At 34.1% G+C, this 72089-nt stretch overlaps 1 protein-coding gene across 5 annotated transcripts; it reads left to right on the plus strand.

The window, feature by feature from the left end:
- The first annotated feature begins 36037 nt into the window (after positions 1 to 36037).
- LOC109792359 (sulfite exporter TauE/SafE family protein 3) lies at positions 36038 to 56611 on the plus strand. Of its 5 annotated transcripts, none has more exons than XM_020351766.3 (12): positions 36040 to 36520; positions 38649 to 38808; positions 47084 to 47284; positions 47368 to 47432; positions 47881 to 47908; positions 48012 to 48088; positions 48162 to 48248; positions 48347 to 48397; positions 48965 to 49186; positions 55807 to 55900; positions 56037 to 56177; positions 56290 to 56611. In XM_020351766.3, exons 1-12 carry the CDS (start codon positions 36338 to 36340, stop codon positions 56373 to 56375), a joined length of 1395 nt encoding a protein of 464 aa, XP_020207355.1. In that variant the 5' UTR covers positions 36040 to 36337; the 3' UTR covers positions 56376 to 56611. The 5 variants fall into 5 exon arrangements, with proteins under 5 accessions (XP_029125962.1, XP_020207355.1, XP_082920048.1 ...); XM_083063924.1 differs by lacking the exons at positions 36040 to 36520; positions 38649 to 38808 and adding exons at positions 43855 to 44738; positions 44932 to 45062; XM_029270129.2 differs by lacking the exon at positions 48162 to 48248 and having other exon boundaries at positions 36038 to 36520.
- Positions 56612 to 72089: the final 15478 nt, after the last annotated feature.

The raw sequence follows: 72089 nt of genomic DNA on the forward strand, positions 1-72089 counted from the left end.
ATTTTGGTAGTTTGGGAATGGCCCATTCCGAGCTAGAAAATTATAGTTCTTTTAAATATCTTGGAACGGCCTGTTCCAGTTTGGGAATGGCCCGTTCCGGGCTAGAAAATATAAGTCTTTTTGAAAGGTTGGAACGGCCCGTTCCAGTTTGGGAACGACCCGTTCTGGGCTAGAATTTATAGTTCTATTTGGAAGGTTGGAACGGCCCGTTCCAGTTTCAGAATGGCCCGTTCCGGGCTAAAAATTATAGGTCTTTTTTGAAGGTTGAAATGGCCCGTTCTAGGCTATTAAAATCATATGAAAATTAATAAATTACCCTCCACAAAAGCATGAAAATTGAGGTGTTACATTTGCCTTCTATATTTTTGTCTTTTTTATTCTTTCTTGTACATACCTTTTTTGCCATTTTTTTAAACAAAATTGACATTTCCTGGATGAAATTGGGTTACTATAGTTGCCCCTCTTTACTTAATTTTACTAGATAATATAAACAACTCTTGTTTCCATATTATCGTAGAAAAATATAAGTAAAGAAAATACCAATTTCGTCTAAGACAAAAGTTGCATGTATTCACCACTTAGAGAAATGATAGTCACGAGATTTTAGCACAAATTGGAGGATATAAGATCTAAAAGCAATAAGAATAGTAGACTTAGGGTTCCAAATTATTGAGGGTTATGAGCGTAGGGACTCAAAATATGAAAATTGTGCACTCGGGGATCCAAAATATTGAGAGTTATTAGTGCAGGGACACGAAACATTAAGAAACATGAGCGCGAGGGACACGAAACATTAAGAAACATGAGCTCGAGGGCTCGACGACAGATTGATAGAGTGAGCACAGAGGCTTGAAACATTAAAAGAGTGAGCACGGGGGCTTGATAAAAGATTGATAGAGTGAGCATAGAGGCTTGAAACATTAAAAGAGTGAGCACGGGGGCTCGTTGAAATATTGATAGAGTGAGCATAGAGGCTTGAAACATTAAAAGAGTGAGCACGAGGGCTCAAAAAGATTGATAGAGTGAGCATAGATGCTTGAAACATTAAAAGAGTGAGCACAGGGGCTCGAAAGACTGATAGAGTGAGTATAGAGGCTTGAAACATTAAAAGAGTGAGCGCGAGGGCTCGAAAGATTGATAGAGTGATCATACAGGCTTGAAACATTAAAAGAGTGAGCACGGGGGCTCGAAAGATTAAAAAAGTGAGAATTTTGATGGAAACAATGTTGATGCCAAGTAGATATTAAACTTCAATGAATGTGTTATGCAAGTACATTACTTGATTACATGTGCATGGTAAGTATTGAACTTTGGTACAAATGTTGTGGATGCTAAGCATGTATTGAACTTGAATGCATGAGTCAGAGATGGACCAAACTTTTGATTATGCAAATGACAAGTATGCATTGGGCTTGAATGAATGTGTTAACAAAGTATTAGACATTAATGTAAATAATGTGGGTGTTGGGCAAGTATTGGATTTGAATGGATGTACCAAACTATGATGTAATGAATGTCAAACATGTATCAAATTCAAACGTAGATGATATAGATGTCAGACAAGTGCGAGACTTTATATGCAAGTGATGAATTTGAATGCATGTATTAGGAAAGTACCAAACTTTGATGCAAATAAAGTGGATGCCAAGTGAGCATTGGATATGAACGAACACTTCAAACATATTAATACAAATGATGTAATGCTTGATTCGGTGTTGGGATGCTTATGAGGTGTCATAGACACATTTCATTTAGTTTTTTTTTTTTGTATTTTTTTGTTTTCAAAGAAAATCATAAAATGATTATTTTCTTTAGAGAAAGAAAATCCATGCAAAGCCCTTTCACCTTTTTTTATATCCTTTTTCAAATCCACGAAATCCTATTATTTTCTTCTTTGTCAATCGTTGAAAAATGATCTCGCAATTTATCCTTTCAAACTTATCCCACCTAGAATCAAGTGAGACTCATTTGGCCTAACTTATCAATTGTACGAGTATTACCATCTTGTCATTCCCTTTGAAACATCATTTAACCAACATGCATAACAATGACAAATGATTTTTTTTTGGAAGGCTATTCAAAAAGGATATTTGAACATGACTTTATTTTGATGTAGAAAAAATAGAGCAAACTACACCAAGATATGACAAAAATTGAGAACCTGATGGGAACAACAGATTGAGCAATTGCCCCAGTTTGATGTCAAATTAATGGAGTGAAAGGTGGAAGAATTTAGCCTAACTTGGACTTTGAACAAGTGAGGCAAATGATTTGCATCACTTTAGACTCGAGTGGATAGAATCAAACAGTGACACATATGGGAAGGATAACCCGTATTTAGAATGGCGGAATATGGATGATACATGCATTGACTTGAATAAACTTGAGACACATGGATCATATGGTTGGAATGAAAATGTGATGATAGTTGAGAACTTGTCTCGGTATAAAAGGAGTACTTTGAGTTGCCCCAGTTTATGAAGAAATAGGGAACAAAGTTGGATTAGACAATTATTCCAATTGAAAGTTAAGGTGATGAAATGGCAACGAGATCCTTTGCCCCAGTGTGAAGTGGTTGTCCCAATTTAGTCTTGAAAGCAAGGGCTAGAGTAGGAGACAATGATGAATGTGATTGTTTTATTTTCTGACTCAAGGAAATAACATTGATGTATGAATTGATGGAGAAATGAGACATAAAACGAATGTCTCATTTAATTGGGTAAGGGGGAATCAAAGGAAGGCATGACTTGTGATTTGTTCCCAATCCATCCTTTAGAATGATTTTCATAATTATTGAGCATAGTAATCAATGAACATTGATGAATAGAAGATTTTGCACTGGATGTTTGTTTCTCTTCATGATATAATGGATGTGCAAGTCTTATGAGCATTTGTATTTATTTTTTTTGCAGCAATCATGTTAACAATGATAGATGAGTTCAATTGTTTTGTCTTAAGACTAAACTTTAGAAAAAAAGCAACCAATTTTTGATCTGTATGGACTTTATCGGGTTGTAACATTGGTCGGTGAGATGGATATGAAAGAAATGATACAAAGGCACAAATGTGTGTTTGAAGGTTATTTGAAACAAAGATTTTTTCTAGTGTTTGCTTCAATGCTTTATTCGATTTCTTTTCCTTGCCCTTTTTTTTTCACCCCAGCTTTTGCCTAGGTTTTTCTTTTGGAGTTTGCAGCCTACCAGGTTGCTCTAACTTTTGCCTAGGCCGCCTTTTTTAGGTTTTTAGCCTAGTGAGCTCTTGTTTCTTTTATTTTTTTTCATTTTTGTTTTTAGACCTTAACTTTTTCCTAGACTGCTCTTTTCGATTTTTCAGCCTAACAGGTCACACTAAATTTTGCCTAAGCTGCCTTTGCAGGTTTTCAGCCTAGCGAGCTTTTTATTTTTGTTATTATTTTGCATAGAATTTCTTGACTGCATCAGAGTTTGTTGGGTTCAATAGATATTCCCGTCCACTTCCCTCTATGATCTTTTTGAGGTGGTAAGATCTTCTTCAATACCAAATCTCTTTCTTGAAACTCTTGTGGGCGAACCTTTTTGGCAAAAGCTCTCTTGATCCTTTTTTGATATAATTGACCATGACACAAGGCATTCAATCTCTTCTCTTCAATTAGGTTTAACTGATCATAGCGAGCCTGAACCCATTATGCTTCCTCAAGTTTGGTTTCGGCCAATACTCTTAGAGAAGGTATCTCAACCTCAATGGGAATGACTACTTCCATACCATAAACCAGAGAATACGGAGTTGCCCCAGTAGAGGTGCGAACAAAAATATGATATCCATGTAGAGCGAAAAAAAAAGCATTTCGTGTCAATCCTTATAGGTGACCACCATCTTTTGAATAATCTTCTTTATATTCTTATTTTCCACTTCTATTGCCCCATTTATCTTAGGACAATATGGTGAAGGATTGTGATGTTGAATTTTGAACTCTTCACACAACTCTTTCATCATCTTGTTACTCAGATTGGTCTTATTATCAATAACGATATGAATTAATAGACCATCATAATAACAAATTAAATCTCTTTTGATGAACTTGACCACCACATTGCTTGTCACACTGGTATAAGAAGCTACCTTAATCAATAACAACAAGGATAAAATAATGGCCTTTTGATGCTTTTGGTTCATTTCTCTTCTTTTCCTTTTTCATTGTTTAGATGGTATCATGAACAAGCTGAATTAAATGTGAACACTATGTTGCCCCTAGTTTTGAGGGTGAGCCTTGTTTGAGATAATTGAAGAAAATTATCACTTTTAGGCTCAAATTTGGGTGGCAAGTGATATATATTTTTGGAGATAGAGGAACATGGTCATACATCATTTTGAATCTCGACATTTTATTTTTTTAAAGGTTAATCCTAAGACAAAACTTAATGGACTCCATGTTACTCCTTTTCTTTTTATCTTTTCTCTTTTTTGTTTGTCATAACTTTTGCTTAGACCGTCCTTTTCGGTTTTTAGTCTAACGGACTTTACATGTTTTTACTTTTTTTTTTGTTCATAAGACTTGTCTCCATTAAATGTGATAGATGGTTGGACAAATACTCATAAAATGATAAATTTGCCCCGATAAGAAATCTTCAAATTTCTATTGTCAAACTTGCTAATTGAGAATCATCCAATAGACTTGACATTTTATGAGGATAAATTCTTTATTTTTTTTTGAAAAAATAATGAGGAAACTATGAGATGTAATGAGACAAAGACAATTTATGACAATGAAGATGACAACACAACTTGTTATGCAAGTTAATGAAATAAATACTTCAAAAGGTTAACAATGACTTTAAAACCATGTTAATTGATAAGTTAAATTGTTAAAGAGCTCATCTTCTCGATTGAGAATTAAATGTAAGTGAAAACAATAATTTCATGTTAATCCCTATTTTTCTTTGTTTTCCTATTTTTTCTTTTTCTTTTGAGACATTGCATAAATTTGTTGCTTGACATCCTCTTTAAAAGAAAATAATCAATTAGACCTTTATTTTACTATGAAATGCATGTATGAAGTTAAAAAAGAAAAATGGACACAAATAACTTTAAAAATGGAGAATTTGAAATAAAAAAAATTGTTTTTTTTTCTTTTGTTTTTTTTTAGAGAGAAACAAATGCATTTGACTGCAGGGATAAAGTGAGAATGAATGCAATTATGGAGAATGACAAGAAAAGACAATGATATGCCTAATGAATATACCTAACATGATTACTTAATCTAAATAATGTTTATGCATGAATGTCATGAAAGATTATGAAAATATTGAATGTTATGAGATACATTTTAGACTAAATGCTTAAATGGAATAATGACCTTACTTTGAATTATGCAAAAGAGAATTTTATTCATTTTCTTTAAGAAACAAAAGTGTCAATGATGATGACAATTGCAATCTTTTAAAGTTGTATGAATGATTTCATAGAATATTATTTTTTATGCAAAGATGTAAAATGCATATCATGAATGAATTATGAAATGTAGATGAATGCATGCATGAATAGCTTTTTTGTGATGAGTGTTATATTGAAGGGGCGTAAGATATGATAAAAGTTAAAAGAAAAATGTATGATGTGTATTATGAAATGGAATAAAAATTTTTTTTTTTTTGCGTCATTCGAACGTAGAGGTAGAATTTGCTCGTGTGATACTTAATAAGGGTATCCCTAAGTTAAAAAACTCTATGGACTACTAATATGTATTCCTCTCAAAAGGGTGGGACTATAGTTCTAAAACAGGTTCCTAGAGCCAATAACCCTTCTTAGGATATTAGTCACAATAATAGGTAAACTATTAGAGGTGATAATACCCTTGAAAGGATCAAACTCTAGGTGAGGCCTTCATAATAACCAAACAAGATGTACACCAAGAAGGTTACCAATACTCAACCTCTTACTATCCTAAGTTGCACTCAATTCCGGGCATAGGACCCCACTCATAAACGTGTGTGAAATTGTGAAAGTGAAGTGTGTAAAGGGAGCAACCCTACACTATCCAATCTACCAAACACATCACATATGAAATAAAAAAAAAATTCTTCTATCCTAAAGTTCAAATTACACAACACATATTTATATAATTCATACAAATAAGACAAAAAAAAAATAAGAGACATAAACAAAAAATAATAATAATAATAAAATAAAACAAAAGTGAGATAAACATTTTTAAAAATTATTAATTAGTTTAACTAATTATTATAGCCTTGACTCTCAAAAATATCCCTAGCGAAGTCGCCATCTGTCGCAATCGAGATCGCGATGGGACCGCGAAAAATAAATTGAAAAATAGGGAGTCGCCACCAATGTTATTTTTATGGAAAAACATTGAAAAAAACCATAAAATAGAAAATAGTCTACGAAAACCAAATTTTTTAGTTCGGGAGTCGATTACGTGTGAGGAAGGTATTAGCACCTCACAACGTTCGTCCTAAGACGATTACCTTTAATTATTTAAACTAATTATTTATAATTTATAAAATATTTATCTCACTAAAATGATCAAATATATTTTATTTAACTAATTTAACTAATGCATTAAAAAAAGTTAAAATTATTATTGTTATATAAAAAGGAAAATAATATATTTTTTATTTTTTGGCTCGACATGATTTATTTCTTGCTCCTACATATCTTCATGTGTAATGAAGAATTAGAATCACGTAGTTCTTTGTAGAAAATATTTGGGTGTTGATATTTTTAAATTATATTTTATTTTTGTTAAATATAGGATTCTTGAACTGTCTCAGCTCATTCACCCTAAAAATATAAAATTGACTAAGGTGTACACCAAAGTCAATTCAATAAAATTTTAGTTATAATTATTGCTAGAGATGTTAAGATCTTAAAAAATTTCTTGGTTGGACATTTTTGTTTTTGGAGAAAAACTTTAAAGATAAGTTGTCACAACTTGTACTTTAAATTTAAAGGTTAAAAAGATGTCACATCTAATTAACCATTCCTCCAATAAAATTTTGATACAAATACTTTAAATATTTATATTGAATATTCTAATACTATATTTTGAAACTTAATCATATTTGGAATTTAAATAAGACTTTAAAATGACAAATAATCTTTTTTTTTAAATAACAAATATTATTAATATAAAAAATAATAAAAATAAAAAGAAGTGAGTTCGATACACTCGCTATTCTTTGCTCAAGAAGTGCTAACTTGCTGGTCTCTTACTCTGGGTTCCCTCTGGTCCAAAGTAGAGATGTGTGTTTTGGGAAGGCCAAGGGCCGCTATTTATAGACTTTCAGGAGGGACCGGAACGGCCCGTTCTGAATCCGGAATGGCCTGTTCTGGGGTTGCAATTTTACTCACAACGGCCATATTTGGAACGACCTGTTCAACTTTTGGAACGGCCCGTTCTGGACTAGAATATAGAGGTATTTTGGTAGTTTGGGAATGGCCCGTTCTGGTCTAGAAATTATAGTTCTTTTTAATATCTTGAAACGGCCTGTTCCAGTTTGGGAACGGCCTATTCTGGACTAGAAATTATAGGTCCTTTTTCAAGGTTGAAACGACCCGTTCCAATTTGGGAACGACCCATTCTGGACTAGAAATTATAGTTCTTTTTTGAAGGTTGAAATGGCCCGTTCCAATTTGGGAACGGCCCGTTCTGGGCTATTAAAATCATATGAAAATTACTAAATTACCCTACACAAAAGTATGAAAATTGAGGTGTTACATTTGCCTTCTATATTTTTGTCTTTTTTATTCTTTCTTTTACATACCTTTTTTTGCTATTTTTTTAAATAAAATTGACATTTCCCGGACGAAATTGGGTTATTACACGGTCCCTGAGTGTTCGGCATTCCTCGGTTGTGTGACCATAATTTTTATGGTATCGACAATGCTTGGATTTGTCAACACTATTTTGCGGCTGTGCCTTAGTGGTGGCAGGGTAATCAGGTCAGCGTTACTAGCTTCTTCCAGTATGTGGATTCGGGGTGCATTCAAGGGTGTGTAGAAGTCGTACTTCCCGCCTTTGTTCTGCCTAGGCTTTTTGAATTAACTATCGTTGGAGACTCTTATCTTATCTTTATGACCGTGGTCTTGCTTCCCTTGTGGCTTTCCACGGACTTGGTCATGGAATGTCATGTGCTCCTCCTTCTAGATGTACCCGGTGGCTTAGGCACGGAGCTCGTCCAATTTGGGAGAGGTCGTCGACAAAAGGCTGTCAACAAAGGGACCCGGCTTGAGCGCCATGAGCATGGCGTGTAGGGCGACCTCAAGGTTTAGGTTGCGGATCTTGATGGCGATATTGGTGAATCGCTCCATGAATTTGCGCAGCGGCTCGCGTCATTGCCTTGTCGAAGGTAGGCTAAGGCAGCTGAGGTGATGTGGTGGGGTTGGCTCGTTGCATACTATGCCGTAAATCGCTTGACCAAGGTGTCAAAGTTGTTGATTGACCCGGGCAGCAGTTGGGTATACCAGGCGAGTGTCGATCCTTTCAGCAAGGTCGGAAAGACCTGACACAGGATGACATCATCGTTAGTGTAAAGGTTCAGCTAGGTGATGTAAAGGTCGATGTGCTCATCAGGATCGGTAGAGCTATCATATCTGTCGATGTTCAAGGGCTTCCATCCGAAAGGGAGAGGTGTATCCATGATGCCGTCTACGAAGGGGTGGCGACAGACATTGGCCCGTTGTGACTGAGCCAAGGTCGGTGCGTTACTAACTTAATGATCCGATCTTTGTGTCGGCACATGCGACCGATGTGTCGTCGACCGGTGAGTGGTTGTTTTGGGTGTTGTCAGTGTGGAGAGACCGATTGGTGTTCCTCCTCATGGTGACCCAATAGATGGAGGGTCTTTATGTTGACCGATGTCGTGTGGCGCTCAGATACTGAGCTCCATCTCGGTATCCTACATGGATAGTACAATACTATATAAATTTATAATTCTTCGATGAATAATATAAGGAAAATACACATCTTTCGGAATTTATTTACCGATCAGAAGAAAGTTTTACAACCTTTTAAAATTTTTAAAAAAACATTTTAAATAAAATTATTAATAAGTGAGGATTGTTGTGAGTTTCGTAACATATTGCATTTCTCATCACATAATTTTTCGATCGTCACATCGCAATCATGACGTAGCCTAGGTTGTTTCTCAGCAAAATTATTAGGTCTCCATTTCTTCTCTCCCATCATTTGTCTTTGAGACATTCCTCTTATCTAAAATCCAAAAACTGTGAGAGATTCCCACGTCGTTGTGAAGAAATTGTTGGTTTATGCTTCATCTTGATCTTCAATTTCCACCAGTAGTTTGTCGGTTGATTGAATTATTTCTTAATTCCGTCATTTTCAATATCCAAAATTTTTAAGTAAAAAACTTTTAAGTCTTTATTGTTTGTTATGAGAGAAATTTTTTATACATAAAATTATGATCATTAAAAATTACAAATCTTAAAAATTATAATTCCTAATAATAATTAACAATTTTTTTAAGTAATTGTGACATTTTTTTTACTAAAATTTGCTTTGTATAAAAAAATTCTAGAAATATCTATATGAATTTTTAGAAAATGATGATTCTCACATTTGGTTTACTACTTTCTTAAATATATAAATATTTTTGGTGAAAATATCTTTTAAAATTAACTCTATTAAATATATTCTTAGTCAAATTTTATTATAAATATAAAATTTAATTTTTTAATGATTTATTTACATTTTGAAAATAATATTTAATTTTACTATTAAATTAAGGAGAAATGGCTAAAAGAAGTTAAATAATAATTTCTCATTATTTGAGTAATAAACAATCAAATAATGCAAATAAATAACCTCAAGTGTGTGGTTTAATAGGGGCTGATCCACGCTTAAGCAAGGTCAGAGGTTCGAATCCTGTCTTATGTATGCAGTCACGTTAAATCTTGGGGTCAGCTATCCCATCCTTTGAGGTACCTCCATCCAACCTAGCGAGGAGATTAATCACCCTTATCAGGAATGGATACTCCGGAATAATGACCAATTATTTTGTTAAAAACTCATACGAAACGTTGTCCTCGGCAACTAATTTGTGTTATTAAAAATAATATAATCAGAAGGGAAAAAATAAATAAAAAGATAAAATTATATGTTTAATGAATTATTAATTTAATTTATTTTAATTAATTAAAAAAATTTCGTGATATTTTGTTAACGTGCTTCTTGTTCAAGTTATACATATGAAAACTTTATTTTTATAGAATCATGAAAATACACATTAACAATTAAACTAAATATATATAAACATAAAATCAATCAAATAAGAGATGTAACGACCTAGCAGACCATTATATGAACTATGGTTCAACTATTACACAATAAAAAGATTAAATAAGATATATCTTACTTAAGATTATCATGTAATAAATAACTAATATTATGTACACAATTATATGTAGGAAATAAAAAAGAATTATAATAGTTCATGTATATATGTATTATATACAAAATACACGACTATGCACAAGATAAACCCAAGTGTCGATTGACATATATGCAAAATCAAATTAAACTGCATCATAGCAACTGTAACAAAAGAAAATTGGACATCTCTAACATGACCCTCCACAACTAATACGAACTAACATGCTAGTCCTATCTTACTCTCATGAAGAATTATGATCATCGCAATTTCAACTACAAGAAAAACACATGGTAAGCTTGTGAAAAAAGTTCTCATATAATCAGGACTAAGCATCTTTCAACGATACAACGTAATCAACTCATCACATGTCAATTTATAATTCGTTAATAACACCTTTACATCACAACAACATATCTTACAACATCACAACAATACCAGCACAAACAACTTTGTACAACTAATGCATTATCATGCATATCAACTATGGAGATCTCTTACAATAGGTATAGGTAGTTTAAGTGGCTAGACCTACTGAACCACAATGTGTGACTTATCTCTGCCAGGTCAGTTAACAACTCAATTTAATTTCTCAAGTTCTCCACTTAAACTAGGAAGTCTAGTACTACTACTAAAGTAGAACAATTTATGTATGAGTCTACCACGACATTAACTTGCATTATTAAGCCACTTATGAGATTAGCCCATCGACTACCCTTAAGTACTATGCCCCTCCAATACTTGGTTAAGGACTAAGTCCCCGACTCCGTACTCTCCTTAGTTGGTCGCTTTATACACATATGTCTCGACCTTGCCCACATACGATACCACATAAATCCTAGAGGAGACAACATACAACTTAGCATTCAACAATCAACTCACATATTGAAGGTTTTTAAACACTTGGGCTCTCAGAGCACCATATCTCATATTAGCACAATCATATATTTAGTTTTCAAAGTCATCGCTTACTATCTTCTAGTTTTAATGTATCTTAAAACATACATGTATCTCAATCACATGCCTAACAACTTAACAACTCAACAACATACAACTTTACAACTCACTGCTCATCTATCAAATGACAACTTAAAACACAAGTTTTCCATCATACGTCATCATCCATACAACTTATTCATTACCATTCAACTATAAAATAAAATAACAAATTTTCATTATGTAACTCATGCTTGACGCCACTAAGAGGACAGCCGACACCATTGAGGTGGGGGCTCCTTGTCTCACTCACGCTCGACGCCAAACTACTCGTGCCTAGTGTGGTTGAGATAGAGTTTCTCGCCCTTTCACCCCTGGCATGGCAAAACCCACTCTAGACCCCAATTGGCAAGGGGACCTCTACCTAATTGATGCTTGACACAACTACACTAGCATATGGCATAGGTTGAGATAGAGATGAGTGTCTCTCCTTATGTTTGGTGTCATTCAAACCAAGCTTAGCGTGATTCCAACTCGAGATGGTTCTCTTATTACACGCCTGGCGCCACCAATCCTATGCTCAATGTGAATAAGATAAAAACCTCTCTTTGGAGTCATGCTCGACGCCTTGAAGTCGTGCTTGGTGTGGTATCAATTTTCACACTTATGCAAAACTAGATTATGCAAATTCACCAAAAATCCAACAATATGTATTGCACTAAACTACACTTATACAACATGTACAACATAGATTCACCATCAAAACAACATACGAACAATAGAATCGCCTAAAATCATCAAATACTCATAAGCATCCTTGTTAGAGAAAAAAATACATACTAGAAGGGGAGGTTGAATAGTGTATATCAAAAACTCATGCCTTTTGCAGTGAAGTATTAAGAGCTTTAATTGATGAAATATTAGAATTGAATCAAACAAAGGGACATAGATATTTTATATTGGTTCGTCTCAATCATAGAGACTACATCCAGTTCTCAATCCAACTAGATTGAGTTTCACTATCTTTTTCAATATATAAATATTCTTTCACAAGCCATTTCTAGCTCAGAACCAAATATTCTTTCTAGAAACCTCTCCAGCTTAAACGCCCAAGTATTCTTTCTATAAGCCTTTCTAGGATAAACGACAAGTATTTTTTTAACAAGCCTCTCCAGGCTCAAACCCAAGTATTCTTTTGAACAAGGCTCTTCAGGCTCAACCCTTACAAATAAATTTGATAAGAGTTACAAGGATAGCTTTGTCTCTTCTAGACGTGATGCTATGAAAATACAACACAAATAAACTACAAAGAACTATGTATAAGATTTAAGATGAAGAACTTCTTTATAGTGCTTCAGTTTTGTTCTCAAAGTGTTTGATCAGTGTGAGTTGCTCAGTGAATGTTGATCTTGTTATATACAATCCTTTTCTTCGTATTTGTATGTTCTATGTATTATGTTCTCTGTGTTTGAAGGCTTGATCCTTATATAGTAGCTTCAGAGAAGATGACTGTTATAGCAATATTGAGTTTGAAAGTTTAAATTTCTTTATACGTTGCTTTGGCTATCTTTTTTGTTGATGCTAAAGATTTTCGTTGATGCATTTATAATGCAAGCATTAAATGCCTTTTAGTGAAATGTGTATCTCTTATCTGATCTAGGCAACTACTTATCATCGTTTCCTTCTTAATTAAGCATAGTAGAAGTAGTGACAGACCAGAGTAGTTGAGGTTGGCGTAAAGTAGTCTTTTTTAGCAACTTTTCCATGATATCCGAGATTTTACTTTTTGCTTATCACGGGCATTTTGCCTTTTTCCTTCTTGTAGACACCTAATTTTGTCTGGGGTACTAAAATAAGGAAATGGACTTTCAACATGAAGAAGAAGTTCCCAAAGGCTCGAAAATATCACTAAAGCATACCAACGTGTCATCTAGAGATCCAAAACACAAAGTGCTAGAATTAGTAGCCTGAAACTGGCCGTTCCAAGCCTAGAAAAAGGGTTTTAACCCTAGGTTAGAATGCCCCATTTTGACCTAGTCTATTATGCGTAAAATTAAAATCTAAAACAGGTCATTCCACTTTGGGAATGAACTGTTCCAGGATCAAATTTTATACATAACAAAAAAAGTCCAGAACGATATGTTTCGAATTCAAAATGGCCCATTTTGGTAGATTTTCGTGCCTATAAATAATAGGCTCGTGCAAAGTGTTCAAGACAGAAAAAATTGCCTTTTGAAGCTCTATATAATTCGAATTTCTCTCTCTCATCTTCCCTTTGTATTTCTTGAGAGTTGAGTCCCATTGTAGTGTGAAAGGCAGCCAAAAAGCGCCTCAAGATCCCCATATTCGAAGCATTTATAAAGACTCGTTCTAAGAGGTATTTTCATCAAATATTTTCTTCATTGCCTATTGTGTCTGTTATAAACGTAACTATAATTAAGAGCAATCATGTAGACGTTTAAGAGAAAACTGTGTAAATTTAAATTTAAGTATGTAAATAACCATTAATAGAAAAGGAACCAAGTATTTAAATTATTATTATATATCGCGCTAATTTCATCATAGGGTACCGGTTTAGGGCATTGTAGGGTTTCTAATACCTTCCCTATACGTAACTGACTCTTGAGCCCAATTCTGGCAATGAAGGCCGATTTTGGTATTTTTAAAAAACATTTTTTACCTTTTTCCAATGTTTTGAGTAAAACATCGATGATGACTCTTTCGAACTTTTTTTTCTAAAACTATTAGTTAGGGATTAGTCTAGTGTCCGAACATTCCCTAATTAATGAGATTTTCAAAACGGAAGATCAAACTATCTGTGGGCAAGATTCATATGCTGAGGAATAATACATTTGAAGGAATTTAATGTTAGTCTCTCATAACAATGTTCATTTAATGTCATCAGATGGACTGTATGTTTCATATGATTATGCTTTGTATTTGAAGAATGTTGACTTTGTTTAAAGAAAATATTTAGTTTGTCATCATTAAAACTTAAAGAATCGTCTATTATTTTAAAATAGGATTTTTGATTTAACAATTCTTAAGAACCCAAAAACCTACAAGACCCATTACTCATAAAAAAAGATTCAATATGTTATTCGACAAAAAAGACACAAACTTTCGTTACCACTTGTAGACTCAAAAGTTGTAAAAGAGAAAAAGGAAGAAGCAACTTCGCACGAAATCTCGACTCGAAATCTTTCGCCCCACAAGCTTAGATTCCCACCCACTACTTCATATTTCAACTACAAGAGGTAAAAAAAAATGTTTTTCTAGAAGGACTTGGAGAAGAAAAGAATTTGAGTTCACTAGCTTCTCTACAAAGTTTTTGAAAAATTTATGAAGTCTTATTTTTGAAAATTTTTCTTTTATACCTTTTCTAATTTGACTCTAGTTGTCTCTAGTTTGTAGCTGCCTAGTGATGGAAACATGCCAAGACTAAGGAGACCAAGAGGTGATACATTAAAGGAACCAAGAGGAATGAGATGATTTTGAAGACCTTTCATATGTTTCTAATTTTCTTTTTTATGCCATCAACGTCTACAATCATTGTGAAAAGATGTTTTTAAATGTAACACATTTGATGTCGTTGGGAAATTTGTGAGGCACTTTATATTTGTGAGGCATTTTATTGTTGTGAGGCCTTTGTATTTGTGAGGCACCTTATATTTGTGAGGCCTTTGTATTTGTGAGGCACTTTATTTCCTTTTTATAAACCATTGTATTGTGAATTTAGAGTAGGTTCTTTGGAGACTTTTACTCCATTTGACCTTGTATTAAAGGTCACCCATTTTACATTTTTCAGTAGTAGAAGTGGGGTGACAATTAGCAAGGAGTGTAAGTGCAACTAGTAAATGGGCCAGAGTTGGGCCTAGGCCAAATTTTACATATTAGACTTATTTTGTTCCATATTTTCCAAGGAATTGATTTATCTAGGCCTCACCATCATTTGGTGAACCTAACTAAACCAATTCCAAGATTTTTGGATTGGATTAAGTACGGAAAATATGCCTTTGGCCACCCATCTCTTACTTGGCCATATTTGCTTATTCACTTGGCTTCCTTGGGAAGCTTGTGCTACAAGTTTCTAACTTAGCTTGCTTCTTAAGCTTCTAAGTTAGAAGCTTGCTCCACAAGCCTCCCAAACCAAGGTAGACGGTCAAGCTAAGCTAACCTTGGTTCTCTTGAACCATGGTTAGCCTAGCTTGCTCCATAAACTTGTCTTGGCCAAATTTACTATTACACCTTGCACCCTTGGGAAGTTTGTGCTACAAGCTTACTTACCAAGCTTCTAAGTTAGAAGTTTGCTTCACAAGCCTCCCAAACCATGGTGGATGTTCAAGTTAAGCCAACCATGGTTAAGCTTAGCTTGCTCCACAAGCTACCTTCTTCTATATATTATTTTTCTTAACCATTGTAATCACTTTTGACATATATGAGATTGAATTTTCAAAATTTCTATCTCTTTCAAAGGTCCCAAAATCGTGGAGAAAGTTATCTCCTTAAGAACCTTCACAAAGGAATCCTTCCATTGTGCCTTGGTTCCTCTCATCTTCTTCTCCTTTAAGAAGAAGACCGCGCCATTGGAGTTGCTTCTCAAGCTTTCTAAGCTTGTTTTCTTGCTTCCGAAGTCAAGTTTAACCTCAAGAGAAGATTGGACAAAGGAGATGAAGCTTGGAGGAGAACAACAATCACTCCTACAAGCCATTTCCATCACCTAGAGATCAAGTTACTCTAAGGGTCTCATAAACCGAAAGTATCCCCAACAACATGAATTTTTATCCTTGAAAATCAACTTACTTGGGAAAATAATTGGGTATTGATATATCATTTTATCTTCTAGCTCTCATGTAGCCTCACTAGTGGCCACATCTCAAACGACTTTAACAAGATGGATGGTTGCACCCCTTAATTGTTTCTCCTTATGACCCATAGTTGCTACTAGTTACTTCTTATAAGTCAGATTCTCCTTCACCTGAATTACATCTTTCTCCACCATATGACTTGGGTCATGAATGTACTTCCTTAACTATGATACATGGAACACGTCATGTTGATTAGATAGAAATGGTGGTAAAACCAATTGATATGCCACTGGACCTACATGGTGAAGGATCTAATAAGGCCCAATGAATTTTGACATCAACTTCCTGGAATTTATTGCCCTTCCATCTCCGATCATGGGTGACACCTTAAAAAATACATGTTCTCTTTCTTCAAACTCTAAAGGCTTCTGCCTTCTATTAACATTTGATTTTTGCCTATTTTGGACAGTGCTCATTTTCTCCTGAATCTACTTCACTTTCTTAGTGGTCTATAGAACTAGCTCTGGCCCAACAAAAATTGATTCACTTTCCTTATCCTAGCATAGAGGAGTCTTGCATCTCTTACCATACAACACCTCAAAGGGTTCCATCTCTATACTTGCATGAGAACTGTTGTTATACATGAATCCACTAAAGGAAACACCTCCCCCCAACTACCAAGATGATCCAAAGCATAAGCTTTCAACAAGTCCTCAAGTGACTGGATTGTCCTCTCAGATTGATCATCTATTTATGGGTGATAAATAAAACTCAACCTCAATCTCATTTCTAGAGCTTAGTGTAGACTCTGCCAGAACCTAGAAGTGAATATCATATCCCTATTAGAGATAATACTAGAAGGCACCATATGAAACCATACTACCTCCTTGGTATAGAACTAAGTGAGCTTCTCCAAGGATCACTTCTTGTTGATAGAAAGAAAATAGGCACATTTAGTTAGCCTATCAATAATCAACCAAATAACATCATTGTTCCTAATAGACCTAGGCAACCCAACTATGAAATCTATAATGATGCTATCCCACTTCCATTTTGGGATCTCCATCAACTACAACAATCCTCCTAGTTTTTGATGCTCAATCTTATCCTTCTAAAAAGTTAGGTAGACTAGCACAAACTCTGTTACATCTCTCTTCATATCAGGCCACCAATAATTCTGCTTGATGTCCTTATACATCTTAAACATATTGTGATATATGCTAAGTCTACTCTTGAGGCCCTCCTCCAACATTGTTCTTTTTAGCTTTGAATCTTGAGTTAGCCTAACTCTACCTTTGAACCTTAAAATCCCATCACTTTCCAACTTAAAACCAACTGCCTTCTCTGAACCAAGCAGGCCCAAGATCCTCAACAACTCTTGATCTTGCAATTACTTCACACTAATTTTCCTTAAGAATTCATTGGTTATGGTAATCAATCCACAACTAATGTCAAAATCCACAATGAGATTCAAATATCTAAATTGCTCAATTAACTCCAACTTTTTGACCATCAATGAAGATTCATGGATGGACTTCCTACTCAATGTGTTCGCCACTATATTAACCTTCCCCGGGTAATACATCAACTAAATATTGTAATCTTTCAAGAACTCTATCCACCTATTTTGCCTCATATTAAGCCCTTTTTCATCAAACAACTATTTGAGACTTTTATGATCATTGAAGACATTGAACTTAGCACTATACAAGTTATGTCTCTAAATCTTCATGGCAAATTCCACTACTATTAGCTCTAGGTCATGAGTAAAATAATTTTCTCACGCATTTTTAACTAACTTGAAGCATATGCAACCATTCTTTTCTACTACATCAATACACACCCTAACCCTTGATGAGAAGCATCACAAAACACATCAAAAAAGCTCATTAGGGTCAAGTAACACCAAAATTGGAGATGTGTTCAACCTCTTCTTTAGCTCTTGAAAACTCACCTCATAGGCATCTATCCACACAAACAATTGATCCTTCTTGGTTAATTAAGTCAATGGAATCACTATCTTAGAGAACCCTTCAATGAACCTTCGATAGTGACCCACCAACCCCACAAAGCTTTTAATCTCACGAATAGTCTGAGGTTGCTCCCATTGAAGCATTGTCTCAACCTTGGCTGAATCCACTAAAACTCCCTCAACAAAAATTATATGACCAAGAAATCTCACCTCCTCCAACCAAAACTCACATTTTGAGAGTTTAGCAAAATCAGAATATATAAGAATGTTGTTAATAAAGACAAGAAAAATTATCTAAAAATAAATTGAAAATCTTATTCATATACTCCATGAAAACCTTAGAGGCATTTATCACTTTCTCAACACCTTAACTTGTCTTGTAGAAATCAAACCATTTTTTGTCCTCGTTAGAGAAAACAAACTCCTTCTTGCTGCAATCAATCAAGACCTAGTTAGTAGACAACCAGTCCATCCTCAAAATCACATCAATTTGACTATAGGCAAACAAATAAGGTTCACCCTGTAACATCACCCAAACACCTCAATTGGGAAACCCAAACAACACTTAGAAGAAATCATGAAAGTAGAAGTAGGTGTAAATACTACAAAATCAACATCTAAATGATTTACCACTAGCTTTAGCTTCCCAATATAATAAAAAATAAAGGAGTGCATAACACTCAAATCAAACAAGATTGAGATGTCCTTACTAGTCGACTTAGCCTTCTCCTTCACTAAATCTAATGAAGTAGAAGCCTCAACATCAGTCAATGCAAAAACTTGGCCCATAGCGGTCAACCACTTCACTCTTGATGCACTCCTAGCTTATTCAACAACATAACAAGAATTCAGCACAACAACACAATGTTTTGTCATGCATTCCAACTAAGAGATCTCTTACAACACATGTGAGCAGTCTAAGTGACTTAACCTACCAAACCAAACTTTAACAATCCAAATTTTTTGGCTTGCTAACTCAACATCAAATTTGACTATCAATCCACAAAACATGATTTCTCATATTTCGCCACTTAAACTTGAAAAGTTTAGTACCTATCGTCAGGAATAATATAGCTTGGGTATGGGTCCACTACGACATTCGCATGCATTAGCGAAGTCACCTATGGGTACAACCTAATAGCTATCCTTGCCATACCATGCACCTTTCTAGTAATTAGATAAGGATTTTACCCCCTCAACTTCATACCTTAATAATAACCAAGGACTTAAAGGAGGCTCAATACTCCACTCCAAGAGACAACGTACTTAAGAAGATTTTTTCAACAATTGGGCTTATAGGGTGTTGAGAATTCCGTTGAAATACTTTTGTTAAAATTATAAGTCAGTTAAATTCTATCAACGGTCTCAAACACGTCAAGTATACCGGCCGTTCAAGTAGTAAAAAATATCGTATCCACAGGGATTAGAAGGTAAAATAAGCATTTATTGACTATTCGTGACTAAAGAATAATTCCAATTTGTAGTTTGTCATGTGAATGTGAATTAAAGATCATGACTACTGGAATGAAAGCGATAAAAATATTTGATTGTGAGTGGAAAAGGATAGAAATGGTATTGTGGTATTGTGATATTGTGGGGTCAGATTTCACCAAACGTTAACCTAACGAATCCTTAATCTCTTGTTACATGCATTGCTTAGTCAACCCATAAGTTTACTCAAACCTAATCCCTTAGAACAAGAGCCTAAGTGCGGATATTGAATATCAATTCCTTGAGTACCCAATATCTACACCCGCATTATGGGCTAGGGTTTAAGACTACTAATGGGTCAAGCTCCATTCCTAGATACATTTCCCACTAGGCATTTGTTTCAGAGCTAGTTTCAATGGTTATTTTCCAACACCCAATGGAACCTATATCATGCAAAGGAGAATCAATCCAAGGCAAGCATTAAGAATAGAAACAACACAACAATGAATGAACAACATATATATAAATCATTGAAAACGTAAGGATTACATTAGAGTATGTTGGTTACATCTAACCCCACAAAAAATGGGTGAAACCACTCAAACAATGAGGGCAATTACAAAATAGAGATGAAAGGAGAAATGAAGAAACCGAAGGAAAGACCCACACACGAACGACTCGAAGCTTCAAGAATCCCTTCCACAGCTCCTAAAACTCGCCCCTGCGTGAATGAGGGAGAAACCCTCGAAAATGCCTTCAAATACGAGCTTGGGGAGTCAGATTAGGATTTCGCGCCCGACGCATAATTCTTTGCGCCCGACGCAGGGCCTTCCAGGGAAGTTAAGCACTTCCTGCCTCAGTACACGCCCGATGCAATTCTTTTTGCGCCCGGCACAATGTCTTCCAGAGAAATTATCTATCTCGATCACGCCCGGCGCGGTCAGTCTCGCGCCCGACACGTATATTGCTTGCAAAGACGAGACACAATGTTCTTCTCAAGCCCGGCGCGTGTAATGTTGCGCCCGGCGCAACTACTCTGCTCTGCTCCTTAGCTCCTTGGATTTCCAATCCTAAGAATCTTCAATCCTCAATTCTCTAGCTCAATACCTGCACAAAAATGAGGTGTATTAAGGTATTGTTAGCTAAATTTGGGTTAGTTATATCTGCACACAAAATAAACCAAAAAGAGAACAATTATATTACAATGGTTCAGAGGATGAGTGGATTTGTTCAATAAGTATCATCCAAAAAGAAGTAAAATTGAGACTTAACAACTCCCCCAAACTTAGAACCTTGCTTGTCCTCAAGCAACAGGTAATAAATCTAGCAGATAACAAGCAATGTATGTGTGTCAATTTCTACATCCCAGTTCACTTGTATTTTCTTTTCGCAAGCATGAACCTCAGATGAACATTCAGTCACAATTATTGCAATGGAACATAACAAGGTGCAAACAAAGGTTTCAAAAGAGATCAAAGAGCTGAGAAAAGTTAATGACTATCTGTGAATGCATCCTCACTAGGAAAGTGTTTCTCTCTATGTAAACTAGTGTATCAGGGTGAATGTTTCTGTCATATCTACTACTCATGCCACATGATTCAACTTTGCTCTTCGTTTCCAAATGAAACCAGTGATAAAACAAATGCAGGCACTTATCACAAGGTCTTTATTAGGGCAAATCTGGGTTAAGTAGTAGCAATTTCATGGTTTTTCAAGGATTGAAGGTGCTAGCCTAAGAGAGCAATTGAGATTTTACAATGATATCCCTCTCCATACCCCAATACAGCAATTCAGCACATGCCCATAACCGGATCCAAGCCATTAGCCTTTATGAGATGCATATTTACACTTTTGCATCTTGATATTTTTGCTTTTGTTTTGCTTCTTTTTTTTTATTTTTTTTTTATTTTGAATGGTTGGCCACATACTTTCTTCTTCCCAAATTCCTCATTCTTCAACCCCCCCAAACTTATTTGATGTCATCAATTTGCTCTCTTAACCAAAGCAAAGGTTATGGTTAATTTTTCATGGTTTGGGACAAGTGGAAGGTGTGGTGTTTAAGCTTAGGAAGGTATGGGTCAAGTGAAAGGTGAAGATGGCTTTTTGGCTTAGATGGTTAACAAAATAAAGGGAATATGAATGCATTGATCATATAAGTGCATGACATAAGCAAACCACCAGGGAAACTCAAGCAAAGTCTATCATGTAACTTAAGCGTAGTTCACTCATCAGTATTTAGGCTCAAACCTCACCCGACTATGCATCCACAAACTATCAAACTCAGCTCAGTTCTATGATCAACATTGAAACCCGTATGCAACTAGTCATGAACTAAAGATCTAACGTGACTTGAAAATGTCTAAGGTACACACACCATAAACATCAAGCAAACTACAATCCAGAATCAACCACAAGCAAAACAAGTATCAACAAAATTCAAAACCGTGCTAAAGCAGAATATTCACAAAAAGAACCAACAGAGTAATCACCAAAAAGACTATATATAAAAACAGTTAAATACTAAAAATAAAAGATAGAAAAATAAATTGCAATAGACAAAGGTAAACTAAGGTAGGCTCCATCTGCTTCCATCTATGGGGTCTGGTCTGATAGAAAAGAATGGCACAATCCAAGAGGGGGGGTGAATTGGATTCAATGACCCTTTAAAAATTTATCAGAGTATTTTGGATCTTAATTTCAATCAAAACTTTTCTATGACAGAATTTCCAAATGAAGCACTTCTAAAGACTTGTTATGATAACATGAATGCAATATGCTTACTTGATTACAACATAATGAGATTCAACGATAATGTTCAATTACAGATTTAAACCCTCAAGATTCACACACACTTGTTAATCAAGTTTTATCTTCTTTAAAGTTCAACCAAGAAATTACACAAAGTAAAAGATAAGGTAGAAGAAGATTGCACAAGTCTTTTATACTGGTTCAGCCACTCCACATGTGACCTACATCCAGTCCTTAATCACCACCTGATTAAGATTTGTTCCACTATCTTTAAGCAAGAAGGTTTACAAGCACACACACATGCATATACTTCAACACAAAAAGATAATCACTTTCTTGACCCCAAGAAAGCACCCCTTGTAGAACCCACTACAAGAAACCTTACTACTTGAGAAACCCTTCTCAAGATTTTTCACAAAGATTCACAAAGAATAAAAGGAACGAATTCACCTGGAATTCTTGAACAAATCCTTATCTTCTTTTTTCAAGAGTATGATGATGATGATGATCTTCTCACAAGCTTTTCACAAACGTTTTCACTCTTGGATTTCACAAAGAAAACTCTCCAAGAAGTCACACAGACTCACAAAAACGTTTTTCACAAATTGATTATCAGTTCTAACTCATTGTCTGAAGTTTCTCAAAGTCCAAACTATTTATAAAAGTTTCAGACCTAGATAATCGATTATTTTAAAGAATAATAAATTATTTTGTTCTTCAGATTTCTGGAAATCAACCAAGAACAATTTAATTGATTATTTAGCTGGAAAATCGATTATTCCAGAGAGTTGTTCCTGAAATAATCGATTATTTTGGCAAATAATCGATTATTTTGGCAAATAATCGATTATTACAGCAAGGCATTCCACTTAGCCCATTTGCTGAAATAATCGATTATATTTAACAATAATCGATTATTTTGAGTTAATTCTTAAAACTTCATTTTAAGCCTCAAAATAACTCTCCAATGTTTTTAACTCATCATCATCTACTCCCTACTTGATTCAGATAAGTTTTGCTTATGCACAAAGCATACTTAGCACACACAATACAAAAATTCATTCACAACAATTTATTTCCTAAGTTCTATTACATAGCTCCATTTCAAAGCATTTCCTTGACTCTTCTTTGACTTTGTTTTTGTGTTCCAAGTTGTTGTTGTACACTTGTTGTGATCATCAAAACTCTTTAAGTCTCCAGCTTTCCTAAGCTCAACATGGTCATCATCATCTCCAAGAGCTGCTCCACCATCATCAACTCCATCAACATCAGCAGCTCCACTCCCCCAAACTTAGGAGCCTGGTCCCCAGGCCAACCAGTATACGCCTGAAAGTCCTGGTAACCAGAAGTGATTGCAGAGTGTACTCATGAAAGAACATGGTGAGCACAAAAATTATACACAGTGATGACCAAACAAATATAGCAAAAATGGAGAATATCCTTAGACCAAAATTAAGCACAACATGCATGCACACGGAAATGAACTATAACAATGCAACATAAAGCACACAAACATATAACATACAACAGAACATAAAGAAACATGATTGAAAATAGATAAATATTGGGTGTCAGGGATGTGGTGCGCCGGGCGCAACATAGATGCGTCGGGCTTCATATCAGTAAAATTCCTGAGGTTCCAAAATCTGATATCGCGCCGGGCGTGATTTAAGCGCGCCCGGCGTGGTGGGTCCAGAGACCAAAAATTGAATATGACGCCAGGCGCAGAAGAGTTACGCCCGGCATATAACTACTTACAAGGTCAAATTGCCCAAGTTTTCTTTAAGATCAGGCCTTTTTTCCACCTAGACACGGAATTGCCTCATTCCTCACATTCCAAACAAGATGTACCCTATATTTACCCACTCAAGCATGATTCTAACAATCAACATATAACACAAACTAACATATACCACAAAACAACATACAACACAAAATAGCATATAACACACAACAATTATGCATAACAAACATCAACACTGAAATCTACAACAAGAATGAGATGACAAACACATAAACAAAGTTCAGATCTCTGGGTTGCCTCCCAGGAAGCGCTTGTTTACTGTCCCGAGCCTGACGGTGACCAACTTGAAGTGCTCTGATTCTCCTTCTCCTCCTGTTGCTCTTGTTCCCCTTTGCCCCGTGTGCAACCTCATGATTGCTCAACAACGACTCAAAAGGATTGGTCAATCTAATTTGAACAGTACCTTGCATACAAGAGAAAGCTGAAGACTAGAGTACACAGGTTAGCTCCAACAATTCATTGCTAACATAAAAATAATAAAAACAATAAAAGATTAAATCACAAATAGCTATAAATACTAAATTGCCTTGCTAATCCCCGGCAACGGCGCCAAAAACTTGTTGAGAATTCCGTTGAAATACTTTTGTTAAAATTATAAGTCAGTTAAATTCTATCAACGGTCTCAAACACGGCAAGTATACCAGCCGTTCAAGTAGTAAAAAATATTGTATCCACAGGGATTAGAAGGTAAAATAAGCATTGATTGACTATTCGTGACTAAAGAATAATTCCAATTTGTAGTTTGTCATGTGAATGTGAATTAAAGATCATGACTACTGGAATGAAAGCGATAAAAATATTTGATTGTGAGTGGAAAATGATAGAAATGGTATTATGGTATTGTGATGTTGTGGGGTCAGATTTCACCAAACGTTAACCTAACGAATCCTTAATCTCTTGTTACATGCATTGCTTAGTCAACCCATAAGTTTACTCAAACCTAATCCCTTAGAGCAAGAGCCTAGGTGCGGATATTAAATATCAATTCCTTGAGTACCCAATATCTACACCCGCATTATGGGCTAGGGTTTAAGACTTGATGGAAGGTGGCTTAGTTCCATGCACGCCCTTGATCTTGGTTCAACAAGGGAGACTCCAAAATGGAGGTGATGTTGGCGGAAGCACAAATAGATGATGGTGAAGATGGTTTGCTCAAGGTAGTATCATCCAAGTGTAGGATGAGACCTAAGTAGGGTTTTGCTTTTATGGTGGAGATGGAAGGAGGTTAGCCAAAGGCAACCTAGAACTATGGAAAGGTTGGTGTTTAGGGTGGTTGAAGGTGGCGCACAAGGTGAAGGGAAGGTGTTTGGTGGAGGTGATGCTCCTTTTGGCTAGCTCACTTCACTAGGGTGGTGAAGGCCAACCAAGGAAGGCCAAGCTCACTCACTCACGGTGGTTTAGGGAGGAGGAGAAGGGAGGGGCCGTGGAGTTCCTAAGACTAAGGAGAATGACAATGAGGCAAGAATGCACACTCAATATCACTATGATCCAAAGTGTCTACAAGGAGCTAGACTAGGGGAATATATAGGAAGGCTTGCATTTAGGGTTGCATTTAGGGTGAGTGGCCGAATTTCACTAGGGAGAAATGCACCCTAAATGAAATGCCAAATGCAACCCTAGATGCTACTTGGTGGCCAAGTTTGGCATCTTTAAGGGTTTAGGTTGGCTACAACAAGGTGCATGATAAGTCCATGCATCCTTGGCCCTCCAATTGGGCCTAAGCCTACCTAACACCAAAAAAATGACCAAACAACACCACTAAGTGTGCGTCACCTCCTTAATGGATGCACCCTAGCCCAATTAAAATCCTAAGCATCTAAATTACCCCAAAATACAAGGGCAAAATGGGAAATACAAAGAAATAAACCCTAGGACTAAAATACCCCAAAATACAAGGGTAAAAATGGAATAAATCAATAAATTCTATACTACTCAAATTAGCCATAGTCATGAACCATGTGATGGGTCTCACATGAAGTGAAGTACCAAGGATGGTCCTCCATCATACCCTCCTTCTTGAGAAGGATTTGACCTCAAATCTTTAAGCTCTTCCATTCCATTGATCCTTCAAAAGAAGTGAAACCACAATTAGGGGAGTAAAAATTAAAATTTAACTATGCAATCCTTAGTACATGAGTTGTTGAATGAAAGTGCTTAGGGTAAAGGGGAGAGCCAAAGAGGCATCACCAAAATTTTATTGACCCATGCAATTCATTCACCAAATCATCTAACTTAGGATTGGGTGCCTTTTATTCAATGATGGCTTTTTAAAAAGGTGCTCATCCTCCATTGCCATCTTTCTTTGGCACCAAAGAAAAGAGGATGGCACAAGGGTTAAGGTTCACTTGAACCTAGCCCTTTTTCTTCAAAGGAAAAATTCTTTTTATCTTTTCTTTTCTTTTTGTTTTTGTTTTTGCTTTTCTCTTCATCATCTTTCTTAGCCTTTAGTTTGAGTTGGTCCTCATTCACTTGAGAGGGTGATAGAGGACACCACACAAACTTCTTACCTAAGTGTTGGAAACTTATTTTATTGGTGAGGCCATCATGGATGGTTTTCTTGTCAAATTGCCAAGGCCTCCCAAGTAAAATATGACTAGCATCCAATGGCACTATATCACATAGAATTTCATCCTTATACTTGCCAATGGAGATAGGTATATTTACTTGTTGGTTAACTACAATCCCTCCTTCCTCATTGATCCATTGTAATTTGTAAGGTTTAGGATGAGGGAGAGTAGTTAAGGCTAACTTGTTAACTAATCTAGTACTACAACAGTTACAACTAGATCCACTATCCACAATGAGAGAACAAGTGTTATCAAAAACTTTACATCTTGTGTGAAACAAGTTTTCTCTTTGGGATTGGTCTAAGTCACTAGATTGGTTACCAAGGAGCCTTCTTACCATTAATAAGTCTCCTTCACATGGGTAAGTTTCTTCCTCGGATGCTAAGACTTCTTCTTCATCACTTGAAGATGAGGAAGTAGCTTCATCAAGGCTACTATAGTGATCTTGACCTCTTAAAATCATGGTTTTCTTGGTGGGACATTGTGAAGCAATGTGCCCACGGCCAAGACACTTGAAGCACTTGATATCACTTGTCTTAGTGTCTTTGGAAGGTGCCCTTTGAGAAGTTTCTTTTTCTTTTTCTTTGGGAAAAGGTTTGGAAGAAGGACCCTCCTTCTTAAAATTCTTGGAATAAGATGGAGTGGAGTTTTTTTGAAAAGATTTTCTTTTTAATTGATGCTCCACTCTTGAACAAAGTTGAACTAATTCATTCAAATCCCTATAAGGCAAAAGTTCAACTTTGTCCCTTATTTCAAGGTTTAAACCACTTTGAAATCTAGAAATTGTGGTCCTTTCTTCTTCCCTTATCCCAGCTCTCATCATGAGTAGCTCCATAGATTGCCTATATTCTTCCACACTTGATGACCCTTGTTTCAATCTTTGGAGTTTATCCATAAGCTCACGGTCATAGTATGGAGGAATATGCCTCCTTCTCAAGGCACTACGAAGCTCATTCCAATATTGAATTGGAGGCTCATGGTTTATTCTTCTTTCCTTTTCTAGGGAAGTCCACCAATACATGGCATGCCCTTGGAAGCTAAGGGTAGCCAAAGAAACTTTTCTCTCTTCTTTCACTCCATGGCAAGAGAATAATTGTTCTACTTTCATTTCCCAATCTAGATAAGTTTCAACATTATCTTTGCCATGAAATGAGGGAAGATTGATGTTGGGTTCCCTATTGGAAGACTCCCTATTTCTATGATGCCTAGGTGGTCTTTGATAGTAACCATCATTGTGATGACTACTATAAAAGACATCACTTGGAGGGGAGGTATGGTGCCCCTCCTCTTCGTGAATAGTTGAAGGGACCAAAGCCCCTTTGCCTTTTGAAGACTTAGGAGAAGTGACTCTTGGTTTAGAACCACTAGCCTCTCCTCCCACAACTAACCTAGTTAGCAACCTTTTTATTTCTTCATTATTTCTTTCTTGCTCTTTTTCTTTTCTTCTAATTTCTTCCTCTCTTTTTATATTTTCTTCCTCTTTTCTTCTTAGGTAATCTTTCAATTGCCTAAGCTCATCCCTAACACTAGACCTAGTACTATGAGAATTATGACCATGTACACTAGAATGCTCACTCATCTTTGATCAAAAGGTTTTCACAAAATTTCACAAAGAGTTAAAAAGGTTTTCACAAAGATTGAGTGATAAAAAGGTTTTCACAAAAAAGTTTTGAAGGTGCAAGATAAGTAGAAAAGGCCTAAGTATACAAATTGAACCTTCAAGGGGAGGTGGACTACTAAGAATCACTTAATAACCAAGCCCTTTTCAAGTAAAAATCACTAAGCCCTTTTTACCTTTCTTACAAAAACAATTTTGACACTACCAAGTGTGTGTGTGCACGCACCCCTAGTAGGCAAAAATAAGCCTTCTAAACGTTTTTGGAAACAAAGGATAAAAATCCTAGACAATTATACTAGTAAAGCTATAAAGCATGCAATGGAAAGCAACTTAAAACATACACTAGTCGAGGTCCTAGTGAAGGTTTTCAAATCACCTTCTCTACACGAACTAAAAACCAAGTTGTAGAGGTTTAATAATGGCCAAATACAAACCAAATGGGGAAGAGGAATGGCCTAAAACAAAGAGGCCGAAAGCAAGAAAACAAAGTAAAAGATGAAAGCAAGAAATTTAAGTCTTCAAAACTCCTTCTCTTTGGCTCCTTCACAAATAGCAAACGTGTTAGCACCTCTCCAAAGTGTTTACTCTCCTTTTGGTTTAGTGAAAACCCTTCCAAAGGCTAGGTTGGGTTTTGGTTCACTCCTCCACTCAATCCACCAAAGGATTGCTACTTTGCTAGTTAGGTGCTTCACCTACAAGTCAATGAGAACAACCAAGAGCAAGAGTTCCAAAAATAAAAACTGAAAAAGCTAATTATGAAAGGCTAAACTCAAATTGAATAAGATGAGACAAAACAAAAGAGGTCAAAAGAAAGACAAGCAAAAATTAAGACTCAATCAACAAAAGATAGCACTCAAAAGAATAAACCTAGAATGGCACTAGAATGGGTTTGTGTTTAAGTTTCACTTGTTTAAATCTTTTAGAATTTTCGGTCCAGCCAAGGTATAAGTCCCAAAATAAGTCCAAAATGGTCAAGTTCCAACTCCAATGCTAAGGTATTTGGTCCAAATCCACAAGTCAAGCAACAAGTCCTTTTTGTCCAAGGTATATATTTTTTTGTTCTTGTTCTTTTTGGGTTCACGGCCTTTTGCTTTTAAATTGTCCTTGGGTCCAATTTTTTTTTTTATTTTCAGTCCAAATAGTTGCTTAGGTTTTGCACTTGTGGTGGCACAAAAATTAGGTCAAAAATATGTAGCATAGGATCAAGACAAGTGGCGTGAATTTAGAGGTCCTTAGGGAATATTTTGAGTGGATTTTGTTTTGTACTATTTAGGTCAAGTTGTTTAGCACAAAAAGTCCAGCACCTCTTAGATTCTTTTAGGGTTCTTGGCAAACAAAAGATAAACTTAAACAAGTGAAAATGCAAGGGTAAAGATGGGCGGTTTTTCTAGCATGTGCAAGGAGGTTCACACATGGAAAATCATGGCAACATAGAACATGCTAGAATCTATTAGCATGCATGAATGACCTAGATAGGAATTCTATATGACACGCCCACTTTAAGATGTATGCATCATGGTATTTTTCATGTTTTCATGCAAGGTGTTTGGCACATACATGGAAAATGTGTAAAACAAAATATAGGAAGTAAATTGACAAAACAATAGGTAGATTCAAAAAGAAAAATGCATGATCATGTAATACTCAACCTAGCATAGAAATATGACAACCTAACAATGGAACCTAAAACATGGAAGGTTCAAGGAAAACAAGCATGAACCACACAAAAATATATTCGGTCAAGAGAGGAGAGGAAGTGAAATGACCGAATACAAAAATAGAGCACAAGGAAGACTCAAAGGAAAGACAAGGAAAGGAAACATTTACCCTTGAAGAACCATGGCTCTAGATACCACTTGATGGAAGGTGGCTTAGTTCCATGCACGCCCTTGATCTTGGTTCAACAAGGGAGACTCCAAAATGGAGGTGATGTTGGCGGAAGCACAAATAGATGATGGTGAAGATGGTTTGCTCAAGGTAGTATCATCCAAGTGTAGGATGAGACCTAAGTAGGGTTTTGCTTTTATGGTGGAGATGGAAGGAGGTTAGCCAAAGGCAACCTAGAACTATGGAAAGGTTGGTGTTTAGGGTGGTTGAAGGTGGCGCACAAGGTGAAGGGAAGGTGTTTGGTGGAGGTGATGCTCCTTTTGGCTAGCTCACTTCACTAGGGTGGTGAAGGCCAACCAAGGAAGGCCAAGCTCACTCACTCACGGTGGTTTAGGGAGGAGGAGAAGGGAGGGGCCGTGGAGTTCCTAAGACTAAGGAGAATGACAATGAGGCAAGAATGCACACTCAATATCACTATGATCCAAAGTGTCTACAAGGAGCTAGACTAGGGGAATATATAGGAAGGCTTGCATTTAGGGTTGCATTTAGGGTGAGTGGCCGAATTTCACTAGGGAGAAATGCACCCTAAATGAAATGCCAAATGCAACCCTAGATGCTACTTGGTGGCCAAGTTTGGCATCTTTAAGGGTTTAGGTTGGCTACAACAAGGTGCATGATAAGTCCATGCATCCTTGGCCCTCCAATTGGGCCTAAGCCTACCTAACACCAAAAAAATGACCAAACAACACCACTAAGTGTGCGTCACCTCCTTAATGGATGCACCCTAGCCCAATTAAAATCCTAAGCATCTAAATTACCCCAAAATACAAGGGCAAAATGGGAAATACAAAGAAATAAACCCTAGGACTAAAATACCCCAAAATACAAGGGTAAAAATGGAATAAATCAATAAATTCTATACTACTCAAATTAGCCATAGTCATGAACCATGTGATGGGTCTCACATGAAGTGAAGTACCAAGGATGGTCCTCCATCAAGACTACTAATGGGCCAAGCTCCATTCCTAGATACATTTCCCACTAGGCATTTGTTTCAGAGCTAGTTTCAATGGTTATTTTCCAACACCCAATGGAACCTATATCATGCAAAGGAGAATCAATCTAAGGCAAGCATTAAGAATAGAAACAACACAACAATGAATGAACAACATATATATAAATCATTGAAAACGTAAGGATTACATTAGAGTATGTTGGTTACATCTAACCCCACAAAAAATGGGTGAAACCACTCAAACAATGAGGGCAATTACAAAATAGAGATGAAAGGAGAAATGAAGAAACCGAAGGAAAGACCCACACACGAACGGCTCCAAGCTCCGGGAATCCCTTATCCACAGCTCCTAAAACTCGCCCCTGTGTGAATGAGGGAGAAACTCTCGAAAATGCCTTCAAATACGAGCTTGGGGAGTCAGATTAGGGTTTCGGGCCCGGCGCATAATTCTTTGCGCCCGGCGCAGGGCCTTCCAGGGAAGTTAAGCACTTCCTGCCTCAGTACACGCCCGGTGCAATTCCTTTTGCGCCCGGCACAATGTCTTCCAGAGAAATTATCTCTCTCGATCACGCCCGGTGCGGTCAGTCTCGCGCCCGACACGTATATTGCTTGCAAAGACGAGGCACAATGTTCTTCTCAAGCCCGGCGCGTGTAATGTTGCGCCCGGCGCAGCTACTTTGCTCTGCTCCTTAGCTCCTTGGATTTCCAATCCTAAGAATCTTCAATCCTCAATTCTCTAGCTCAATACCTGCACAAAAATGAGGTGTATTAAGGTATTGTTAGCTAAATTTGGGTTAGTTATATCTGCACACAAAATAAACCAAAAAGAGAACAATTATATTGCAATGGTTCAGAGGATGAGTGGATTTGTTCAATAAGTCTCATCCAAAAAGAAGTAAAATTGAGACTTAACATAGGGTACCACAACACATATCACACAATGGAATATCTCAACTTTTAAAACAACTCCTCTCATCTAGTCCTAAGTTAATAACAGAACACAACTCAATTCATAATGCATTTACAACACAAATTCATATAACAACATGATAATTTGCATATCTCAAAACAACTCACCTCAATAACATAATTCATGTATCCTATGAACACAATTCAACTCTACAACATGCTTTCTACACATTCCCATACAATACTACACATCAACATGCTTATAAATCATCAACAACACAACATAATTAATAATGTACAATTCAAATACATTCTACATAATCACACCCAACGTGGCCTTCCCATGCTCAACACCCATGCCCAGTGTCATTGTCCCACACTCGGTGTCAATGAGGCAGAAAGATTCTAGCTCACTCATGCTTGACATGGATCCTCCCATGCCCAACGTCATTTAGGCAAAGAGCCTCTACCTGACCCACGCTAGGTGCCAAACAATTTGCACTCAATGTTGTCAAGGTAGAGAGCAGCTAACCTAATCATGCTAAGCATCATCAATCTTACGCCTAACGTCACTAATATCAAGGAAATCATGTCGGATGCCCCTAAACCCATGCTTGACATGACCAAGTCAAAGAATTCCCTTCTAACTCATGTTCGATGTTACCTATTTCTCCTTCGATGTTAGCGAGGTAAAAAGCCTCTGACCTACATCACACCTGATTCCATGAAGCTATTCTCGATGCAATGACGATTTCTACACTTGGTAGAATCACAATTTGGCTTCCATCACCTGAAACTCAGTCCAAAATGATTTATAAATGAAATTTCTAAATTATTCTTGGCTAAATATCACTTTTAGTCCTTTTATTTTTTTTAACCCATAACTTTGGTCCCTTTATTTTAAAATAGAGACATTTAGCTCTCCAATTTTAAAAAATACAAAATTTTGGTCCTTCAACCAAATTAATATTTTTTTAATCATTCAATTTTAGTATTTACTCGTACTTAAGTGATGTAATATTTAGTGACATGACATTCGAAGATAAAAAATATAAAAAAAAATTAATGCAAATAAGATTTATTTATAAGAAACGTATCAATCATTTGTTAAAATAAATACAAAATAGAGATATTTTTTATGTTAATTTTTGATTTTTATCTTCACATGTCAACTCACTAAATATCATATTACTTAAATAACAACAAGCTATCAAACAATGTTCAAATTTAACAACCAATCAATATCAAATTGGCTAAAGGACCAAAATTGCGTATTTTAATAAATAGGAGGACTAAATGTCCTTATTTTTAAATATGAAGACAAAAATTACATGTTGACAAAAATAGAAAGACTAAAAGTGCTATTTAACCATGATTTTTTTTTAATTCAAATGTACATTTAACTATCATGACAATGTATAAAAGTTAAAAATCAACCCATATATATATATATATATATATATATATATATATATATATATATATATATATATATATATATATATATATATATATATATATATATATATATATATATATATATATATATATATATATATATATATATATATATATATATATATATATATATATTAAACATGGACAACTATCTAGCATGTAAGTGTTTTTAGAAAGTAATGTTCATCGAAAACGATTTTAGGAATTATTATTACTTCTTATCTAATTTAATTTTTTATTTATCATATTTTTTATTAATTAAATTTTAATATCCAATTTATTAAAAGCATAATTAACACATAAACTATATTTTTATATCATCAATTAATCAAAGACATACATCAATTTCACAAAAATCTCTTGATTTAATCCATCTTCATTATACTCTATAAATTAAGGGTTTCCTACATAAATTATGAGATCTCATAGATTCACAATATCACGTGCACAAAATCAAACAAGCATCCAAAACCATTCATATGTCATCAAGATCAATAATTCAATATAGATAGACAATTTTCTCTTTCAAACAACCAATCAAAGGGCTCCCAAGGTCCCATTATAGAGCAAAACCTGGCCCAAATGTTTATGTGATTTTCTCATACTAAACAAGGACTCCCAAGGTTCCCCTGTAGAACAACAAAATCACAACAAAGGAATTGGAGACCAATCTCATTATCCAAACAGTTATCCTTACACTTAGGGCAAGATAACTCATTCCCCTTACCTTGATAAACACCATATGAAGGACAATGAAATTTGGGATGCGCTTTGACAAGCTTTATGTTCTCCTCTAGAGTTTCTTGAGTTTCAGAGAGAAAGGAGAAAAGCATGAGATAAGAAGTTCAATCGATGACATATTGTCTCTTAAATCCTTTTAAGTCAACCTTATTCCCTTAAAATATAATTAAAACCAATAATAAAGTGCATATCTCTATAAAATAACCCGTATAATAAATATTATACTTTCACAAAACTCATCATAAATTTATAACACATGTTTAATTAATTTAAAAACACATATTAGTAATATTATTTTCGAAAATCCTCCTCATTTAATAAAACTCTTTTTAATGATTTTTCATACAAATCCACCCATAAGGTGGGATTAAATCGATATGGCCCCACCACAATATCCTCTTAAATCCACTTAAATTCTCTCCTCCAAAAAGTTGTTATTATTTGTGTTAACTAATATTGGTATCAAGTAACTAATATAACAAAAAAATTTATACCTCATTTAACCACAATTGGAGGGATGTTATGAATCTCTATGATTTTATTCGATAAAGTTTATTTATGTCTTTTTCATGTACAATTTTAGTTCCAATTTTATCCTTAAACTACTCCTTCATAAATTATAAGCCACTCCCTTCTTTCAAATAACTATCCCTCTATTATTTCTTTTGTTGTTTTAATTTTTTTTAAAACAAGAGAGAGACACTTTCAAATAACTACTTTTTTTTTATAATAAAAGAGGCATGAAGTTTCTTTTTTCGCTAGTCTATAACATATATAAAGACAATAATTTGATTCTGTATACATATTTTTTTAGACAATTTTATCACTAAATTTTTAAATAATAAATAATATTAAAAATTAATTAGACTTACAAAGACAAGACTTGAACCTAAGACCTTAAGAATTAAGGACCAAGTGTAGCACCAAATAGTTTATCAAATATTGATAATTTTTAAATACTTTTGTTAGATATAAAATATAGAGGCACAAAGTGCTTCAACCCCACTAATCATTAATAAAGATAATAGGCTTTTTTCATATACACATTTCATGGGCCATTTTACCCTTTTATAGCTCTTTCTAACCCATTCATATAAATTTCACTTTCTAAACTTTTCTTACTTCTTAAGCGATCACCCTTATATTTTTAATAATCACTCATTATTATATAATTTTTATTATTTATCATTTTCCAAAATAATTCACAGAAGCACAAAGTAACTTTTGTACATTAGTTATACGATAAAATTGTTAACTTTGATAATAATCACAAATAATACTAATATTAAAATAATTTTTTAATTTACATAAATATTATTTATTATTACCAAACTTAAGAGTTATATTTTTTTAAAATAAATAATTATTTATATAAATCTGTTAAATTGATTTTAAAATATTATTATTAAATGTAAATCAGCCTCTATATATTAAAAATGAACCTTTACTTTATACGAATTGTTTGTATGAGTTTTTCTTCATATTTGTAAGAATTTTTTAAATTTCTTTTCTAATCTAATTTTATTTATCATAATTATTATGAATTAAATATTAATATTTTGAAATAATTTATCAATAAATAAAAATAATTTTTTGTTATAATATAAATTATTTATCATAAATTTTAAATATGATTTATAAATTTATATATAATATTTATATATATGTATATATATAATTTTAATTATGTATAATAAATATGACTCTGTATTTTACCGACTAAGATGCTGATATACTATTCAAAAATCTAAAAATCTAAAAAAATAGGGAACCATACCTTTTCAATTATCAACTTATATCTTCCTCCAACGTTTGAAACGTAGGCTCTCTTATTTATATCGTCAGTGTCGTGTATTGTTCTGATTGTTCACGACCATAAATCTGTGATAACCAGAACCTGAATCTTTCCCTTTTCTGATATTCTCCATTTTTTTTCCTTTTATAGTATCAGTTGCATATTCCCGTTGTTGTTTATATCTTCGCCCCAATTATGAACGTGTTATTTTCATTTTTTATTCTGATCTTTTTCACACCCAATAAAGAGTGAAGTTCTCACAATAACGTGGTTGGTCTTTGATATATAGCACCCTTTTGTTGTTGTTGTTGGGTTGAGAAAGGAGAATGGGGTGGAAGAGGATGGTGACGATGTGGTTACAATTTGCGTCGGTTTTGGTGTTTGTTTGGGCAGAGAGAACAATTGTGAAGGTGGAAACGCAGAAATATGAACACCAACGCACTTTTCTTAGCAAAGTTGTTAACTTCTTATGGCAACAAGGGGAATCAGGTTATCAACACGTGTGGCCTGTAAGCTCGTCCTTTCCTTTCACTTCATATATTTTTTTTTATTTATAAAAATTATAATAACGAAAACATGAATCTAATATGTTTGAAAAGTGAAAAGAAGTATATCGATTTCATAGTTAGTTTTTTTTTTTTTTTCTAAACAAGATTTTTCTCCATAAACACCATTCAGATTCAAGCAAAGGGGTTATTTGTTTAGTGTTACTTGGACCAATAATCACTTACTATGTGTTTGGTCACGACGCGTTACAAACGTGATTTTCTACGTCTAAACGAAACTATATGCGGTAGCTTTTGTATATGGGACGTGATTCTGTGTGTGGAACGCACTGTTATTATAGCGTGTTTCCATAGAACGTGAATAAGTAACAACTGGGTCTCTTCAGAAGCTATTCTCTGGTTTTTATGTCTTTCATTCCTTGGATGTGAATTTTCACCTTCAAATTGAAGTGTGTCAAACTTGAGCGAGTAAATTATTATTTTTTTTAATTTAATTTATCAGTAAATTTTAATATAACTATCAAATATTTAAGCACTTGAGTGAGGAAGGATTGAGATAATTAAAAACATGAAGACCTAGGTTTAACTTTTATTGCGATCATTTATCGTAATTTTTTTTATTTTTACAAAAAAAAGAAAGTATTTAATTACTTGAATCAATTAAAATTCAACTAATAGTAAATATTTCTAATTTAGATTCAAATAGACTCTAAATTAATTTTTATAAAAATAATATTTTTATCAGAAATTACAATGATAATAATAAATTTTAAACTTAAGATTTTTGTGTTGTTCTAATTTTTACTATTTAACCAATTTTAGTAGTTTTATAAAATAATTTAAATTTGTTTGTTGTCATTGTACACATTAAAAAAAAAAAAAGTTAAGTATCAATTTGAAGGGAATTAAGGCTACTTCATATAAAAAAGAGGAGAAACATAACTGTGAAGTATGTAGTTATTATTACTAAGCAATCACTATTTTTTTAGAAAATATTATTAATGAGTAAAAAAAAAATTTTGAGGGCATAACATCAAGGTTAGACCACTGCTAAAGGTGAAGTATTGAATGTGAATTTATAAAGAATTGAATAAAGAATTTATATTTTAAAAGCATGTGGAGGAATATATATATATCAACTCTTTTTCTTTCTTTCTTTCTTTTTTTTTTTTTTTTACAGATTCATCAATTTTTTTTTAAATAGTCCTTTAGAGTTTAATAGCTAATTCATTGATGAGTGTAATTTTAAATGATGGATCAGTTTTTTTTCTTAACCTTCGTATCTTGCCGTGAGTTAATTGATGTTAGAGTTTGCTTTATACATTTACACTTTTTTTTTTCTACCGTTAATCGCGTGAAAATTTTTATAATATATATTCTAAAATAATTATTATAAGAAACTTGTTACATATAATAATATGTTTATAAGATTATATATGATAACTTATTATTAGATAGCATGGAAGCGTATATGATAATTTTTTTATTTTAACTATTAAATTAAAATATTATAAATAAAGCTATCATACTATTGCAATTGTTTTTGATATTGTGATGTTGATCATTATTAGTGTAACTATCGCTACCACTGCCAAATGAATTACGATTAAATTAAAATATTAAAAAATTTTACTTGTGTATATTGTTGTTGCTGCTGCTTGGTATCACAAAAGTGAAAACTTTATTAGTTTAATTATGATATTTTTAAAGTATAAAAAATTTGCATCATTAATAAATTTAAAATAGCCTTAAATATGATTATTTAAAACAATTAATTTTTTAAAAAAATTACATTATTAGTAAATTAAAATTTATCACAAAGTGTGCAAACAGGCCTTAAATAATTTTTTTTTTGAAAAAGATATATACCAAAAGTCTCAAACAAATTAGGAATACATTTTTTTAAATATGATATTAGTTCTTAAATTTAAAATTAATTTTTTAGTTTCTATAATTCAAAATACCTTGTTTTACTTTCTATGTTTGAATCTCATTAGAGAATTTATTAGATATTATCACATTAATTAAGTTCTGTTAATGGTGTATAATTTTCAAGAGACTAAAAACAATTTAAAAAAACATTTGTATTTTTATTAAATTTAAACTTGACAAGTGGAAGTTATTTTTGTAGGAGATAGAATTTGGGTGGCAAATTATTGTGGGTACCATTGTTGGATTCTTTGGAGCTGCATTTGGAAGTGTAGGAGGTGTTGGTGGTGGTGGAATATTCGTTCCTATGCTCACCCTCATTATTGGTTTTGATGCAAAATCCTCCACAGCTATTTCAAAATGTGAGACCCCATTTATTTTAGAATAATTCATTATTCTTTCTCAAATGAGTTTTAAAATAGAAAGTTATATAAATGATTTAGGTTTAAATATGCTTTTAATTAGTTAAATTTAGGATAAATTTGTTTTTATTTCTTAAATTTTAATTTTTTTTTTAATTCTAATAATTTTGAATATAAGGACTAAAACAAGATTTTTAAAAATTTAAAATAATAATTTTAAATTTGAGAGACTAAAAACAAATTTATCTTAATTCTGAGGGATAAAAACAGATTTAAACCTAAATTATTTATATAAACTTCTAGTTTAAAAACAAATTTATTTTTAATCCCTGTAATGTTTAACCGTGTAAAAATCTTGTTTTTATAATTTATCACTTATACAATCCTTGTGATTTGTATCTAATTTTTACACGGTTAAACAATAAAAATAATACTATTAGTATAATTTGTAAATTAAGTAACTTAAAATATACAATAATTTATGATTAGACAACCAACTAAAATGTTTTATTATATAGTATGAATACATTGTCCTTTTTCTCTTTTTCTATTTGTCTTTGTCTGTGAAACTGTGTTGTAATATTGAGATGCAAAACTTCAAAAAGTGAGTGAGTGGGTTAGGCCTCACAGGCCCTACTTTTCAACAAACCATAAAAGAGAGACGGCATGAGTAGGGCCCAAGGGAATATATATCTTTACGATGATTTCTGGTGTAAAAAAATATAAAATTAAATATAATTTTAATTATCATAAAATAATTAAATGAATCAATTCTTACTTTTAATTAAAAATATTTTTTATTCTTCTAAAATTTGTAATTATTCCTTTTATTACGTAATTATTTTTAATTATTTATTTTTTAATAAAATATTAAATGACTATTTCAGGTATTATCTTCGACCGTTAATAAATTTATATCTCTAACATTATATTCTTTTATGAAAAATAAAATCTCATCTTAATTTATGTTTTTGACTTTTTATATTAATTAATAATATTATTACTTTATTAGGAATGTTTTCCTTTAGAAAATTATTTTATTTTGTTCCTTCTTTTTATAAAGAGATTTCCCACCAATGTAATGTTTTGTGAAAGGTACTGGTAGAGAGAATGAATAGAAAAAGATGCACAGAAAGAAAGGTACAGAATATCAGAGAGAAAAGTGAATAATACTTGGCAATTGTCTGCCTTTTCATTAACAAGAATGCTATATATCATGCATTCCATTGGCCCAACGGCCTTACACAAGGAAAAAGACAAAAGGAAAATAACAATAAAGATTCCCTTGCTGCCAATCATTTCCCCTTAACGGTTTTCCCCTTCTCACGTGCAGTGGGACGTGTCACAACAAAATCTGCTAGGTGCTGTGGTAGGCGAATATTCCTAGCTGGCCTTCCCTCTTGCATTGTTGTGGTATCAGTTGGGCCTTGCAGAGTAACCACATCTTCAGCCCTTTTGGTATCAGTAAGAAGGATTGGGCCAGCAATCCTTACATCTCCTCCCGGTTCAAGCAGCACCTTGTCCTCAAGGTGAAATTGGGCTTTGAGACTTGACTAAGGTTCCCATGTAGCTTCCTCAAGGGGGATGCCTTGCCACTGGACCAGAACCAGAATACGAGAATCATCATAAGAGTCCCATTTCCAATCAACAATTGCAGCTGGTTCCAAAACTGGTTCATGATCAAAAATATCAGGTGGAAGGGGTAGAGGAGAGGAAGGAAGAGGTCCCTTGTGAGGACGGAGCAAACTCACGTGGAACACGTTGTGAATTTTGGTTGTTGCTGGTAATTCCAGTTCATAAGCGACATCACCAACCCTGCTAGAGACTTTGAAGGGTCCAAAAAATCGTTTTTGGAGTTTACCAGATGTCGAACCAGTAACCGAAACTTGGCGTTGTGGTCTGAGACGCACGTAAACCCAGTCCCCAATGTCAAAGTGGAGGTCACGGCGTGAATTATCTGCCCAAAGCTTCATGGCTGCCTGTGCTTTGGAAAGATTGGAATGCAGTTTCCTTAATATCTCTTCACGAGAAGAGAGCTCATATTGGACAGCAGCATTGCTGGTGTTCTCAGTGAGGAAACTTGGAATGCTAGGAGGAGGGAAACCATACATGATTTGGAAGGGAGTAAAACCAGTGGAAGAGTTGAGGGAGGTGTTGAAGCTCCACTCAGCCCATGGCAAGAACTTACCCCATTGGGATGGTTTGTGGTGGACGAAACATCGCAAGTACTGCTGAAGAACCTTGTTTGCAACTTCGGTTTGGCCGTCCGTTTGAGGATGGTACGCCGTTGACATGCGGAGCTTAGTACCACTCAATCTGAATAATTCTCTCCAAAAGTTACTGAGAAAGATCGGGTCTCTGTCAGAAATGAGGCTCTTGGGCAGACCATGATGTTTACACACCAAGTTAACAAAGAGTTCAGCAACACTCACTGCAGTAAATGAGCGGGGAAGCATGCCGAAATGCGCACCTTTTGAAAAACGATCCACCACAACAAGGATGGTGGTAAACCCCTTGTAAGGGGGAAGTCCCACAATAAAATCAAGTGAAAGGTCCTCCCAACAACGAGAAGGAGGTGGAATTGGATGTAGTAGTCCCGGAGTGCGTTGGGTAGGAATTTTAGTCTGTTGGCAAACAGAGCAGCATGCTACATAATTCTGGACATCCTTGTGTATTGTCTTCCAAAAGAAACTGGCTTGAAGCCGGCCAAGGGTGCGTGCGACACCTGTATGACCCGCAATTGGAGATGAGTGAAATTCATGGAGTAACAAAGGAATAAAGGGGCATGAAGATGGTAGCCAAAGCCGTTCCTTAAAGATGATAAAATCTGAATGAATCGAGTAATCTAGGTAATCAGATGGGGAAGCAGTTATCTGTGTCCTCAGATCCTGGTATTTCTCATTAGAAGCAAGGGACAGTTTAAGAGCGTCCATAAAATCCAAATGAGGAATGGAAAGAACAAGGAATGAGCACTCATCTGTGGCCATGCGGGAGAGAGAATCAGCAGCTGTGTTCGATTTCCCCGGCTTATACTGAATTTCAAAATCATATCCGAGCAACTTGAAAAGGTACTTTTGCTGTTCAGGGGTTAACACTGTTTGATGCATGAGTTCCTTGATTGATTGCTGATCCGTCTGAATAATGAAGTGATGGCCCAGCAAATATTGGCGCCACTTTTGAATGGCGGAGGTGATGGCACAGAGCTCACGAATGTAAGTGGAGGAATTACGCAATTTGGGGCAGAATTGCTTGCTAAAGTAAGCAATGGGGTGGCCATTCTGAGACAAGACAGCACCCATTCCTGCACCGGATGCATCAGTTTGGACAACAAAAGTGCAATTAAATTGTGGAATGGCCAGGACAGGGCCTTGCAGCAAAACATCTTTGAGATTTTGGTAAGCTAGCTGAGCTTTCTCATTCCAATAGAAGGCATCCTTCTTAAGAAGGTCTGTAAGTGGTGCTGCAATAGAAGAGTACCCCTTTATGAACTTTCTATAAAACCCGGTGAGTCCGAGAAAACCACGAAGAGATTTAACAGAGTTTGGAACTGGCCAATGACGAACAACATCTAATTTCTCAGGGTCAGGTTGCACTTTCTGATAGGAAACAATATGGCCCAAGTATTGTATAGAGTTCTTGCCAATGAGACACTTGCTGCCCTTCAATTTAAAATGGTTTGAGAGCAGTAAGTCAAACGCAGTAGTGAGGTGCGTGATATGTGAATCCAATGTGGGGCTGTACACCAATATATCATCAAAGAAGACGATGATGAATTTACGTAAGAATGGGCGGAACAATTCATTCATCGTTGCCTGAAATGTGGAGGGTGCGTTGCACAGTCCAAAGGGCATTACACGGAATTCAAAATGACCATTGTGTGTGCGAAACGCGGTCTTGTGGGAGTCAGCAGGGAGCATCAAAATTTGATGAAAACCTGAAAGAAGGTCCAATTTGGAAAACCAAGTAGCAGTACCAAGTTCATCAAGGAGTTCATCAACTGTAGGGATTGGAAACTTATCCTTGATGGTAATGGAGTTGAGAGCCCTATAGTCAACACAGAAACGCCAGGTTCCATCTTTCTTTTTAACGAGAAGAACAGGGGAGGAAAAAGGGCTCTGGCTAGGGGTAATGAATCCAGATTCAAGCATTTTTTGAACTTGAAGCTCGATCTCTTGTTTTTGATAGTGGGGGTATCGGTATGGTCTGATGGAGACAGGGGTAGAATTTGGGTGGAGTTTGATAGCATGATCTGTGGGTCTGGAAGGGGGAAGAGCGGTGGGAGTGGAAAAAAGGGAAGAAAACTTAGAGATTAAGTTTTGTAGGGATTGCTCAGTGGAAGAAGGGATAGTAGTAGTGTGGTTAGGATCAGTAGTAGGTGTGTGGGAAAGGGAAGGCTCGAGGGTTAATTGGAATAAAGCCTCTAACCTATGTGTATCTTGAAGTTTCTGGAGTTGTTGGGCCGAAATAGGAGATGGAACCGGGCCTTGGTCTCCCTGAAATTCAACTAAGGAATTTTCCCACATAAACCTCATGAAAGGACCATTATAGTCCATTACAAATGGGCTCACCATAGATAACCAATGAACTCCCAAAACCACATCAGTACTAGATAATTGCAATGGATATAAATCAACAGGGAATTGATGCTGGGCCAAGGAAAGAGATACCTGAGGACAAAAACTGGAGCATGGCAAAAAATCACCATTGCCAACCATGACTTTAAGTGGGCTTGCAGTCGGTTCCATTGCCAGTTGAAGAAAATGAGCCACTCTGGTCTGGATAAAGTTGTGGGTTGCTCCACTATCCACCAAGATCTGAACCTTATACCCCTTAATTGCCCCTGTAATCCGGAAGGTGCGAGGTGTCCACTGACCAGAAAAAGCGTGGAGACTAATGAGGCCAGCCTCGGGTTCCGAGGGTTCTACCGAATCATCAGCAAACAGTGGAGGTTCTGAAATTGGGTCATCAGTATTGAAGGTGGTAAGGTGCAAAAATTGAGGTTTGCAACGGTGACCTCGGGAGTACCTCTCGTCACAGTTGAAGCACAGATTCTTGTCCCTTCGAGCCTGCATTTCGGCCTCGGTAAGACGTTTGATTGGGAGTTTGGTGGGTGGTGTGGGTAAGAGGGGTGGAAGAGGTTTGGGTGAGGAAGGTTGTGGTGACGTTGGTGGCGGTGGTGGGCGTATGAAGCGATTTGTGGAGGTGAAGGAGGAGCGGGTTTTGTCGTCCTGTAATTTGGCGAGAGCTATGGCTTGAGGTAAATCGGAAGGTTGGAGAGCCATCACCTCTCGGCGCAAATGTGGTTTAAGGCCAGAAATGAAGCAACTGAGGTAGAAGCTAGGAGGAAGATCAGAGATGCGGTTTGCAAGTGCTTCAAATTCGGAGAGGTAATCATGGAGGGTATAGGTCTGTGTAAGCTTGCAGAGAGAAGCTATGGGATCTTCAAATTTAGAAGGTGCAAAACGCAGCTCCAAAGCTCTAAGGAAGGCTTCCCAAGAGGTGAGAAGGCCATTGTTAAACATCCATTGGAACCATGCTAAGGCAAGGCCAGCAAGATAAAAGGAAGAGATCTGAATACGTTGCTCAGCAGGTGTTTGGTGGTACTCAAAAAACTGAGTCACCTTGAAGATCCATCCTAAGGCATCAGATCCATCAAATGTGGGTAGGTCAAATTTAATGGGTCGTGGGGAAGAAGGTGGAGGAGGTGAGATGGAGGTTTTTGATTCAAGGTAAGAAGTGCGTTCGGAAATATCATGAGGGTATTTGCAAAACTGGCTTGGGCTAAAAGAATTTGTTCAAGCTGTCTACTGAGCTTGGCAAATTCGTCAGTCTGAGAAGAAGCTGCCATGGAGGGAGTAAGAACAATGGAAAGCACCAATTGAAAGGTACTGGCAGAGAGAATGAATAGAAAAAGATGCACAGAAAGAAAGGTACAGAATATCAGAGAGAAAAGTGAATAATACTTGGCAATTGTCTGCCTTTTCATTAACAAGAATGCTATATATCATGCATTCCATTGGCCCAACGGCCTTACACAAGGAAAAAAACAAAAGAAAAATAACAATAAAGATTCCCTTGCTACCAATCATTTCCCCTTAACAGTTTTCCCCTTCTCACGTGCAGTGGGACGTGTCACAACAAAATCTGCTAGGTGCTGTGATAGGCGAATATTCCTAGCTGGCCTTCCCTCTTGCATTGTTGTGGTATCAATTGGGCCTTGCAAAGTAACCACATCTTCAGCCCTTTTGGTATCGGTAAGAAGGATTGGGCCATCAATCCTTACATTTTGTCACGAGATCAATAAACCCAAATGTTTTAACATGACTTATCATGAAGTGACAAAAATGGACTCAGTCCCACTACAGATATTTGTGAACAGTTTTTAAAATGATTAGCATGAGCTTTTAAATTTTAAGTACGAAAAGAAGTGATCAATTTGACCCATGATGCGTCTGAGGGACCAAGTAAATTAAATCCATGTAATGTAAGTCTGAAAACTATAGAGTATTTAGTCTGACATGATTTTATATATATATATATATATATATATATATATATATATATATAATTCAAATTTAAGTAAAAATAGATTAGTTTAGCCTATTTTGATGGTTCAAGTTACTGACAAATTGTAGCCTTAAGAACTTGCTTTTCTTACTTTAACTTATCTAGGTAATTCATTTTATCACCTCTAGCTATGTTTTTGTTTTTTTTTTTCTATATTAGATATTTATTTATAAATAAATAGTCTATTCACTGATAATTTAAAATAATTTTATATAATAATTCCATCACAAACTCTTTATAGAAATCAAAATTTATTTATTGATGTATTATTTTATGTAAAATTTAAGCTAAACACACACACACACACATATATATATATATATATATATATATATATATATATAATATTTCTATTACTTAACATTTATTTTGACGACAAGTTGTTACAGATTATTTATCGATTTCGTTAATAATTTTTGTCAAAATATTTATATGATCATGGCTATTATTATTTTGCACATAATTTTATATCATTTAATATTTTAAAATTCTCAAATTATAAATTGCTTCCAAAATTTTTATTATATTATTTTTTCCAATTTTAAGATTTTAGAGTTTTTTTTAATCAAAAGATTTCATTGAAGAGATACAAAATGTGTAAGAAAGAATACGTGATAACGTTAAACTAAGGAATAAAATTAATAAGATCCCCTACTTTTATAATTAATGCATCTTCCAAAAAAAATTGTAAGAGAATACAAAAAAGAAAATTACATTAGACAAAAGAGACCACTATGAAGGACAAGAATAAGGCTATGCAAGTTAACACTTGTCCTTTTTAGTTGGAACTCCAAAATGATGACTATAACTTATGTAACCAATCTATTTTTCCTGTTCAACATGAATGAATTGTGCAACACAGCACATAATAAATATGAAATTGTTGCACTATAAACCCTAAGATTTCAAAGCTAATTACTCTTAATTATTTTATATTATAATTTGATATTCATCTTAAAAATATAATTATTTATATTCTTAAATTTATTTGTTACAATTTATATTAAAACTTGTTTTTCAGTAAATCTAAACCATTTATATTTTGCCTCAAATATTTTTAGTTTCTATAAAATAATAAATTTTGATTTTAATATTTGTGATTTTTTTTATCCTTTAAATTAAATATGTTGAACTTTGTCACTTATCACTCATTAGTGCATGTGCTTGACAAAAAGTTAAGCGACTATATCAAGACAGCTTTAATATTTGTATCATGTTCATAGTGTCGTGTCAACATATGACACCTCTAATTTTGTTTAGATACATAAAATGAATATTATTATTTATCCTAAAAAGATCGTCAAAGGCAAAAATGAAAAACAGTGATTTAAGATTTTGAAGGATGAAAATTATAATAAAAAATATATTTTATAAGAAATAAAATCAAATTTCATTAGTTTTAAATATATCGAATAATTTAAATGGACACATTTATGTTTGATTATATTTCATCCTCCTATACAATGTTTAGTCGATGTAACTTACAAAAATTTATTCTAATATATTTTTTCCTAATGTCCAAAAGCAAATAAAAACTAAGTATTCTATGACACTCATAAAAGATACTTTTACACTCCTTGAACTACACATTGATCAAAAAGAGAGATTTAAAGAAAAACGATGAATGTAATGTGATATGTAATAAGATAAAAGAGTGAATCCCCACTCCCCGCTACCTTTGAATCATTAGGTGTTTTATTTGTTACAGGTATGATCATGGGTTCAGCCTTATCAACTGTTTACTACAATCTTAATCTAAGGCATCCCACATTGGATATGCCCATCATCGACTATGATTTGGCATTGCTCATTCAACCAATGCTCATGCTTGGCATTAGCATTGGAGTGGCTTTCAATGTTGTAGTTGCTGATTGGATGGTCACCATGTTGCTACTTGTTCTTTTTTTAGGTAATATGGATTTGCTTAATTGTGGCGTTGTTTAGTCTTTTTTTTTTTTTGTTACACCTTTGACTCATCTTGTTGGTTTGTAGGAACATCTACAAAGGCATTCTTTAAAGGTGTTGAAACATGGAAAAAGGAAACCATAATGAAAGTGGTAACATTTAAATTAAGGTCTTAAAGTGCAGTTGGGATTACAATTTCGTTATGGTCTACGAGAAATTTTAGATAATTGTGGTTGATGTGACTATAATTATAATCATAATGACTCTAAAAATCATGACATTACAATTGAAATTACGATTATAATCTATTTTAAAAAAAAAAACTTGCAATTAATTGGTATATATATATGTGAGTTTTAAGTATATGTAATCATCAAAATTACAAATTCAAATAAAGGAACCCATTAAATTTAACAAGAAAGTAATGTTTTTATTTATTTATATATATTTAGTGTGTTTTTATTCTTCATGTCTTCAAATTGACTATGAGAGCCCATTTATGATGTTTTCCTAATATATCAATCATTGTTTATTAAGTAGTTGTGAATATACACAAAAAGATTATTGCTTAGTATCTCAACCTCTCTTGTTTCATAATAGGAAGCTGCTAGGCAACAAGAGTCAAATGGTGAGTTAAGAAACTATTCCTTACATTTAACAAAACATAATAAATTTTTCCTAGATCATTTTCTTTTTTGTTGTCAAAGTGTTCATAGTTCTCCATTTGACAGGTGTTAGGAACGAAGTAGAATACAAATCAATTCCTAGTGGACCTGATAACATTGCAAAGGAAACCAAAAGAGATGAGGTCATTATACTCTAGTTTGTACTTATAAGTATGTAAAATGATTTTCATATCTAATTAATTATAGACATTGCAGGTGACTATGCTTGAAAATGTGTATTGGAAGGAGTTTGGACTTCTTATTTTTGTTTGGGTTGCATTTCTCGCAATACAAATTGTCATGGTTTGTTATATATTTAACATGTTCTACAATATATTAGTATGTACCATGAAATCTCTCTAATTTGATTCCTAAACATGTTCTATTGTCAACGGCAACAGAATGAGACGACCAAATGTTCAACAGCATATTGGGTACTAAACATGTTGCAGGTATTTCTGGCCAAAAAAGGGTTCAAAATCAACACCCTTTTGCTTTCTCTTGAAATTTAGTGTTTGTAACATATTATAATCTTGTGATGAAAAACTTTAAAAGTTGCTCTAAAAAAATCTTATATTGTTTAAAAAATCATCAAAGTAATTAAAAATCTTTTTCATCGTAAGTAAAATTTTAGAAATTGTAATTAAAAGTTTGATTATGTAAAAACTCAATCAAATTGTTATTGAATAAATACTTATAAGAACACATATATAAGTTATTTCTATAATTGAAAAAAAAAATGGATTAGGTTATTTTCATAAACTATTTTGAAAATCTTATTGAAATAAACTAAAAATAGTTTATAAACATATTATGAATTATTTTTATATGTTTTTCTAAACACTTAGGAAAATTTTCATGTCCTAAGATAAGTTCAAATAAATTTTAAAAAAACTCTTCCAAACGAATCTTAAATAGTTTTTAAAAATATTTTATTTTAAAAATGCTTATTTGTTTTGAAAATATAGTATAATACAATATCTTTGCAATTGGTTTAAAACATGTTTTGTGTTATGTAGATTCCAATTTCAATTGGGGTATCTGGATATGAGGCAATTTCCTTATATAAAGGACAAAGAGTAATTTCTTCAGTGGGAGATCAAGAAAAAAACTTTAATGTCCAACAGCTAACGTTGTATTGTATCTTTGGAGTGTTAGCTGGAATAGTTGGTGGCTTGCTGGGAATAGGTGGAGGATTTGTTATGGGGCCACTTTTTTTGGAGTTAGGAGTCCCACCTCAGGTGAGTATCAAATTGTAGTATAAGAAATTTCGTAATATGAAATGTGCACCACATGTATATCATAGAAATTAATCTGAGTCATTTTGTTTTACCCTAAATCAAAGTTATAAAATATGTAACACTCTGTCCTTTATGCATTTAATATACATATGCATGGTGGGATTTAAATAAAATGAAGGTTCAATTACTTTTTTGGTCTTTATAATTTCATGAGCTTTACCATTTAGTCCCTATAATTAAAATATTTCATTTTAGTTTTCATACATATTTTTTTAATTTTTTTTTAGTTTTTATAGTTTCATAAACTTTACTTTTTTTAGTCTATACAAAAATAATTGAATGTTTTTAAACTTTATGGAACTAAATAAGGTAAAGTTTATGAAATTGTGGATATCAAACAGGTAATTAAACCTAAAAAGAATGTTATTTTCAAAAACTTTATTAAAACATATAATGATACCACGTTCATTTGTCTCAACATATTTCATAACTTAAAAAATAAAAAGTAAAAAAAAAATAGATAAGTATTTAATTAATACTCTAAAGAACATCTAAAATTTAAATTCAAAAATAAAATCAAAACATTTTTAACAAAACTAGACTATGAAATTTGATACAAAAATAGAAACTATAACTCAATGTCCTGATGTTGTGACACCCTTACTACCCCAACACATATAAATATTAATCATATAAATAAACTTAAAGAATAAAGTTTTTAACTTTGGTAAAAAGGTTCACATAAAACCTTCATATTCATTTATCAATAACCAACATAATAATTGAAAATAAAACTTGAAAGTTTACAAATTATTTTCAAAATCATATTTACAATTCCAAAGCCATATCAAATCTATGTCCTAAAAATCCTCTGCCCCTATGTCACAATATCAGAGCATACCCACAATTCAACTGTTGGCATTCTACTCGTATCCGGATCTTCCTCACCTAAAACATCCACAATTTATACGGTGAGAAAAGAAAATATCTATATGCAAAGTACATACCACCACATCATAATGAAATCTCATCATAATTCATTATTTAATAATATATATATATATATATATATATATATATATATATATATATATATATATATATATATATCAATCATTCATCATCTTCACATCTCAATTCACATTTAACATATCTCATTTCACATGCATATCTCAATCCATCATAATCCACACCAATTATACAATTTACAACATCATTTCCATATTCATAATTCATGTCAATCTTACAATTAACAATATCATTTCCACATCCATAATTCACACCAATTTTACATTTAACAAATATCATTTCCACATCCATAATTCACACCAATCTCACAATTAACACTATGTCAAGACCTCGCCACATCTGACACAAGTGATACGGGTTAATTGCCTCCCACACCAAACCAGGGTCACGCCCTCCCTGTAGCATCACTTACCCAGGGGCCGTGCCATCCCTAGTCATTAAGGAGTACGCTCGTCCCTGAAGCATCACCTACCTAGGGTTCGTATCATCCCTGATCATCCAGGAGTACGCTCGTCCCTGAATCATCAACTACCCAGGGTTCGTATCATCCCTGATCATCCAGGAGTACGCTCGTCCCTGAAGCATCCACTACCAGGGTTCGTATCATCCTCGATCCTTTAGTGTGAGGAACCACAATCACATTACAATCCACATAGTCTCTTGCAATTAACTCTATGCCAGGGCTGCCATAATCGACATAAGTGGTGTGTGTTAACTGTCTTACTCATCCCACACCATGCTAGGGTCACGCCCTCCCTGTAGCACCACTTACCCAGGGGCCGTGCCATCCCTAGTCATTAGTGTGAGGAAACACATCGCAATCACATTTTTAATCATGTCCATACAACATCTCATCTCATATCACGATTCCATATCACATACACAATTCCATATCACATACTCAACAGATAAGTCTAACAAAATAAGGGTTTACACATCCTCAAGCAATTCACATCTCGATCATCAATTCTTATAAAATAATATAAGAATAACATTCATAAACTAATATAATAAACATTGGAATTATCAATTTAATATAATTTTAACATAAACAGTAAAATCCCCAATTGTTCCAAAACCTAACTCACAGGCACTTTTCTACAATTTCGTTCTCCCTCTCAGATCATCATTCTTACAAATTATTAGCATATCTATAATCCTCAACACATACAGAATCTAATGGGATCATCAATTTCTCAAACAGAAATCATCCAATTTTTCACAACCCAACTTACAGGCACTTTTCTATAATTTCGTTCTCTCTCCCAGAGCATCATTTTCACAAGTTAAACATATATTCGTAATCCTAAATATATATAGAATCACATAAGATAATTAATCCTCCAAACAGAAATAATTATAAAATTATTCATAACCCTAAGGGCTCTTCCTCTACCCAATTCCCTCATGTAACTCTACATATAAAAAATCTCCTTTTCCCCCGTACCTGGATAAATAGGAACTCGGACAGAACCTCCTCCTCTTTTTCCTTAAACAAGGATCGGAACTAAAACTGGAGTAGAACCTCATCCTCTGAGTTCCTCTTGGTCTTCAGAGAGAAGAAGAGGAACGAAAGAGAGAACAGAAGAGAAGAGAGAGTGAGAATGAGAGGTGTGTAGAAATGAGAGAATTTGAGGCCTATTTATAGGATTTTTCGCCCACCTACCACTACGGCCCGTTCCAAAAATGGAATGGCCCATTCTGGGCCCTTCAAACCTACGTAAATTTTTCAACTGGAACGACCTGTTCCCAAACCAGAACGGCCCGTTCTCAAACCCAACAGAACGGCCCGTTCTGCTTCCAGAACGTCCCGTTCTCCAAACCATAACGGCCCGTTCTCCCATCAGAACGGCCCGTTCTGCTTCTACAATTTTGGCCATACTCACTATTCCAGAACGGCCCGTTTCAAAATTGAAACGGCCCGTTCTGGGCCACGAATTGGGCCTTTGGCCCACGAAAAATGGGTTGTTACAGATATCATGTCCTATTAAAGTAAGGTGGCACAAAATGAAAAGTATAACAGTCATCATTCTTACATTTTAGGCATACAGGTGAAGCAAGTTCATAATGGAGTTTTAATAAATCAAAGGTAATATGCAATGAAACCCTTACAAATTTTCACATGGAAGATTGCAATGTCACTAACCAAGGTTAACTTAACATTTTGTTAGGCTTAAAGAAAATATTAACGTGAGGTATTCTTTTAAATTAATAATATCTTGATAAAAAAATATAAATATTTTAGACACAAGCCTTATAAAATAATTATTATATTTGTTTATTTTTTTAGATATGGATCTTTTAGAATGAACTTTTAAGAATACAAAAAGTGAGTTTTAAGTTATAAATCTTGAAAAATTATATAAATATTAATGTAAAATATTTTTTTTTGAAGGGGTCTAAAGCAAGGTTTTGTTGGCCTTGTGCTTGAGCCAAGCCTATTATTAACACAGAATGAATAAAAAAGAAAAATTTAACAAAGAAGGTGTAACTCAAAAGATGGATGAAAATCAATGCAGGGGCTAGATTGATTACTTGATCTATCTAACAACCATTATACTTAACATAGTGTTGTAAACTTATTTTCAAGGTTTATGAATTGTGCTTGTAAAGTACATGTTAAGTTGTCAGAAGATTCATGAGATATAAAGGATAATAATTTATGGAATTTAGTACAATCGCTACAACTCTAAACTTGTTGGTTTTTCAAATAATATTTAGGTATGATATAGATTATTGATGATGAGAAATATAATAGGTTTTTTCCTTATAACTTTAGATCCATAGTGTGCAAAGAAACAAAAATTCATGTTCAAAATATTGTTGAAGCATATATATATATATATATATATATATATATATATATATATATATATATATATATATATATATATATATATATATATGAAATAATGAGATAACATAGATTTGTGTTGATAATCAAGTTGCAATTGAAATTTTTAATGAGTCATTTATTTTATGAGAAAAAAAACACTCCATAATCAAGTTATAACCTATGAGAAGAACAAAATTGTGACATAATTAAATTATATCATACATTTTATGACATAACTAAACACTTAAAAATCAAACTATATCAATGATGATTAAATTTTTGATTTGTTAACAAAGACTTTAATAAGACCAAGGTTTGAAATGCCAAGAGCCCAAGAAACAAAATGGGTTTATGCAACAAGCTAGTTTGAGTAGGAAATTTGTTGACCTTAGTTCTTCGAATAGAATCTTGTTGAATAATTGTTTTAAAGAGATATCATTGAATTTTTTTTTGTTAGGTTTTATGTTTTAGAGCAACAATTTTAATTAGTATTGTTTATATTTTAAAATTATATTTAAACTCTATAATGTGCAACCACTGGTAATTTATTGGCTAAAAACCTAATTTGGTCCCTTATAATCTTTTTTTGTTTCAATTTAGTCCCTCATTAATTTTTGGTCTCAATTTGGTCCCAAACTAATTAATTGGTTTCAATTTAGTCCCAAATTAATTAATTGGTTTTAATGTGGGACTTTCCGTCCAAATTGCTTTAACGGTGTTAACTTTTGGCCACGTGGACGCCACGTAGATGCATACGTGGATGCCACGTGGATGAGAATTTTTTTTAAAACACCTGGACCCAGAACGGCCCGTTCTGAAACCGAAACGGGCCGTTCTGGATGCACTTTTGGTGTGTTAATTTTGCATCCGGAACGGCCCATTCCAGGTGCAAAATTAACACAACGAAAATGCAACCAGAACGGCCCGTTCGGGTTTCAGAACGGGTCGTTCCGGTTTTATTTTATTTTTTATATATATAAAATATTAATAATTTTATAAAATATATATTATTAATTATATTTTAATTATGTTATTATATCTAATAAAATAAATATATTAATATTTTTTATATTTTATTTTATTATGTTTATTTTATTAATTTTTATCATTTTATTCTTTTAATCTTAAATAAGTTGTAAAAAATTATAAAGTGATATTTAAATATTTTTTCAAACAGAAAGAGAAAGAAAAAAATTATTACTCTATTTATAAGATAATTATATTTTATGAAAATAAGTAATTTTAAAATTTTTACCATAAAAAAATATTTTTCAAAATTATTATATTTTTTAATAAAATTAATCAAGAATATTGGTTTAATTGCATTTTTTATCTCTCAAGTATTACAATTGTGCAGTTTTGTGATCTCCAAGATTTTAATTGCATAATTTTAGTCCTTAAAGAATTACAATTGCGCGATTTTGGTCCTTCAATTTTTAATTGAACAATTTTAGTCCCTCGAATATCATAATAGTATGATTTTTGTTTCTCCCATTAAAAATTAATAATTTTAATATATATATATATATATATAATGTTTTAAAATTAAATAATTATTTATCTATTCAAATTAACGTATATTATAATTTTCGATATTATATCAATAATATTATTAATATATTTATAGATAAACTAATAATTTGATAAATATAACTTGTTATATATTAATATACTTTTACAAAAATATAAGTATATTAATTAGAAATATATATCTGATCTTATATATTTATATTTTTGTAAAAGTATATTAATATATATTAAGTTATATTTATCAAATTATTAGTTTATTTATAAATATAGTAAAAATATTATTGATATTAATTTATCAGTAATATTAAAATACTAATAATATATAAATTTTATTTATTTAGTAATAATAAATATATATCATTTGATACATTAAAAAAAAAAATATACGTTAATTTAAATAAACAAACAATTATATAGTTTTAAAACATTATATATATATATTAAAATTATTAAATTATTAAATTTTTAATGAGAAAGACTAAAATTAAACAATTATGATATTTAAGAGATTAAATTTGTTCAATTAAAAATTGTGAGATTAAAATTACACAACTATAATCTTTTAAGGACTGAAATTACTCAATTAAAACTTTAGAGATCAAAATTGCATAATTATAATATCAAAAACACAATTAAGTAAAAAATATTTTATTCACAGTTTTGGAACGGCCCGTTCTGAATCCAGAACGGCCCGTTCTGAAAGCAGAACGGGCCGTTCTGTTTTTAGAACAGCCCATTATGCGTCACTGATGGTGTTTTAATTTTGCAACCAGAACGGCCCGTTCCGGTTTCAGAACGGGCCGTTCCGGTTTCAGAACGGGCCGTTCCGGTCCAGGTGTTTTCAAAAAAAATTCTCATCCACGTGGATGCCACGTATGCATCTACGTGGCATCCACGTGACCAAAAGTTAACTCCGTTTAAATAATTTGGACGGAAGTCCCACATTGAAACTAATTAATTAATTTGAGACTAAATTGAAACTAATTAATTAGTTTGGGACCAAATTGAGACCAAAAATTAACGAGGGACTAAATTGAAACAAAAAAAGATTATAAGGGACCAAATTAGGTTTTTAGCCTAATTTATTCCTCGGTTTTTATTCTTTGCTCCTTCCATACAGCAACAACCTTCCCACTTTGATGGAATAAAATCAATTTATGGAGCTAGTTGTATGAGTTGGACTTCTTTTATTAATTGACTCCAATGTATGATGTCATATGTGCAGGTTTCAAGTGCTACGGCCACTTTTGCCATGGTTTTCTCCTCATCCATGTCTGTTGTAGAATATTACTTGCTAAAACGTTTTCCAGTTCCTTATGGTTGGTACTTTGAAACTTCAACATACAACATTCATTTATGTGGCTCTGGGATAAAATAAATTAGATTATATTTTGGCCAAAGTGGTATGGTACAATTTGTTGCTCTAACCCATACATTAAATATATTTTTGCACAGCTCTATACTTTATTGTGGTGGCTGCCATTTCAGCTATTGTGGCACAACATATTGTGAGAAAGTTGATTGATCTACTTGGGAGAGCATCTCTTATCATCTTTGTTCTAGCCTTCACAATATTTGTTAGTGCCATCTCACTAGGTAAACCTTGTGATTCTCTCTTAATTAATTTGGTTTATTTATATATACATATTTGTGGTACATAATATTGTCATGTACTTCAATAATAAAATGTTTTTCATTTATTTGTTAGGTGGAGTTGGCATTGTAGAAATGGTAAAAAAGATTGAAAATCACGAGTATATGGGATTTGATGACCTATGCAAGTATAATTCATAGCCAATTTTATTATATTATTTTGTAATTCTTGTATTATCTCAAGCTCCCAATAAAAAAAGCCAATAGAACCTAGGTCACCAAAATTGACTTGTACTGTGTGCCAAGGCTTTTATCTTATTGATAAGACATGTAAAGATGATGTTGTTAGAGATTAAGAAAACCATATTACAATTTTTGTAATATTGTTTATGCTCTAGCTATTGTATCAATTATTATAATTTATTTTGTTTATGAAATTTTGTTTAAATCCTTTTATTATATGATCATTTTTAATGACACACTTGTTCAATTCCGATCATAATTAATGTGAATTGTTTTTATACTTTTTGTACATATTGATTCAAGTAACTCTCCAAGAGCATAACATAAAATTATATATGTTCTTTAATGTTATATGTCATTTACATGAAATTAATATCAATAAAATCATTATCATTGTGATATATAAAAGAAGGATCTTGCCAATAAAACTCTTCCAAGTAAAACTCCCTCATGCAATATTAATCTCTTATATATAATCTTTTAAACTAATTAAGTTATAAAATTTCTATATTATGTATTATTATCAATAAATAATTACATAAAAATTAAAAAATTAATTTTTATTATAATTTAATTACAAATAATTGACAAATTGTATAGTTTTTTTTTTAACATCGCATTTATGAAAATTATTTATAAATATCTTATTATATGATTCGAGTTTTTTGTTTTCATTATTTTTCATATATTTCATACAATACAAATATATTTTTTTATCAATAACTTTTAAATAAATATCATTTATTAATATTAGTACAAACACATGCACTAATTTAAATAACATAAAGATAAGCTACTTGTTATCATAAAAAGGGGAGAGATTGAAGACTAAATGAAGCATGTACTTTATGAAAGATAAAAGACAAGCGTTAAAGGAAAGTTGTGACATCTTTCTACCCAAAAATATTTTAATGTAATTATGATAATAAAATACAACAATTATGAGTAATAACTCAAACTCATGGACAAATGAATTCACATCCCCAGCCTTTTTTTTGGATAAAACTCAACTATATAAGAAATGAGAAAATTTTGTCTCTGAAAAAAATGATGTTTTAGGCATTAAAACAACCTTTACAATATTCTTGAAAACTAACACGAGTTCATAAAACACAAACACTAATAACAAATATCATTGTCTCGGTGTCATAACCTATTGAAGAAACTCAACAAACGCACAAAAGCCTAAGGTTCTACTCTCGTAACCTTAACATGATCAAGGTCATGCTCACCTAAAAGTTACATTCAACCTAAAAAGTAATATACAACAAGCAACAAAGGAGTAAGAATACGTCTCACACAATTGGCAAAAATAGAAGAAAGCCACGTGGTACCTAATAGCATATCACATGTCAAATCTCAAGCACGAACACGCTCACAACTCAATACACAGGACACATGGACTCTTATGCTCTTATATACCAATATCAAATTGCAGAATTCACGTATTTACGAGGAAATCTAGGAGTACATGGACAAAAATCATTACCACACAATGAGTAAACAAAAAAACAACACGATATCTACTCTTATTTGAACAAAAACCTTTCAAGAGTTAGTCGAGGTATTATAGCTATGCATGGTTGCCTTTCATCCCACTCATAAATGTGAGGTTTCCCACCATAGCACCTCTGAGGCCAAGGTAGAAGATCATTGATGATGAAACTAGCTTGGAAATGATGGAAGATTCTCTTCTCCATGCTTCAATGTGCTCCCAAACTTTTTCCATGGTCTTGTAAAGCTTCAAAAACTCAAACGTGGTGGAGGAGGTCGGAGTATGGTGCACACCATTTCTTAGAGAAGATAAGCAAGAGAAATGAAGAACTTTTCACAAGGAGGAATTCCTTGATAAAAGTTCATAAGAAGAAATTTCTCCAAGAGAGAGAACTAGACTTCTAGTTGGGAAAACTCAAGGTTTATTCTCACAAATGCTTATTCTCACAAATGCTTAAAAGTGGTTTGTCCAAGTCATGCTACAATTATATATATGATTTGATAGCTTGTGGTGCAAGTTAACCTAGGTTAAATGTAACCTAGATTAGGTTAACTTGAGTTCAAGACTACTACCCTAGTTCACTATTTCAAATTTGGTTAGTTTCCTCCTACATGTCACTTTCTTAGATCTAGAATGGCCAATAAGAGTTTGTCACATGGCAAGGTAAGGAAAGTGTGACTCATGTCACCATCTTAGATCTAGAAGAGCCAATGGAAGGTTGCTACTTGGCATGCTATGTAAAGTGTTATTACATAAGGCCATATGACATGCTGGCTTCTTGAATGGCCTAGGATACATCCTTGTCCCCTCCATATTGGATGTCTAACACATTTGCTTCATGCAAGTAGACATCCCACATGGACCAAGGAAGGATGCTCTTCTGCCTTTCAAGCCCACAAGTCCAACTAGTCTTTTCTAATTACACCCCTCCTAAAATACTATTTACACCCCTAAAATTAAAAATACATGAAAATAAATTCCTTCACTACTTGACCAAAAATACAAGGCTAAAAATAAGAAAAATATTTACAAGGAAAAACATACATAACGAAGAGAAAGTAAGCTATTAAAAGTAACCTAAAGCTCAATATAAGAGCTTGGGCCTTCTTTCTTTAAGTCTAGCCCACTCTTCTTGACACCTTTAGGACTTGGCCCCTTGACATGATGTCATCATCCCTTCCATCTTTAAGAGAATTTGTCTTCAAATCATAAGCCTTTTCTTCTTCTTTAACACTTGCAAAAGAAAATAAAGTGCAAGCATTAGAAGTGTTGTTTTCTTTATGATCATAGAGGCTTAACCTATTCATCCTCTCTAAGTATAGAATGGGCTTATCCTTAAGGATTTTTATTTTCTTAGGATCCTCTTGAACCCCTATAAGTCCTACAATACTATCTACACTCAAACTATATTTCTCTAATTTTTCTAAAGGAGGTTTATTACTAACTTCTAAAAGGATTTGCCTTAGGTGTCCTATGTAATCACCTAGGCTCCTAGAAATTAACTAAACTATCTACAACTAAAATTCCTTGCCTTCCTAAAGATTGAGGTGATTTAGAGCCACCATGACTAAGGGACTTCTTAGGAACAAAGTGTTGTCCCCAAGAGTGGAAGGCTCGAAAAAGAGCATTGAACTCTTGGTTAAATATGACGTAGTTGAGAGTGATACCAAAAGGAGTTATATTTAAAGAAGCAATAGGGTGCTCACCTTTTAATAAAGCAACTCCCACACATAATCCACATGCAAAATATTCTAGATCAAAAGATTTATAAATGTTTGGAAATGCTAGATCATATGCATTGAAAAGGTCATTTTGTGAGGACAGAAAAACCTGCTCAAGCTTTCCATCCCAAAAGGAAGGGAAAATGTTCTTTACCAACTCATTGAGTGGTGTAACATGTAATTGATTAAGATAAAGAGTTCTCTTGATTTGACCTTTTACTATAAAATGGATTTCTTTCTTGCCAATCACTTGAGAAGAAATATTTTCCTCTTTTTTACTCCTTTCACTGTTTAGGACTGTTTTTTCTTTCTCTTTCACTTTTCTTATTTTCTTTATCCCTCAAAAACTTCATTTTAATTTCATTCTCTTCTATTTAGTTAGATGTTAGGGAATGTAATACAAACTTCTTATCTTTGTGAGTGAGGGTTATTTCATTAGTAAGGCCATTATGTATGGATTTTCTATCAAAGTGTCATGACCTTCCTAACAAAATATGGAAAACTTCCATGCAAACTACATCACATAAAAATTTATCCTTATAGTTCTTAATAGAAAACTTGACCTTCACTTGTTGATTTACTACCATATCCTCCTTTTCATTGAGCCATTCAAGCTTGTAAGGTTTTGGATGAGGAATGGTAATGAGGGCTAATTTAGAAACCAACTTTTTGATATAACAATTAGAGCTTGAACCATTATCAACAATGAGAGAACAAGTTTATTCAAAAATTTTACATGTATGAATCTCTTTTTGTGAAGTGCTAATTTCGCAAGGTTGGCTTCCAAAAGGTCTTCTAATCAATAAGAGTTCACTACACTACAAAAAAAAGTCAATTTAGCCACCGAATTTAGCGACCGATTTTTTTCCATCGCTAATAGCGACATAATTAGCGACCAAATCTGATTTGGTTGCAAATTTTATTTAGCGACCAATTTAGCGACCGAATTTTTTAGTAACAAATAATCGGTTGCTAAATCGGTCGCTAAAATAATAATTGTTGATTAAAATAGCAACAGAACGGTTTCGGTCGCTAAAAAAATAAAATATTATTATTTATAATAATTTTAGCAACCAAATTAAAATCGGTCGCTAAAAAAGTAAAAAAAAAATTATTATTTATAATAATTTTAGCGACCAAATTACAATCGGTCGCTAAAAAATTAAAATATTATTATTTATAATAATTTTAGCGACCAAATTAAAATCGGTCGCTAAAAAAATAAAAAAAATTATTATTTATAATAATTTTAGCGACTAAATTAAAATCGGTTACTAAAAAAATAAAATATTATTATTTATAATAATTTAAGCGACCAAATTAAAATCGGTCGCTAAAAAAATAAAAAAAATATTATTATTATTAATAATTTTAACGACCAAATTAAAATAGGTCGCTAAAAAAATAAAAGTATTATTATTTATAATAATTTTAGCGACCAAATTAAAATCGGTCGCTAAAAAAGTAAAAAATATTATTACTTCTAATTATTTTAGCGACCAAATTAAAATCGGTCGCTAAATATAAATTTTTTAAAAATTTTAGAAATATATTTCTTTTAAATGAAAGCAAATATAAAAATATATAATATTATTTTTATAATGATAAAAATATTAATAATAAGAAATAAAAATCAGTACCCTCCCAATAAAATTAATTTTTTTTAAAATAATACAAATTATATAATTTAAAATAGATAATTAATATATCATGATGTATTAAAAAATGAGAAATATAATTCTATAAAAGAAAATTAAATAATAATCTTTTTAATTGAATCTTTTTTAAAAAAAATTAGACTAATTTAAATAATAATTTATCTAGAAAATTTATTTATTTTTCTCTTGAGAAATTTATTTCTCTTTTACCATGCTTGATATTTTATTACATTATTAGATAATATGAAAATACATAATTTATTGTGCTTTCCAATTTTGTTAAGATAAATAAACTTATTTTCATAAATTTTATTTTATTTTCATTATTATTTTCAAAATTGACTTAAACATCTAGTTCAATTGATATAAACACATTAATTCCATTAAATTAAAAATAATTGGCTTATATAAGGATTAATAAAAAATTTATGAAACAAATCTAAAATTGATAAAATATAATTAATGTTCCATTAGTTTAATAAATAAAAATTATAAAATAAATTATATATATAAATATATACACCAATAACACATAAGATCAATTACTTAAAATATGTTATACCATCTATCTTCGATTATGCTCGTACTACTTTAGTGTAGATATCGTGTAACATAGAAAAAAAAATTAAATTAAATTATTTTTTTAGCTGATTTAGTAGTCCAGAACGGGCCGTTCTCAGTCTAGAACGGGTCGTTCTCAGTTTAGAACGGGCCGTTCCAAGCTATTAAATTAGCCTAAAATTTTAGGTTGGGAACGGTTCTAGAACGGGCTGTTCCAAATTCCGGAACGGGCCGTTCCGGAAGGAGAACGGGCCGTTCCAGAGGGAGAACGGGCCGTTTCGGATGAGTCCCGGAACGGGGCGTTCTGATTTCAAAATGGGCCGTTTTGGGTGTGGGTTTTGTGCGTGAATTGGGAGTTCGAAACGGGCCGTTTCAATTCGGTACGGGCCGTTCTGGGCAGTCCGGAAAATCTATAAATAGGGGTTAGGGGCCTTCAGGAGAACGTGAGTTTTAGAGAGAAGTTTTAGAGAGAAGGTCTCTAGGTCAGTGAGCTCCTTTCTCTCCCAAATTTCTCTGTATGAATCCTTTGCTCCTCTAGACCACTAATGCCTTCTGTCATTTCTTGAAATTCAGATTAGAAAGCTTGATTTGGGTGGATTGAAGTTTCGAGTTGAGCCTCGAAGGAAAATTCTACTTTTGTTCAGTTTTTGGCTTTATGAGCCAATCTTCAGGTGAGGGAAGCTGGAATGTAGATTATTTAATTTTAGGAGAGTTAGGGAAGCTTCATGCATTGTTTTATTTGAAAATGGTTAAGATGTTATTTGTGGATTGAGTAGCTGTTAGCTTAAGTTGTTCATATGTTGAGTGTTTATAATATATGATGTTGTTAAAGTTGTTATATGTTGTGAAACTAAGTTGTTTTATGTTGTTTATTGTTGAATTGTTAATGGGTGGATATGCATAAGTTGAAGTAGTGTATTGTTGTAAAAAGTTGTTTAAAATTGTATGAGTTGCCTATTGGTGTAAGTTGCTTAAAGTTGTAAGTTGTCTATTGCTGTGAAGTTGTTATTATGCCTATTGTTGTAAAGTTGAAAAGTCGGGGACATATGGTGAAGATATATGTCCTATGTTGAGATACATAGTACTAAGGTGGTAAGTGGAAAGTTATTTTACAGTTGAAAGTTGTTTTAAAGTTGAATCCCTTAGTACTGTGTGGCGACATGGAAATAGTCTATCCATGTCATGGTTGAATGACCAATTTGAGTAACGTATCTAGTTAGAGATATAGTTTTTGACTAGATACTGGAGGGTGCGTGGTACTTGGAGGACAGTGGGTGGGCTAACTCCACATGAGGATTGGTGAAGCTAGCCAAGGCCGTGGTAGGCTCATACCCAAACCCTTCTGTCCTGACAGTAGTACTGGACCTCCGAGTCTAAGTAGCACACCTGAGAAATCAACTATTGTTGTCTATACCTGGTTCTCTTCAGAGTTCCTAAAGCTGTTCTATACCTGACCTGGTTGAGATAGGTCAAACGCTGGATTCGGTAGGGTTTATGCCACTTAGACTGCTCAACTTTAGTTGTTGGAGATCTCCCCATTGTATATGCCTAACAATGTGTTTAAATATTAGGTTGTATATTGTTGTTGTTTTAAAGCTGCTTCTAAGTTGTATGAATGAGTTGTATTTTTATGTTGAATAGTATGGTCATTTGTGATGATGATTGGATGAATGATTAGTATAGTGTTTCCTATACTTGTATGGTTGTTTATCGAAATTCTAGCTTACCCTTTTGTTTCCATGTGGATGGACTGCTATGATCATACGGTGTATGGGAGTAGATCATGATTAGGTTGGAGCTGTTCCCTGAGTTTGCTGCTAGGAGTGGATTTTTTTGGTACCTAGTGTCAGAGTTACCACCTTGGGTAACAATTTTGTGCTTGACCGGCACTAGGAGATAGTGGTTTTGCATAACTGTATAAATACTAATACTTAAAAACTTTATTGTCTATATATGTATATATAATTGTTCATGTTTTGTATTTATGAGTTATCCAATTTTATTATTTATCTTAACTTACAAAATTTTAGTGCGATTCCATTAAGTATAGAGACCATGGCGGGTTGTTACATATCGCTTCTTTGAGGAGACATGATTCTATTATTATATATGAATATGATTCCACCATGGGAAACTGATTCAACAACAACCATATTTTGAAATATTTTTATTTTTTTTAATGATAAATTAATTTTTAATATAAAAATATTTATTTAAAATATATCTAATTATACATATATATACCAGATGTCCCGGTGGTGGATCTAGGGAAAACGAGAAAGGAGGAATATGCAGATGAGCATGCAACAATTAAAACCAGATTTACGCGGCGGTAGTCCGCACAATACTGGGTATCAAGGGCACACCTGACGAGTCAGGCTTACGAATCCCAGGTTTTCACAAAGTTTTATGATGCAAGAAATAAAAGTAGCAGAAAGAGTAATACAAAATTGTTGTATTGATTGAACAAGAAGATACAAAGGCAAGAGAGAAGGAGGAGGTTCTCACTCTAGACTCTCTTTTCGCTAACCGGTGCCACTCTTCTAGGCAGGATACAAATTTATAGAAAACTTAAAGTTACTATTACAACAGTGATTACTATTACAACAGTAAAATGAGTTTTCCGCTACAGTGAACAGTACACTTCCGCTTCCGCTACAGTGAACAGTACACTTCCGCAAAATAAGCAGTAATTGTTGACCCTGGGTTGTTGACTTCTTTCGTCAGGATGACGTCAGGATGTCATCAATATTCAGAGCCGGAATAGTGCTTTAACAGCGATTGGAGGAACTCAGTCTTCTTCAGATGCTTCATCAAGGTTGATTCCGAAGCAATCAGCTTCATTCTGGAAATATGACCCGGATGAAGAGGATGGAGAAGAGACTTCCTTCTTGGCTTTTCCTTTCGACGAACTGGACTCCAAGTCTGTCTGCAGGAGTTCAAGAATTTGATGAAGATTTGTCGCTAAAGCTTCATCATTTGTGGATGCTGCAAGGGCTGCTGCGATCTTAGCCTTTCGATTAAGAAACTGGCAAGTTTCTGGATCAGCGGCCTTGAGGCTCTTTGGATTCTTTTGGAACCAAAGCGTTACTCCTTGTGTATTGGCTCGGGATGCATCAAACTGATCCCACCATTTGACAGAGGCTTGCTTGCCTAAGATTGGAAGAAGCTTGGAGGTCTTCTTGAACTGGTGTTGCCAGGCAAAGATCCAAGCTAAAGAGAACTTTGAGAAGAAATGAAGAGATGTATGGAACTGGCTGGTCCCCTCTTCAAACCTTGATTTGAACTGATTATATCCTTCTCTGATGTTTGGGGGAAGGATACTCAGGATAGGTCCAAAATACTCCCACCACTCGGCGAACCATTGTGGAAAGAAATACCGAATATTTTGTTTAAAATAAATAAGCCAGGAGTGCCTGTGGTGTTTGTTTTGAAACCAAAAAACATTTGTCCAGGCATTAAGATAATCCCAGTAATTGTACCCAATTGGGTCAAATGGCTGAGAAAATTTTCTGACTTGATTGGGTTTATTGTCAAAATCTTTGAAAGTCAAAATTTTGAGGATTTGAATTGTTGAGTGCGTGATAAGCTGGTTATCATTTTTGTCAAAATTGTGTTTAATTGAAACAGATTTGGAATCCACCAGTATGAATTCGTAAAATCTCCTTGTCTTGATAAGACTAAGGGGTTTGAAAAGAAAACCTGGTGGAAGGATTTTTTCGCAAATCTTGTTTGGATTTGGATCCCAAAACTCAGGTTCCATTTGGATTGTAGGATAAAACCTTCCTTCTTTTGGTAGATAGGAAGATGGTTGTTTTTGGGCAACTGGCTGAGGCTGCTCAACCAAGTCTTCTGATTTGGAAATTTTTGAAATAATTGATTTCAGATATGGGTCAGGTTCTTCTGCAAGAATCTGTTTCCAGGCCTTGGGAGGTTGTTTTTGGGTGATTGGTTGAGGCTGCTCGACCAATTCTTTTGGATGTAAAGTTACCTTTGATTTGGAAATTTCTGAAATAATTGATTTCAGGTTTTGATCCCAGAAGAGGTCATTAGGTTCTTCTGAAAAAATTTGTTTCCAGGATTTGGAAGGGAGGTTGGTTAACCCACAATCCTGAAGGGCTAGAAGGGTTGGAAGTGCCATGGCATAGTCCGATGGCTTGGTTTGATGGGTAGATGACCCTGCTTTGGTTTGCTGAGTAGATGACCCAGCGATTGGTTTGTTTTGCTGAGATGACCCAGCTCGGGTTAATGACCCTTTGTCTGAGGTTTCTGAGGAAACCTTGATTGATTTGTCATCCTCAATTGAGGATGCTGATTTTGCTGGGCGATTTGGTTTGCCCAGAACGATTCCCTTTCCCCTTCCCCTAGAAGAGGATGATCGCGGCCTTAATTTAGGCGTCATTTAGATCTAAGTTTACTTTTAATATTAAAATCATGTTATAAGGCTATTGTGTTCTGGATCTATGAATTTTGGTTTACCTTTTATTGCTTTATTTAATTTCTGTTTTATAAATTTTGTGAACTTTTATTTGGATCTGAAGATGGTCCATGGTGTTTCTGGAATGGGGCGCGATGCAGTAAGGCCTATGGAAAGGCAGTAAGTCAAGGAGTTTATGCGCTGACCGTAGATCACCATGAATGATTATCAGATCTGAAAACCTTTGTAAAGACTTCTTTGAAATGGTTTATTGGCTGGAAAACTCTGGATCTTCTGGTTTAGAAGAGTGTCTCTTGAACACCCCCAGAGAGACTCGTTACTGGGTCACCAACAACGCCACGAACTAAAAAAAAAAAAAAAAAAAAAAAAAAAAAAAAAGAGTTTTTCTGGGTAAAACAAGTTCATGATCCTTTACTCATCAGTAACTTTATATGATGATTTTGTTTTAAAATCAACTTAGGTCTACCTATAACTTTTTATGGAACCGTATGAGGGTGATGATACTGGATTTATTTTTATCATGAGTAGCTTCCTTCGTTCTCTCTCTCGCCGTCTTACTGTCAAAGCATCCTCCTCCTCTTCTTCATCTTCGAAAAATCTACTCACTGAGCAAAACCAATCTATGGAAGAAATTCCTCCTAAAAACAATATCTTTGAAGAAGAAGTTTGTTTTGAAGATATTAATCAAGCAATCGACAACTGGGAAATCCCCAAAATCCCTCAGGATGAGCTTTACATCCCTGATGAAAACAAACATGTCCGCAGTTCTGATTATATTATCAAGACTGCTGAAAACAATATCCCTTTGGATCCTCAAGCTGGTGAAGAATTTCACCTTCTCTCAAAGCAATCTCTTACCGAACACTCTAGGAAGTACAAGTACCTCCATATAGGTTGTGTCCAGGTAGCTGTTAAACCCCTCGTCCGAGAAGGGCTTAACGCTTCAATCCTCATGTGTCTTAGAGATATTAGGCACAATGATTTCCATGATTCCCTTATAGGAACCGTAGAAACAAGTTTAGGACATGGTCCTGTTTACTTCAATTGTTTTCCAAACAAAACTGTGAGTCTCTTAGACAGAAACGTCTTAGATTCATTATTTTTAAATATCAGATTGCATGGGTTAAACATGAAAGAAGGTTCTATCCCTGCAGCACTCCTGTTTAGGATCCAATACAAGGTTATGAACACTTGCAACTCAAGGGTTCTCCTTAAAACAACCGATCGGGAAACCACTTTGTTTGTCACTGACATGGCAAAGGCCAACGTGGCTGTTCCCAAACTTATAAAATGGGATGAACTTGAATTACCCACATCCTGGCAAATCGATAAAGCAACCCCAACCTTGGCCAGACAAGCCCCTGAATTCCAAGAGATTAGGCAATCTGAGGCTGGTAAGGTAGAGATCATTTTTGATCGGAGAAATTCTTTTTCCACTAGATCTGAAGCTACTAGATCTGAGTACAATAGTGCTAGAAGATCTTTTTCTGTAGCATCCCAATCTTTTAGGAATCCTAGGATCATCATTCCTGAAACCAACCTTCAGGGTTTAGACAATTCTTCGTCTATCCCTAGATCAATCTATAGTAGGGCTGAAGAAGAAACCACAACTGAAATCCATTCCCCTACTCAATCTGAAATGCAATATGGTCATCTATGAATAGTTACACCATAGATAAACCATCCCTTCATAAGGAATTTTACTCTGATGTTTGGACAACTCAGAGGAAGTGGTTCCTTAGTAATTTTAAGGGTGACCGTAGGTCAGATATCATAGATTTATTCTATACCTTCCTCAATAATGTCCAAACCCATGTTTGTTTCTTCGATTGGTTAAATGTTTACCTTCGAAGGAATAATATCCACCCACCTTGGGTTATTACCATCACAGAAGACCTTTCTGTCAATACACTTACTGTTTGGCACCGTAAGGACGGGAAATTGGTCAAATCTGACCTTCCGCCTAACAGTAGTTATTTTATCCCAAACTTAGAGGACAAATACCTAGCTTCGCCCTTTAAGTATAAATCTGATGAAACCATAGGAGCTCAGGATATTAAAGCCCTTATGGAACAAAACAACTACACCAACAAGTACCTCCAAGTTCTAGGAGAAAATCTTGTTAGAAAACCTTCATCCTCTGGGACTAAGGATGATTCGGTTATCAAACCTTTTAGTCTTAACAGTCAGACTAAAAACAAATTTAGAGCCATCCATCTTAACTGGACTAAGTCTTTAGAAGAAACTAAAGAAGCCAAAAATAGCTCTATTATTATCCCTGATACCCCTAGTTCGTCTCAGGTCGGATCTGTCAAGACAGGACCCGTCACTAGGAGTACCTCCCAAAAAGACCAATCCCTTAGGATTAACAAGCTAGGAACCTCTTCTATAGGATCTGATTCTGAAGTTACTGAACCCAGTAATAAGCCTGTTCTCCAGGTTAATCCTGTAATCACTAAGGCTGTGAACTGGAAGCAGCCATCCAAACTTTACTATAATCGGGCCACTGCCCCTGATCTCCTTCTTGAGGAAAGGAATGATCAAAGTTTTCGATCATTCAGTGCCACAAACATCTATGAATGGAATATAGATGGTTTAACCGAGTATAATATCCTCAGTACTCTCCAACATATGACAATGGTTTCTACAACATATCAAACTGCTCTTGATAGTACTGATGATGCTATTGTTGAAATCCTGACGTCTGGTTTTTCTGGACAACTCAAAGGATGGTGGGATAACTATGTTTCTGAAGAAGAAAAGCATGAAATTCTCACTGCCGTCAAAACTGATGCCGAGGGTAACATCATTACCACAGTTAAGGGTGATTCTATCCCCGATGCTGTAAATACCCTTATCATGGCCATTATCAAACATTTTATCGGAGATCCCAGTATTTGGAAGGACCGATCTGGTGAACTCTTGTCCAATCTTAAGTGTAGAACCTTAGGAGACTTTAGGTGGTATAAGGATACCTTCCTCACAAGAGTCTACACCCGGGATGATAGTAATCAACCATTCTGGAAAGAAAAATTCTTAGCTGGTCTCCCAAAATCTTTAGGAGATAAAGTTAGGGAGAAGATCAGATCCCAGTTTAATGGTGACATCCCTTACGGCCAGTTAAGGTATGGCAACCTCATAGCTTACGTCCAAAAGGTTGCCCTCAAAATCTGTCAAGATGACAAAATCCAGAAACAATTGGCCAAAGAGAAGGCCCAAAACCGCAAAGATTTGGGAAATTTTTGCCAGCAGTTTGGTCTTCCTTGTTCTAAGGATTCTGGTAAACCCACCAAACGCAGAAAATCCTCTAGGCTCCAATTGAGTAATTCTCACAAGCCTGGTAAAAGAACCCCTAGATTTAAGTCTAGACAAATCACTTACACAACCAGTAGGCCTCCTGTGGTTAAACCCACCCCTCGGGGCTTCAATCCTACCACAAACCCTAGGGAAACTAGGACTTGTTTCAAATGTGGCCGTAAAGGTCACTTAGCAAAATTCTGCAGAATCTCCTCTAAAGTTAGAGAACTTAATCTTGATTCTACCATCCAGGATCAGCTTAACAACCTTCTTATCAACTCCTCTGATAGTAGCAATGAAGATGTTGATACACCTATGTCTTCCTCCGAAGATATTCAAGCTGATGATGACCTTTCCTCCTCTAGTGACGAAAGCTCTGACTCTCCTCTCATCAATGTTATCCACAATGATGAGCAAAATCTTCTTCTTGATGTCTTAAAGTCCATTCAAGATCCCCATGAAAGAGATGAATATCTTGAAAAGCTCAAGACAATCCTCCATAAACCTAACAAGTCACAGCTTGATAATAGGTTTGTTAACAATAAGTTTGATCTTACTCAAACCCTCAAACGCCTTGAAAAATCTGCAGCTAAGCCAGTTACAATTCAAGACCTACAGATTGAAATCAGTTCTCTTAAATCAGAGGTTCGTGACCTCAAAAAGAAGCAACAGTTACATGAAACTTTCATATCTCAAATAACTGAAGCTTTTTCCGATAACGTGGTTCGGCATGACCATGACAATCCCAGTGGTGGCCATGAATCTGACCATGTCTCCACTGATGATGATACCCTCTTCAACGCTCTGATCAATCATTGTAGCATTCAAAAATTCTATATTGATGTTACTATTTCAGTCGAAGATTTTGTCTTAAAAACAATCGCTCTGTTTGACACTGGAGCTGATTCTAACTGTATTCTGGAAGGACTCATTCCAACCAAATACTTCCACAAAACCTCCGAGAAACTTAGGACTGCTAGTGGTTCTCAACTAGAAATCCAGTATAAGCTCCCTTCTGCAATCATTCAAAATGATAATTTCCAGGTTGAAACTCCATTTCTCCTGGTAAAAAATCTTAAGAATGATGTAATCCTTGGAACACCATTCATTAAATCCATTTTCCCTATTAAGATATCTGATGAAGGTATATCCACCCAATATCTAGGAAAAACAATCATGTTCAAATTTCTGAATAAACCCCTCTTTCGTAACATCAATCAGGTTGATAGAAAGCTTAATCAAATCAATTTCCTTAAGGAGGAAATCTCTTTCAAACATATCGAAAGTCAGCTTTCTCAATCCCATATCAAACAAAAGATTATGAGTCTTCATGATCGATTTCAATGTCATGTTTGTTCCGATCTTCCTAATGCTTTTTGGGATAGAAAGAAACATATGGTCAGCCTTCCTTATGAAAAGGATTTTACTGATAGGCAAATCCCAACCAAAGCCAGGCCAATCCAGATGAGTCATGAACTTGTCATCCACTGTCAAAAGGAGATCAACGATCTTATTTCCAAAGGTTTAATCCGGAAGAGCAAGAGTCCCTGGTCTTGTGCAGCCTTTTATGTCAACAAGGCTTCTGAAATCGAGCGTGGTGCTCCTAGGTTGGTCATCAACTATAAACCACTTAATCAAGCCCTTCAATGGATTAGATATCCAATTCCTAACAAGAAAGATCTTCTTTCCCGATTATATTCGACAAAGATCTTTTCTAAATTCGACATGAAATCTGGATTTTGGCAAATCCAAATCAATCCCAGTGATCGCTACAAGACAGCCTTCACTGTCCCGTTTGGGCAATACGAATGGAACGTGATGCCCTTTGGTCTTAAGAATGCCCCTTCGGAGTTCCAAAATATCATGAATGATATTTTCAATCCATACTCAAATTTCTGCATTGTCTATATTGATGATGTTCTTATCTTCTCCTCATCCATTGATCAGCACTTCAAACATCTTGAAATATTTTTCAAGGTAATTAAACGAAATGGCCTTGCTGTTTCTAAAACCAAAATCTGTCTTTTTCAGACAAAGATCAAGTTTCTTGGTCATGAAATCTTTCAGGGAACTATCCGACCAATATGTAGAGTCATAGAGTTTGCTGATAAGTTTCCCAATCAGATTCTTGAGAAGACACAACTTCAAAGATTTCTTGGTTGTTTAAACTATGTTTCTGATTTTTTTCCTCAACTCAGTAACATAATTAAACCTCTTCATGAAAGGCTCAAGAAATCTCCCCCTCCATGGACTACTGTCCATACCAATGTGGTCAGACAGATCAAACAGCAGGTTAAAGTTTTACCCTGTCTATACCTACCCAACCCCAATCTCCCAAAGATTGTCGAAACTGATGCCTCTGATATTGGTTATGGAGGTGTTCTCAAACAAGCCATGCATGATTCTGAAAATTGCATTGCTTTCACATCAAAACATTGGAACAAGGCCCAACAAAATTATTCTACTGTTAAAAAAGAAGTTTTGGCCATTGTACTATGTATT

The sequence above is a fragment of the Cajanus cajan genome, chromosome 9 (genome assembly GCF_000230855.2).
Source record: "Cajanus cajan strain Asha chromosome 9, NIPB_CcT2T_4, whole genome shotgun sequence".
In the NCBI taxonomy this organism is placed as follows: domain Eukaryota; kingdom Viridiplantae; phylum Streptophyta; class Magnoliopsida; order Fabales; family Fabaceae; genus Cajanus; species Cajanus cajan.

Coding starts and splice junctions, on each gene's coding strand:
- LOC109792359 (XM_020351766.3), top strand. CDS start 36,338: ATGGGGTGGAAGAGGATGGTGACGATGTGGTTACAATTTGCGTCGGTT. Junction 47,433..47,880: donor AGGAAACCATAATGAAAGTG/GTAACATTTAAA, acceptor GTTTCATAATAG/GAAGCTGCTAGGCAACAAGA. Junction 56,178..56,289: donor TGTTAGTGCCATCTCACTAG/GTAAACCTTGTG, acceptor TTTATTTGTTAG/GTGGAGTTGGCATTGTAGAA.